This window comes from Heterocephalus glaber, unplaced genomic scaffold (genome assembly GCF_053883595.1).
Source record: "Heterocephalus glaber isolate CG9 unplaced genomic scaffold, H.glaber_assembly_v1.0 deba00001481, whole genome shotgun sequence".
Taxonomy (NCBI): Eukaryota; Metazoa; Chordata; class Mammalia; order Rodentia; family Bathyergidae; genus Heterocephalus; species Heterocephalus glaber.
In genome coordinates, this window is record NW_028258317.1 from 39074257 (window position 1) to 39146345 (window position 72089).

A 72089-nucleotide genomic window follows, 5' to 3' on the forward strand; every position below is an offset into this window, starting at 1 on the left:
GGGAGATAGCCATAAGATGAGGATCTTGAAGGAAGCATTTGGTTTTGCATCATGTAGGCAATTGTGTTTTGATGGAATTGGAGAAACAAATGTCTGAATTAAAGTTATTTGTGGTGATCCAAGTGCCTTTACAATCCATCCATTAGCAAGGAATCTTTACTGCATTTTTAAACAATGAAAATTAACATTTTATACTGTGTAATTTGGGGATCATTGGCCAGATAAACATTGGAAATTCCTTTTATTTAAGATTTCTAAGTTGGTTGGTTGTATAGAGCTCCATTATTATAAAATGCAAAAATGCACTAGCTTTAACTTGTTTGAATTCTTTATGTTCAATTATTTCACTTCCATGAGATGACTAACAAGTCCATAAAATAGATTAATGTAAGTAGAACGCATTCCATTTTCTCTGGGAAAGCATAACTCAGGGCAGGCAGAATACACTGAAAAATACTTGTTTTAACTCTTTCCCCATTTCCTCATGGTGCTGACAGGAATCAAACATCAACTGTTCCAGATCAGAGATCAGCTGTGTAGATTTTCCAGTTGAAAATGAGGGACTTCTACACATTCATTCTCTTGAGCCCAATGAGTATGTTAGTAATTAGTCTTGTTTGCCTATGTAGCCCACTTCTCTTAGTAAAATCAACTATGAAAAATTGTTAGAGTATACTCTATGTGATTCCCTAAATCACATATAATTTATATTTGCTGTCTTTTGCAAAAAATAGTTTGAATAAATATAAAGTATATGAAATATTGAGACATTAACAAAGTCAAAAATTCAAATATCTGCCAATGTTAATTACAGGTTCCTCACAAAGCAATGTATAAGTGAAACTAGTCCAAAAACTTCTCTTATATAATTGTCTTAGCCATTTTTTTTCATTTCCTTTTTACAGAGGGGAAATTTATGGAGGCTATAGACAAATAGTAAGGGAGGCTGGTTGGAAAAATAAGGTGTAAAAGAAATTTGCCAGAATAAATTCCCAATCTGAAACTGTGATCTGAAAACAGAAATTGTCTCTCATATGCATAGCCCATTCTAGGAAAATAATGGGTTAGATTTGCTCTTGTTCCCTTTTAAATTTCTGCCTGCCCATTTCTTTCTTGTTCAGAATAGTCTTCTTGCGATGTTGTGGACAGATGGTTACATATTTCATGACTTTCTGTTTAAAATTCTTTGGTCTTCCTTCTAAGAATGTTTTCTCTATTGAGTCACAATGTGTACTCTTTAATTTTAATTTGATAAACAATTCATGCAAAAAAATTCTTAGTTTGAGTCCAGATTAAAATCAAACAAAATAGCCAACCAAGCAGCCTATACTAAATTGAAAATAAAAATGTATAGAAAGGGAGGACTATATTAGGAACAATTGCTGTGTGGCCAACTCCCGGACTCACCACTAGGCATGAAAATGACTCTGAATGTGCGATTACAAGAAAGCACATGGTAAATTCAGAATGGGGAAAAATGGATACTACTGATTACAGAAAAAAGTTTGTTACATTATTGTTTTGATCATTAAATTTTCTTTCTTATTCACATTTTGTTATTTAATGTCAGTAAGTAGCAAAGAGATTATGGAGTGTCATTGTTAGTGATAAGACATACCCAAGTTTCAATTCTAGCTTTGACACTTACTGGATATTTGACCTAGTTACTATCTATGTGCCTTAGTTTCCTTAAGTATTGTTATGATTGTATCTAGATGTCCCCACAAAGCCTCATGCAGTCATGAGTGGGGTGTTTCAGAGGTGCCTGAATCTAGGGTGTATGAATGTAGATTAAGGGTGTGATATAGAGTTTAAGAGTGTGTGGTGCTGCATTAGTCCATTAATTGGTTTAGCTTAATTCTGGGTGTACCTAATGGGAAGCCCACACTGGGTGAGGTGTAGTCTGGAGAGAATATAAAGGGAGGCTTGCTGCTGGTACTGCTTTTTGCTTCCTGTCCACCATGCCATGGACTGTTTCTCCTCTGAGATGCCCCTCTGCCATGGCGCCCTGCCTTGGAGCCAGCCAACTGTGGACCGAAACCTCTACAAACTGGGAATTGAAATAAACCTTTCCTCCTTTAACTTGTGGGTGTTGAGTATTTTGGCTTAGCAATGAGAAAGTAACTAAGACAAGTGTAGAACACTGACAGTCCTCACACCATGAAATAGCTGTTTTGCAGATTATGTCAAGCAATTTATGGGAAAACACTCATGTATAACATAGGCCCTGAAAAACTTTAATTGCAAATTGAATGATATATGTCTTGGAGGTAAACAATAAATTTGACAAGTGTGCAATGAGTATATAATAGCAAGAAATTTGGGAGAAAACATTTTTGAATATGAACATTTTTCAATTATAAGAAGGCTTTTTGACTCATGTTGGAAAGTGGTGCAAAAACATACATCATTACAAAGAAGAGGTTGAAATCTTAATTAAATCATCTCACTAGGAATCATCAAGATAAATGTAGAGGATTAATAGTGTCACATCAAAACTAAATATTTTCATTCACCACATGAGTTATAATATTTCTAGGCATCATTTCAGAAAACTGAAAGATTATTTGTTTATACCATGGTGAAAAAATATCATACTGAACTTCACAAATTAATAATGATTCTGCTTCTCTATTATATCTATTATCTATATATCAATCAATCTCTCCTTCCATCTGCACGTATGCATCTATGCATTTATACCCTATCAGAATGGCAAATTCATACAAGGAAATGCCAACAACATCTCAAAATATATCTAAGGTTAGGACATCTTTTCCTCTAATCACCTTTACAACTAATCTCAATTATTCTTTGAAATTTGGTAGAATAATATATATTATCACATAAATAAGTCCAAGGTTTCAGTTAAACTTGGTAATGACATAGTGCTAATCTACAGTTGAGCAAAGTGCAGATAGTTGGGGGCTTTCAAATAATGGTCACATAGAAGCATATGACTAACAGTAGCTTTCATTATACACTAGGATGTTGTGGCCGAGAAATTATGCTAATTTTGTTCTAAGCATTCTATTCAACCTAATATACAAATAAAAATACATTTTGTTATATTTTGGAACTAAAATCTTGAGTTATTTAAGAACACCAGCAATAAACTTAACAGTTATCAGACTTTGGTTTATTGTAAAATTTAGCAAAGTATTTCTTATAATCCCTGACCCCTTGCTCTGAAAACAAAAGCAAAAACACACTTATTGCTTATTCTTTTCCCCCTACTTTGTGCTACAGTAAAAGGGAGAAAAATTATTGTAATAAATATAAATAGAGATGTAACAGAGAAAAATAAATCAATCTAGATGAGAAATATTAGGAGCAAAAGAAAGACCATTAAGCAGTTTAAAAATAAGCTTCTTCAAAAAGGTTTTCTTATTTTAAAAAAAACACCAAAAATATAGCAGCTGAGAAGAAGGATAGATACAAGTTTATTGCACAACAGTCCTATGCAAAAAACTGGGTCATTAGCCAAAGCCGTAGTACTCAGAATCCAATTTGGGGTGCTTGTGCAGTGCCTGAGAGTCCTCTATTATGGAGCTGTCACTGAACTGGTCCAAGTCGGATGGGGTCTGATGTCCCGGGACGTCATCTGCCAAAGTGTCCAGGTAGCTCCCCACAGAGATGCCGTCCAGCCCATCGCTGCCGTCCTGCAGGCTGTTGTAGCTGCCCCGTAAGGAGGTGTTCTGACTCTCTAGTAAGCTGCACAGGCTGCCACTGAGACTGCTGCCTCGACTGGTGATGGTGGCTTTCTCCTCAATCATCCACTTGATGGACTCAATGCTCTCGTTGATTACGAGCAGCTGGCGCATGAGCCTGACATCGGTGGCTCTGAGGTTAACCTGCAGAGAAGAGGGGAGAGGAAAGAAAGACATGTCACTTACTCTACATTCTTGAGAACCCCCTAATTCATTTAAGATCCTGGTTGCTGCAGTCCACAATTTAACATTCACAGGAAATAATACAAGTGCCCTTTATCTGAGGGTCTTTTTGTAAATTGCTGACCAGTGGTAGTAGGAGTTATAATCAAAGAACTTGCTTTCTGCAGATGCCCCAGGCTCCAAAAGGGTCAGTAAAACTCCCACTGCATCCATGAGCCTAACCAAGTTACCTGAAAATATACTGAATGGCAAAGTCTCTGCCAAGAAATGTATTCTTTCTGGCCCAAGTAATAGGTTGTCTAAGTTCACATGGGAACATGTGTGTGGATCCTGAAAGGTGGGGGAAACATGAAGGTGTAAAAATTAGGGAATTATCATCCTCATTGTTAGAAGCCTCGATTTGGTGAGCAACTGTGTTCCAGGCACTCTTCAACATTCATCAGCAAAATCTAACACTGATCTAGAGACGTTATTTTATTCCCCATGTACAGATGGATAAACTGAGATCTACAGAAAAAAGTTAAGAGTACAGAAAAGGGCTATACTTTCTATGATTATATCAACATAAACAGTAGTGAATAGTGCTTTTGCTCTTAAGAATGAAATATTCTCTGAATCTAAATGGGTGTTAACACACTGGGTGTTAACAAACTGGATGACCCAGTTTATAAGATGAAGGGTACAAATATTTTTGTACATCTGATGACTTGTTTCAGATATATAAGGGGCATACTGATCAAAACTGGGATATGAGAAAGTTCTAGAATTCCCTGAAGTGCTGTCACACCTGAGGTGTGAGGTCTTTCTGAAATTCTAAATTACTTTGGAGAAATCTATCTCTAAAGCCCTAAGACAAAGTCTCTTGCATGCCTTAAAGCTTAATGTAAACCTTTGTTCACAAGGAGGGTATGGTGGCTTAGGGAAGGAGATTGTGATAATATTGCTCAAAGTTGCCTGTTTCCGCTGGACTGGCAGATGTGGGTGAATCCTGTAGATTCTGATGCCTAGACAGGTAAGCAGGGATATGTTTGGCCATCAGAGTTCCCACTCAGATTCATTTTGGTTTGAAAATGGATTCTTGTTCCTTCACTTGGACTATTAACCCAGAACGATGGGCCATGCCAATTCTCTCTAAGATTCAGGGTTAACTCAGATTTATGTGTTTGAGGAATTATCAAAGCCACTCATTCTTGAATGACTCAGGCCACAAGAGAAAAAGGAGCCTATTGTCTTCAAAAGTATGCATTCATATTAAAATATTTCCTGGTGGAGTTAATCCATAACTGAAGTCGAACTTTGGGTTGAGTGACTGTGGTGAACAAACACTAGGCGAGATGGCATTTCCACTAATGACTCCAATAGATGTGGGATTGTAGGTTTCAAAACAATAAAAATGTAAATATAATTACAAGAAGCATAAAGTATACTCTAAAGAATTTTAACTTTTCTGGGATCCTCATCTTCTCTGAAAAAAGCACCAAGAATAAACTATGTACCTAGTAACTGTGAAAATTCTTTTTCTTTGAAGTGTTCATCAACGGGAGGAAGTGCACCTAATAAGCCTTTAGACACTTCTCTATTTAGGATAATGTTTTAATGACCTTGCAATGACTTTGGTTGAGGGGTGATGTTTTCTGTCAGTCTTTATGTTCAAATTAACCCACACCCACTATGAGCCACCTTGACACCATTCAAGTTACAAATAATACAAATATTTACAAATCACCAACAATGTGCCCAGGTCCACTGAGCAGGGTAGAGTATCAGTATGAGTCAAACTCTTACAAAACTCCTCAGCAGGCATCTGTAGCTGATGAAACTTGCCGTCCCCATGACAGACAGCATGGAGCAATATCCATCTGACCAGTTCCCAATAGCTCCACACATGGACTCCTGCTGTGTGTGTTCCCAGCCCCATCCTGTCTGATAAAAACGCTTTGGTCCAGGGCCAGGTCTGGGCAGTAACTTTTATTCCACTCACTCAAAGTTCTCCACACTCCTCCTGTCTAAATCCTCCCCATCCTTGCAACCGTACATCTGCCATCAAGTACTACCTGCTGAGTCCAGTCTCTCCTGCAGGCCCACTTCACCACTATAATCTGCTTGGTTTGTAGCTTGCAGTACAGCTTAATTTTGTACTGTTTTACACTTCTACAGGTAACTGTGTAGCTTTTTCTTCAACTAAGCTGTGAGCCCCTTAAAGAACGAAGCCATGTCTTCCATCACTTATGGTCTTTGATTTTGAGAAATAGTCATAATTTTAGGATCTGTGAAAGTCAAGCTTTTAAAACAGTAATAAATACATGGTCCTAGCCACTGTGTCACTCTGGGGTCAAAACATACTTAGAATAATTTTTCTGTCAGCATTTTTTGGCTTGCACAGTGGCTGCATCAAATACAAGTTTTCCCCCCACTTTCTTGGGCAATAAGTGGGGAGTAGTAACAAAAATTTCTTTTGACCATGACATGATTTATCCAAATAAGAAAATCTTTTGTTTCTGAAAGCTGAATTTAATGGGCCATCAAACCATTATTGGGGGAAAATGATGAAAGTAAAGTCAACTTGGACCTGTTGATCTGACTGATGATGATTAGAGACTGAACTGTGTTGATCCTGGGTCCTCAGGGAGAGTACACGGCTTCCTGGTGTGGGAGCGCCAGGCATGCCAGCTCACATGGTCAGTGTGGGCTTTACCAGGAGCCCTCACTGCTGCCCAAGAACTGAGGCGCAGTTAGGGTACTGCTCTCCCTTGAAAGCATGAAGAGTCAGCCAAAGAACTAAATGAATATGCTGCTCTGTCTCTACAGCTGCCTGCCTTTCACTGGACTTTATGGCGTTTGGCCATTAATTAAGAACAGAATTGTCTTGTCTTGGCAGCAGAAAACTTCGCTGGGGTCTCATGGAGTCCAGTGAGCCTCGAGGACACTCAGAGTTTAAGTTTAAATGGAGAGCCTGACCTTGATCAGCTACGGTGCTGAATCCCCATGCTCCGTCTGTATTACACTTCCATCTCTATTGTTTCTTTCATAATGTTGGTGGCAAGTTGAAATCATCCTGGTTATTACTTTTTGACTCATTTTCTGTCCCCTAGTGTGAAGGAGGAATTATAGAACATAGAGGGCTTGGTCTGCCTGTCACCACTCTATGCCAGATACCCGAAGACTGCTCCTCTGCACATAGTAGGTGCTGAATTAGGACCTGTCCAGCCTGTGAATTACCAACTTTGAATCAAACAGCACCAGTGGAAAGGAGCCTGGGGTTTTCTGGGGTCAGGACACAGTGATACGTGACTTGGGGGAAAGAAGAGTGGAGTTCAGGAAAGGACATTTCGGCAGGGAAGCATTCCCTGCATACTGTCCTATTTCTATTCATTCCCAGGATTTAGACACTGAGCAATGGGTCTAATTCTTCCTATTTTAAATTTGCAAAGTACAGATAGTACCTCTAAAAGAAAGTGGATTCTAGAAGTGAGTCGCACGCTAACATTATCTATTTGGTCAGAGGTGAAAACTGGTACCAGTACCCAGAGGTGTTTCATAAACATCTGGTGAGACGAACTGACACAGGGAACAAACAGGACATTACACGCTGTTCGAAGTGTGTGCAGACTGACTGACCCAGGGAAACGTGAATCTTTTCCTCTTCTTCATCTCCCTAGTTCCTCCAGTTTCTGTGCTGTGCTTCTTCTTCATGCTAAGTCTCCCATGATTCAGCACTGTGGCATAACTGGTCTTGTGCTGAAATACTATGTCAATTTGACAAGTGGTCTGGGTCCATGATAGAAGTTGAAATGAAGGATCTTAAAAGAGCAAATATTCCTAAAAGTAAACTTTACTAGACCTATGTTTTCTTCCAAACTGTCATTTTAACACTGAAAGTGTGAGCTAAGTGAGCTAAGCATGTTGGCTAACTCCTGTAATCCCATCACTTTAAGAGAGTGAGTCAGGAGGATTACAAGTTTGGGCCAAGCCTAGGCAACTTAGAGACTTAGTGAGACCCTGTCTCAAAATAAAAATATGAAATAAAAAATGTCTGGAGGTACAGCTCAGTGGGAAGGCCCTGAGTTCAATCCTTAACATAAAAGGAAAAAAATATACAAAGGTTACAAATTGACAGGATTGAATCCAAGAAAGAACATGTTCAAACTGTCAATTAATCAGGAAATGCTAATCAGGTTGACTTCTGCACTGCTGTATGGAAAATGTGGTATAGGGTCTCAGTTCCTCACTGGCACCCTTGGTGGTTTGGCATGTAGGACCTCAGTTTCCTTGTGCATGAAGAAAACCTCATGGGATTTTATTATGATCCTTAGTGAACCAAAGGCTCCTGGAAGATTTTGGGTAGTTCTGATAACAAAGACAAATCCACTCCCCCAAAGACTGACTTGAAGTTGCGAGCTCATCTAATATTTTTGTCTGTGTTTCCTATTGAGGTTGTATTTAGATGCATTATTTAGCTGTTATTTGATAATAATATTATTTAGATTCTATATGATTCCTCTCCAGTTCTGATGTTCTCTGTGCTATTTTTGTCTTTCCTATGGTGACTTGATTACTAAATTGTTTTTGCTATGGGAAAATTTTGCAGGCCATAGATGCAAGAGAATAGTTTTGGTGCTTGGCAGCTTCAGCACAAAATGTATCTGGAACAAACTTGTGGCTAAAGCCAGAAGTTTAAGGTCTACATGAATTTTTCTTATCAGAAATTATGTCATAATAATAATAACAATAATAATAATAATTTGTGCTCTCACCATTTGAGTTTAAAAAATATAGTTGTATCTCCAGATAAATATGGACAGCATTTTAATATGTCTATAAATTAACTGAACTGTGGACATGAGTTGCTGAATGTATCTTCCAACTGGGGGCATCTTTCACTCTTATCTTGTCACACTGGAGGCATGGATAGCACCAGATCATCAAGCCTCTCATAATTGCCCTCCTACTTCTTGGTACCTCTTTATGTATGAATGTCAACTAGACACATGAAAGGAAGCTATCTCCCAGTTACACATTCATATTGTAACATTCAAAATATGCATGGCATAAGTCCCAAGTGGCCTGCAAGCTGTAATCTGAATTACAAAGAATAAAGACGTCTTTGGAAGTCCATAATCAAGTTCACAGAGAGAGCCACGCCTGTTAATGTGATGTTTTAACCCTAGTTTCTGATTAGGAGGAAGCGATCAGCATTTTTCCTGATTTGTACTTCAGGAAACAGAGTTTAGTTCTGCAAGGGCTCTTTCTAAAGAAGCTATATTATATAGCATTTATGGATTTTAAAACATGAACTGAAGGCTCCAGTGGTAAAGGCACTTTGAATATTGTTTCCAGGAGCTTATCCCAGTTTATTTGCATCTTCCCTCTGCATAACCTCATGACCAAATCTGCTCCCTTTCCAAATTCACCATATCCTCAGTTTGATGATCGCAGACAATTTTCTGCCTACCTGTGCTTACAATTTCCAACAGTTTTATTAGTAGCTACATTTATAAAGCACAGTTCCCCCAGAAAATCAATACGGATATTATTTTCTCTCTGCCATCTGAAAAGACATTGTACATTTCTACCAGCTGCTTTTGCTTCAGAATCTTCAGGAGAAAAGCCTGCAGCCACATAGAAGTCACTGCTGTTCCTTCTGCAAAGCATTCTATTGCTTTCTTCTTTAATTCAAAATTTACAGTGAAATTTTCTAATTGGACAATGGAGGATTCCATTTTTATATCAGTCAGTTTTGTCTTCCTCCATTTGTGTTGTTTATAGGTTGTTTGAAAATAACTAAAAGAGGCCTCCATCCCAGGCTCCTAGGGAAGAGAAGGTGAGCCGGTCCCAGCACCCAGAAGGAAGCTACCCCGCTGCCATCCCAGGCTCCTAGGGCAGAGAAGGTGAGCCAGTCCCAGAACCCAGAAGGAATCTCCCCTCCTCCATCCCAGGCTCCTAGGGCAGAGAAGCTCAGCTGGTCCCAGCACCTGGAAGGAAGCTCCCTGCCTCCATCCCAGGCTACTAGGGCAGAGAAGGTGAGCTGGTCCCAGCACCCGGAAGGAAGCTCCCTCACTGCCATCCCAAGCTCCTAGGGCAGAGAAGGTGAGCTGCGTGGGTGCCAGAAGCACCCCTTCCCGTGGAAATGAGAAGACACATAAACAAGTCTCAAAAACAGACTTCCAGATCACCTACAGCAACCCCAAAGGGAAACGCAATGGAACAATCTGGTACTCAACCACCTGGACTCTCTGAACTGGCAACAAAAGAGGATCTGGGAAAAATGAAATCAGAAATAATTACTCAGATAACAGCAAAGATTTTGCTCATGGTGCAAGACATGATTAATAAATCTAGAGAGGACACAGATAAAAAAATAGAGGATCTGAGGAACATGATGGAATCCCAACATAGGAAACAAATGGAATCCATAAAACAGATACAAACAGATTTCCAAAAGATTAAAAACTCCATCGAAAGTCTGCACAGCAGAATGAACCAATGTGAGGACAGAATTTCACATATAGAAGATAAGATTGCAATTAGTGAGGAGGAAAAGAAAAACTGCTTTAAAATTGTAAGGGAACACGAGAAATCAATCCAGCAGCTGCTAGATGATGCAAAGAAGAATAACATAAGGCTAATTGGAGTCAATGAAGAAAGAGTGCAGATGATATAAAAAAACTGTTCACAGAAGTGATGGCAGAAAACTTCCCAAGGAGGGGAAAAGAACTTGACATACAGATAAATGAGGCATATAGGACTCCAGCTAGCCTTAATCAAAAAAAAATCTACACATAGGCATATAATAGGTAGGATTCCAGAAATCCAACAGGAGAACAAAATTCTACAAGCAGTGAGAGAAAAGAAACAAATCACATACAAAGGAAAGCCCATCAGAATCACAGCAGACTTCTCAATGCAAACCCTCAAGGCAAGAAGAGCTTGGAGTGATGTATTCCAAGCCCTAAAGGAAAACAGCCTCCAACCCAGATTGATGTACCCTGCAAAACTATCTCTCATAATTGATGGAGAAATAAGATACTTTCATGATAAAGAGCACCTCAGGAACTTCATGAATACCAAACTGGCACTCCAAAAAATTTTAGACAATACCCTAGGAAAAGACAATGAGAATCACAACCCCAGGAAACCCAGCAGAATGAATCCATTGGGCGTGACAAATTAAATGCAAAGGGGGAGAATCCAACAAAAAGAAAAAGTCATGACAAGGCTTTTAAAACTTTTAACTTCATCTCCCTTATGAGTGTATAATTCAATCTTATTATTTTACTGATTAGTATTTTTCTGATTCTAGAGTTGCACACCATTCCTTGTGCTATACTGGCTATTTATCATCTTCTTATGTCTACATTTTAATTGGGTTGTCTATTAATGAGCTCTAAGAATTCTTTATATATTCTGGTCATAGGTTATATGTATTGTAAATAAATATAAATATAAATACATATAAATACAAATATGGTCTGTTTAAGGACTACTTTTCATTTTAATGATGTCATTTAAAGTTCTAAATTTTGATGGAATCTCATTTATCATTTTTTTTCTTTTATATATCATGGTTTTTGTATCCTAGGTAGTTCTTGCCTACCCTGAATTCATAAATATTTTCCCTTATAATTTCTTCTTAAAGTTTCATACTTTTAGGCCTTCTTACTTAGGTTCATAGATCCCTTCCAGTTATTTTCATGTATGGAAATAAAGGGTTGAGGTTAATTTTTTATATATGGATACCAGGTGTTCTAGTGCCGTTTGCTGAAAACACTATCTCTTCCTTGGCTCTTGAATTGAGTTTATATTCTCTAAAATGCTAATGTTAAATAATCTTTCAAAACTCAGTGGACCATATATGTGTGGTTCTATTTCTAGAGTCTCTGTTTTATTTAAATGATCTATGTCTTTCCTTACACCAACACTGCCTTGATTACTGTAGCTTTAGAAGAAGTCTTAAAATTAGGTACTAAACGTCTTCAAACACTGTTTTTGTTTTTGTTTTTGACTTTTTTAGGTCCTTTGTACTCCTACATAACTTTTAAATTTCAATATCCAATTCTTCATTTATAGCAAGTATACACAGACCTGAATTTTTATATATACCTTGTGTTTTCTAATCCTGCTAAATTCAAGTACAAGTTCTAGGGGCTCCTAGAAATTTCTTAGTATTTTTTCTGTAGATGATCGTTTCATCTACATATAAAGATTTTGCTTCTGCCATGCCAAACCTATCCTAGTTGTGTCATTTTATTGCCAGACTATTTTGGCGGGGACTAGGCTTCAAAGTTTAATGGACAGATAAAGAGTAAGCATATCTGCCCTTGTTCCCCACCTTAAGGAGAAAGCATTGTATCTTCTCCATTTATATAAGGCATTCTCTCTTTAAGTATGGAGAACATGTCTTTAATCTGTTGAGAAGTTTCTGTTCTACTTCTAGTCTCCTGATAGATTTTACCATGAATAGCTGTAGAATTTAGTTTGACACTTTTTCTCTAACTACTGACAGGATCATATGGCTTTTTCCTTTCCTCTGTTAAAATGACTTTTGGGGGTGGATCTTCCAATGCTGAACCAACACTGCCATCCCTATAACAAAACCACTTTCTACATCCTGCCAGATCTGACTTTCAATAGTTTGTTTTGTTAAACCAATTTCTATCTATGTTCATACTTTTTTCTTCTATTATCTTTATCCAGTTTTAGGATTAGCACAATGTTGAATTCCTAAAATGAGGGGAGAAGTGTTCCTTCTTTTTTCTGCTTTGTTTGATATAATTTATCAGTTAAAATGTTTATGAGCCTGCTGTTTTCATATAGGTAGGTTTTCAAGCTAGGAATATACTTTCTTTAATAGGTGCTATTCAAATTTTATATTTCCTCCAGAGTTAGTTTCATTAAGTTGTCTTCCAAGGTACTTCTTAGAAGTTGTCAAATTTATTTCAGAAAAGATTTTTGTAATATGCTTTCTATATCCTTTTAAATTCTGTAAAATCTGTGGTAATGTCTCCTAGATCTTAATATTGTAATTAAAAAAATATATAACCGATATTGTGTAATAGGAAGAAAAGGTCTAAAAGACCAGGGGAATTGGGAGGGGTAGGAGAAGGGAAAAGAAAAAATATGAGAAGAGGAAAGAAAATGGAAACAAGGTCTTTGCAAATAGGGAAGGGTGGAGGGGGTAAAGGGAGGGCAAGGGAAGGGGAAAAAAAATAAGAACCAAGATACTTATGTAGAAGTACAAGATCCCAATGATGAATGTAACTGTATTTTATACATAAAATGTATCAATAAACTTAATGGGGGAAAAAAAAAGAAAATAACTAAAAGAGTTCACTCTTTTCCCAAAACCATATAGACATGTAATTTTCCCAAAGACTGATACAAACATAGAAATACTTTCATCAAAACAGCTACTGATTGATGTTGCTTTGATCAATTAGAATGTGGCTTTTGTTTATTTGAAAGGGGCACATATGACTCCTGTGGATCTTAAATTCCTGCTACCACTTGGTCTGCTCATATCTGTGCAGCATTTTCAGATGACTCTTCTGATTACTAAAGTAAGGCATGTAGCTTTTCAGTCTATCATATCAGGTTCTAGGTCAAATTGATACCTAAATACCTGTCCTGTCAATCCCTTTTCCATATTCTAATACAGTGAAAATTGTTTCTCTGAGTGCTTTCCATATGCAAGAGCAAAGTGTAATTGTGGCTAATGTAAGAGAATTATATGTAAGAAAATCACTGAACCAAAATTCATGTAGAATGATTTAACAAAAACATACTCACGTGCACAGCAAAGAACCTGATACACATAGGACACAGGCAAGGGAAGTGTGTTCACTAGTCTATAATAAATATTTTGCATTTTTCCAATTTTGAATTTAAAGTAGTATTTTCATAGGGAGGACTATAGTACAATAATGTGCTCCTCAGTCATCTGTAGCAGCAATGCTGACATTGTAAGGAAAAATGTCGGGTGGTATGTTGGAGAATGTTCAACAATCAACGCTCTAAAAAAAATCTATATACACATAAGCATACACATTAGTCAGCCTTCCTTCACTGTGAAGAAACACCTGAGACAATTTACAAGGACTTTAACTCATAGTTTCAGAGGGTTCAGTCCACCATTCATGATCCCCTATTACTTTGGTCCTTCAGCAGCTCAGTACACAACGGAGGAGGGTGTGTCCTAGAAGGCCAGTCTACCTCAAGACAACCAGGAGCAATGAGGGAGAAGCTGGGGTTCAGTATTCCCATCCAGGTCACTCCTTTAATGACCTAAGTTTTCTTCCATCTCCCAATACTATCAGGGGGTGAGATCAAGCCATTAACTCATGGGCTTTTGAGGACATTTAAAATCCCATATACAAAAATGTTATATAAACTGTGCTTAAACAAAAGATGTATAACACACTTTGTAGTAATAAAATATAAAGTAACTTTTATTATAAATTCCATATAACTAACTGGTTCTCAGAGAACACTTTCGTTCATTCTTAGTGAACTCTTGGATATACAGTCCGTGGTTGTGGTTCAAAGAGCGTTCCACAAGTATAGTTGATCCCAATTCACTAAATGAAAACTCAATAATTTTTAATCCTTACATGTAATATGTGACCTACTGTTAAACTACCTCTCATTTAATGCAAATTATATTCACTAAAATGAAACCTGTTTCAGCCTCATCATTGGTTATGCCAGAACTTCACTGGTTCACCAATTATGTGAACAAATTCTTTGATGAACTGGATAATATGTTTTGAATACATGGAGAATATTTTCCTTTTTACTATGAGCAATGTAACAGCTAGTATTTTCCTAAACTTTTCAAGTTTAATCTGTAATGTTAAAATTATCTCCATCACTTTCTTATGTCAAGATTCAACAAACTAAAATTCAAGTCCTTATACATAGTGTTTTACAATTTCTGTGACATAGATACTCCTATCTCGGTCAACTTCAAATTCCCAATAAGATGTCATGAAATATGGAGTTAATAACATATTCCAGCATATTTTATAATATTTCTGTGTTTAGATATATGCTTTCATCCTTTAGGTATGATATTTTATGTAATTTAAAAATTATTAATAGCAAAAAGTAGTCAAATAGGGAGTGAATAATTTTGGGTACTCATTACCTTTGTCTAAAATATAACTTATTAAATTGTAGATTTATATCTGTATCTTTAGTTTCAACAATGATTTTGATTAATAACTGGTTCCAAAAAAACTCCTGAAAATTTTATAAACAACTCCTCTATCCAGTACACCACTGAGAAGGTGCAGAATGCAAGTATTACCTATATAGTGCATTTTGTGAGACACAGCTTAAAGATTCATTTTATCCCACAGGGCTTTTATTTTTCCATACATGATTTTATTTTTCTATACATGGCTAACTGAATAAAATCTGAGGTAAATACAAAATATTTATAGCAAAATTATGGTATTTTTGGAAAAATTTCAAGTACTGAATATAGATTATATTTTCAGCATCATTGAAACATGAAATTTACTGGGCAAGTACATAATCAAGGTCTAGAAACTCAGCTGAGCATTTACATTTTCATATTTTGATAAATTTTGGTGGAGTTATAGCTAAAATATGCTGCACAGTTCTCTACCCTGGTAAGCAGGATTGTGCAGACCCATATAGTAAGAGGCCACTACCATAAACACCAAGCTGTGGGCCGGGGATTTAGCTCAGTGGTTCTGGTGCCTGCCTCGCAAGCGCAAGGTCCCAAGTTCGATCCCCGGTACCAAAAAAACAAACAAACAAACAAAAATAATAAAAAAAAAAAAAACACCAAGCTGTGTAATGTAGAGTTATTCATGGGTGAACTGAGGTTGTTGACAAAATACAAGCTATGATCAAAAAGTATGGCATAAAATGATTTTTTATAGAAGTAAGAATACTGTTTTAAAAAATGTTTTACTTTATTAATATCTACTTGTATTTTTTTTTTGTTGGTTTTTTTTTTTTGGTACCGGGGATTGAACTTGGGTCCTTGTGCTTGCGCAGCAGGCAACAAAACTACTGAGCTAAATCGCTGGCCCTCTACTTGTATCACATTGAAATAAAGTTTTTAAAATATGGTATGGGTTTAAATTTTTAAAATGTATTGCAATAAAAGAGCCACTGCAATTAATTTCCCTCAAAACAGTCACAAAATATTGCTTTAAACAAACTTATCCCAGTGTTCTTGCTACTTTCTGAAACAGTTCTGGAAGTCTTTTGTGAGTCTTGTTTTGTTTTGTTTTTGGTACCGGGGATCGAACTCAGGACCTTGTGCTTGTGAGGCAGGCAGCGGAACCACTGAGCTAAATCCCCAGCCCTCTTTTGTGAGTCTTTATGAACCCTAATCAAAAATATGGTGGATGCTGTTGCTCTGTGCCATCCAGCAGAAAGGCAGGCTCATTAAAATACCATGGTGTGTCAATCCCTAGAGCGAAGAAACAACCTACAGAATGGGGAAAACTTTGCCAGCTACTCCTCAAAGAACTAATATCTAGAATACAGAATGTCAATGATTAATGCCAGTGTATCTTTTACTGTAATAAACTTTAAAAATTTAAACATTCTCCATATTTTTCAATTACCCTTTGTAGGACCACAATCCCCTGTAATTGCTTAATACTGTCATTAGATTTGTTTGACACAGTTTTTAGTTGCCTATTTCTTTCTTGTTCTCCCAGTTGTTATTTCTAAGCAGCCATTTGCTTCATTAACTGGACATTTTCCCCTAGTTGCTGAGGAGCAGAGAAATGAATGGGAAGGACAACTGAGCTTTTTACTTAATAAAAAGTAACCAAAAAGCAAGTAAAATTAAGTGAAGATGCAGCGTCTACAACAGAACAAAGCACACAGAGTGGGCACCTACTGCAGGGATGTTCAGCGTTGCCCATGTGGACCCATCACCTAGAAATCTTGTTAAATTCATTCCCTCACAAGTTCCATGATTGTACATTTGTCATAAGTTCTCAGCTGATATAAATTGGGTAGGCATCAATTATCCCTCTTTCCTTGTATTTATATCCTTGTGTGTTTCTCTGCTGCTGAGTATAGACTGGTTCTTTAGATTAGGTTCTCAGATAAAATATGGCAAAGTGATGGGATGTGACTACTGAAAAAGACTACACAAAAACTGTGGCTTTTGTCTGAAGCCTGCTCTCTGATGCAGAGGGAAACCGTGCATGCTGTGAACTGCTCTGTTGTGAGATTCACAAAGGAGGATTTGAAATCTCTGGGCAACATCTAGCAGGGTAAGAGACCTGTCAGCTGCCAACAAGCACACAGTAAGCTTGGAAGCTGAGCCTCTTTGCATGGAGCTTTGAGATGACTGCAGCTCCAACTGGCACCTCGTGGCAGTCTTAGGAGAAACCCAAGACAGAGATACTCAATCTGTAACCGGATCCTGACTCACAGAAGTGTGAAGCATACTTGTTTGTGTTTGAATTTGCACAATTTTGGGGTACTTGTTACACACAATGCCTAACCAATACACCACTGGCTGTTGCTCTATGGACCACACTTTGATTAGCAATGCACTGGAGATCTTTCTACTTGTGAATAATTTGGAGTCAGTGGAACCTAGAGCACTATGGCTATGAATTTCTACTCATCTGACATATAGCTTTGTAGTGGGGAAAAAAGCAATGAATACTGTTAAGTAGTTAAATATTTATTGATAAAAACAAAGAATCTTCACGAGAAATCAAGGTCCACATTGTAGAGACCATCTGCTTCTCTAAAGGAAAATCTTTTTTGGCCCTAAGAGAAACTGGTTTCATACCCTAACGAGGAAATGACAGATAATATGTTTGGTGATTAGTGACATAAATGATATGTTCAGTGGATGTCTCATAAATAAGAGTACCCAAAATTTGAAGGTCATAGAAAGTAGAAAATATACTAATCAGATAAGATAAACTGACATAATATTCAAACACAATTTGAAGAGTTTAGAATACATCAAGAGATTAACATACATTTCTGAATTTTCAATACTGACAACTTAATTAAACTGAATCTTGCCTCCAGAATTCTTTATTTAATTTGAAAAGGCACTTCACCTTGGCCTCGCAAGGGGGAAAGGGGAGGAGATTATGATGAAAGTATTGTGCCTATGAGCCATACAGTTTTGTTTACTTTTTCATATATTAACTCAGTTTCTTCAGAAAGACCTTCTGTATCATGGTCCTTTTGCATAGGAAATATAGCTGAAGCAGTGGTACTTTGTTGAAACCCATGTTTAACATCCTGTTGATAGCTTGATAATATAAGAAGTGCTTTACCCTAGGATGCTGAGGATTTCCTGTGGAAACCTTTGCATGAGATGTTCCAGATGGGACAGTCTCTCTGTTGGAAGCAGTGATCTAAGTCTCAGTGGCTGGGAACAATGAGTGGAGGAGAAGACAGTAAGAAATACCTGCTGTATCCCAGCATTCGCTGATGATACATTGACTTTCTACCTAGTGATTTACTCAATCTTGGCTTTTAACGGTGTTTTGGAGAATACTAATAAAAGTATCTATCATTTATCAGAAGCTTTCTGTGTGCTATGCACTTAGTGAAATCCCTTAAAAATCAGTTTGTCTAATAAATGTAATATCACAAATCTATGATGAAACTGGTTATTATTCTCATTATGGTTCCAAATTGACATGTAGAGCCTGGAAGACATCACTCCCATTTTCCCAACAAAAAAAAGGTGAACAAAGTATATAATCCAACTACTCCTAAAACAATCAGCAAATTAAGGTGACAGGACAACGGCTGCTTTGGAAGATATGAGATACAAGGTGGATACAAAGAATCATAGCTTACTGGAAATAGAAGCCCAGAAGTAGAAGGCTCCAGCTAATGCCACTGTCAGCAGAACAATTAAAATTGCAATTGATGGCTTGCTGGAGGTCCAGTGTGGACTAGAGTATGAGTTAGAAACCCTAAGGGGACTCAGGTTCCCTGAGGGGCGACCTTTGCACTTTCATGAGTTTTACACCCAGGAACCCTACTAGGCTCTGTGATTCTCATAGCGGGAGGAAAGCTCTGAAATATGCTCAGACTTGTCTGTTCTTCTTAATTAAGCTTGCCCTTAAGGGAAAATGTTTTTACCAGAGCCTAACACTGGAGGGGTTTACCAAAGCCTAAATGACAGGAGAGAAGGAAAATTTTCAAGCCAGCCTCACTCAAAGACTGAGTGAGATATAATCACCAACTGTAGCACATGTGCTCTTCCTGGACACCATACTACAAAATCAGTGAGGACACCTTACTGCTAGAAAACAACAGGCGATGACAGCCAAATGGTCTGCAGGCCCTGACCCTTAAAGAGTGCCTAAGAAAACTGAAAGATAAAAAATAGACAGATACAAGAATATGAGAGGAGATTTTAGTCACTAAGATCTACAGCTACAACAAATAGTAAACAGAATCTAACTCCCAGTTACATATACATAAAACCTCACATTAAAAGCCTACATCAAGGCATATTATATTCAAACTATAGAAAACCAAAGAGAGAAAATCTTAAAAACAAAGCCAGAGAGGGGAATAAAAGACTTCATCTCTAGAACAAGGATAAAAATTACACTACATTTCTTTTTCAGAAACCACCTAAGCAAGGATTGTGGAGTAAAATATTTAAAGTCCTGAAAGGAAAAGGAAAAAGAAGTACCAGCTAGAATTCTGAATCCAACAAACTTATCCTTCAAAAGCAAAGGAACAGTTTGGGAAGATAAATAGGTTCTAGAGAGGGCTGAAGGTGGTAGCTGCACGTCAGTGTGAATGTACTTAGTTCCACTGAGAAGTAAGCTTTATTATAGATATTTTCCCATAATTTAGAAAAAGGTAAGGAGAAACAAGACCTTTTCACACAAATAAAAACTGAGGGAATGGTAGACCCACCATACAAGAAATTTTAAAATAAGTCATTCAGAGAGAAGGAAAATGATACAGGCCATGAATTCAGAATTACACAAAGAACAGAAGAGTATTAGAGGGGGGAGTATATGAACATGAAAGAAAATATTTCATTTTTCTTATACTTAAATGAGCCAACAAATTGTACTGTGTTTAAAATTACTTCAACTACAATGTGGTTGGTGATTATAGCTTCAGATAAGTGAAATGAATGAAGAAACTAGGAGGAATGGGACTATTCTAATATACAGTACTTACATTATCATAAAGTGGTATAATATTATTTGGACTTAAATTAGCTGAAATATGTGCTGGAAACTCCAGGATATCCATGAAAGAAGAATTTTAAAAAAGAAGTACATTTGCTACGCTGTAAGAAGACTAAGTGGAATCAGCTAAAAATACTCAAGTAAAACCAGAGAAGTGGGAGACTAGCAAGGGGTGGTAGTGGTAAGAATGAAGAAGGAAAATGATTAGAAAGTAGTTGCATACATATGGGATATATTTTAATCCACCTAAATCAATATTCACTCCAAATATGAATAGATACATCAATTAAACTGTCAGAGAAGATAAGCAAACAAGACCCAACTGCATGTTGTCTATAAGAAATCATTTAAAATACAAGACATAGAGTAATCATTATGGAGATGAAGGAAAAAGACTCAGAAGTAAAGTATCCTTGTTCAAATTCTTGCAGCTTTTAAATGGCAGATCCAGAATCCAGCTAAAATTTAATTAATTACATTATACTAGTCTTTTCCTCAAGCTTCACTGCCTAAGAATGAGGCCTTTCTATTCCCAGGCTATAAAAAATAATCAACCTCTTCAAAAACTTACTGGTAATCAATCAGCTTACCATACCAGCTTTTTTTCCAGTCTCTGTTTTAGACTTTGGTTATCTATTAGTTGAATAAAACCAAAAAGACCAATCAAAGCACAAAAAAGAGCTATTAACACTGAAAGCAAGGATGTGCATGACATTCTGCCTAACCTTGGTAGAATGCAGAAATGACACTGTTATTCTAGTTGAGGAACTTTACAATCTAGAAATGGGCATCTCTCATCTTATTTTTTCCTCGAGGTATATCATAAAAGAAAACAAAAGAATGAATACAATCTGTTTTTTACCTGAAATATCCAAAATTCCTTCAAAATATAGATTTCTACAAGAATAACAAAAGTAGGGCCAGGGATTTAACTCAGTAGTTCCGCCGCCTGCCTCACAAGGCAAGGTTCCAAGTTCGATACCCAGTATCAAAACCAAAACAAAACAAAACAAAAGTTGTTTAAAAATCTTACTCAACATTTGGAGGATATGAAGCAAAGTTTCAAAGTCTCTTCAGTGCTATCGAGGGGTGCAGCCTAAGAAGCCCATCAAAGGATCACTTAATTAGCTATGGGGATACATTTTGTGTGGCCTGCTATTCACTACCAACATGGCCCAGATTTGCGCGGTTGTTAGTTGACTTGTGTATTTGTTGCCTGAAGAGATGCCTTTGGTCTAGTAAAAAGATAGTCTCAAAAATTACAGCTCTGTCCTTAAATTGGGAAACTGATTGCATACACCTTTTCTGAGAAAATGTATAACTTGTCCCCCTAGTTCTCTTTTGAACCAGATGTACCATGTTGCTGCTAAATTAATCTTTGATACACATTCTTCTGTATTTGTGTGGGAGTCATGATTTCAGCTTCACCACCTGACAGACCTGGTGTTTGCCCTGAAGAAGCACAGTGTACTCATCTGCTAGCGCAAGTTACAGAGCTGCCTAAAAAGCGCTGGAGGAAATCACAAGCTGCAGTACAACGTTCCTTTTTGGTCCTCCATTTTGATTTCTAGTTCAGCGTTTTTGTTGTTCTGGTTTTGTTGTTATTGTTGTTGTTGTTGTTATTTCAGATCCTGGCTGAACAGTTCCATATGTCTTGTTTAACTCATTTGCCTGGGTCATGTCCATTTTACTAGACTAGTGGTATCAAAACATGTACCACTAGGTTATCTCAATCATTTGTCAAGAGATTCCCCCATGGATACATAAAGCTTTCAGTTCCAGGCACTAGGAGGTAGTAAAAAATTCTATCCTACTTGGGAATGTTCTAGACTTTTAAGAAAAAAAGCTCGCAAAAATGCTAGTGGAGAATCAATTTTATATAAAAATCAAGGTGAATATTTGGACATGTATTGGTTTGATAATTTTAGTTTATTAATATCTAAATGTCTTTTCCTTGTTTTGTCAGTATGGAGAATAAATACACTAACTTTTTGAGATTCATACTTGTTTTCTATTGAAGATAGTTAATTTTATCTTCAAAAAAACTGGTTTACTGATGAAATAAACTAATGTTCCTTGTATATAATGTTTAAAATTATTCAAATATATTGAATTGCAATTCTGAACCTTTTTTGTACAACTGAAATTATATTCCATATTGAGTCAGTTTAATATAATTTGCAAGATTGTTATTCATTTTAGATTTTAGACTAATGTATTAAACCAAGTTAATTTAATTTTAAGGTTTAATAGTAAAACTAAATATAAGCTGAACATTTAAAAAGAATATTGAAACACTAGTCACCAACTGTGGTAGATATATTTGTTTCTTTTCTTAACACGTATTAATTGTACAAATTAGGTTTGTGGCACTTCTATACAGGTGTGTGTTGGACATTGATTATGTGCATGCTCCTTTGTTTTTTTATTTTAATAAGTTAAAAATTGGCTATACTTTTGTGTAATTTTAGTGGACGTATTAATTTTACCACCTTCAAAAGTGCAAAGGGTATTTTTGGCTGTGGAGATTTTATAATGTAGTTGTGTAGGTTTGTTGGACTGCTAAAAGGCTTATGACATACATTGTTTAAAGTCTGTTTCTCTCTCTGAAAGATTAGCAAATCTGATTAAAAATGATGGCTTATATAGGTGATTGAGACTGTAGCAGGAATAATCATCTCACTAAAATGTGTTATTGCTTATAAAAGAGAAGTGTTTTTATTTTCAACTAAAATGTTTGTTTGTTCCAGAATGTGTTTGTTCCAGAATAAAAGATAAACTTGAGTTGATACAGAAAACTGAGTAAATATTCAAACACCAACAACCCCCCCCAAAAGGCCTGACAAATCTCAACCTTTTTTAATAATATCTACAGTAATTATTTTGTAAAAGACAAATGTATAAAGATGTTGGTAAAATTGGCTCAGTTTTGATGGATTTATTAAAAAGACAATTTTTAAATGGAGCAAGTGAATTGCTGTAAAATATTATATCCATGTAAAACGAGAATAATTTATTTCCTCTGTTGGAAGAAAAATTGATATAAAATAATTCAATTTGCTCTTACCAAGTAAAGCCAAAGTTGTGTGTAATTTGGTCAAGTAGTAGAGATTCTTTATCTCACTTGAATAACTTTTTGAGCTTTGTGCTGACTTTGGCATGCTCTTGATTATTAAAAAAAATCCTTTAAAAAATAGTTCCAATTTCAGACTATACTTGTTCTTTGTTTTCAGGCACATATGAGAGTGCTTTAATCAAATATCTAAATCTTTTCAAATAATACTTTTCAATTTTACCTTTCAAAATCAGACTTGTAAATTCAGGGCAGGGTGGGGGGATGAAAATGCCTTTTACATCCAAAATGTTCTTTGGATCCTCTGCAAAGGCCCAAGGGGAATCTCCTGGGATGAAGATCACTAGACAGCAGCTGTATAGCAGTCATGGCCAATGAATGAGCAAGCTTGGGTTCCAATAAAAGTATTTAAAACAACAGGCAAGCTGCATTCAGGCAGTCAGTTGGATGCCCAGGTCACAGCCTCACAAGTATTAAATACAAAAACAAAAACAAAAACAAAAACACACCAGAAAACATTCTCTGGTTAATGGAACTCAGTTTCCTTTTCCTAGCAGGCTGACCTGTTACTCTTCTTCTTCCTTTGACCATCTTTTCCATCCTGATGGCTTCACTCACTGAGTTAAGTAAATCTTTAGAATAAACTTATTTTCTATTTGTGTAAGTCATGTTTTTACCTTTTAGAAAAAATGTACTTGCATAGAATCAACAAACACAGCCACAGACATAAATCTTATTAGAAGCTATAAAACATAGGTGGGGTCAGAACAGTGGACAATATATGTAATTCAAAGGAACTTAAAAATGTGGCTCTGCTAAGGTAAGTACCCATGAAATATCTGTCTTTAGAGCTTCAGCTCCTTGTTAGCCTTTATATATTTACTTCTTATATTTTATTCATCAAAAATCTGTCACCCTGATTGTCTAGGACAAAGTCACACAGTGAATTTAATACTTCAAGTATGACTAAATAAGCTTTGTCTTTTCAGTGGGAATCATGGTGAATTCCATGAAGAAGAAATGGATTTGCTCTTTCTGATGGATTTATGTCTCTGGTTATCTGTGTCTGAAAATACATACAAAAAACAAACCAAAGCGCTTATTCTCAGTTACTCAACCACCAACACAGAATGTTTCTGTAACCAGACACACGGGGCAGGGCTTTTGCTACACCAAGCAGGTGAGGACTGGTGTTGCCGGTAATAGCTGGGTGTCCACTTCAGCTCTGACCCTGTGTGTGGAGATAAGATCCACCCCACAGTTAAGGGCTCAGTACCACAGGATGATCCCCCACTTCCTGTGCCAAGCGCCAGGTCTTTTTACCTGTGCTTTGGATAAGCTAGCTATAAGTCTGGTTTCCATGATCCTGTCTTTGGGTTTGATTAATATGCTAGAGTAGTTTAAAGAACTTAGGAAAGCATTTCATTTATATTTACCACTGTATTGTAAAGAACAATCCACAAGATACTTGAAGGGATGGATAAGGCTGGATAAGGCGGGACATGTAGGGAGGAGCACAGGTCTTCTATTCTCTCCGTGTGCCCCAAACGCTGGAAACCTCAGTCTCAGCTATTCTGCAGCTCTCTGAACTCCGTCCTTGTGGTTTTATGGATGTCTCACTACAGGGTCAAGATTGATTAAATTCTTGGCCAACCTACCCTCCAGGCCCTCCTTCCTTCACTGGTCTCCAGTGGTTGGGTGTGGGGCTGAAACTCTCAGCCAGACAGTCCTGCCCTGGTCTTTCCAAGGTGGTCCCCACATGGATGTCACATAAGTCCTGCTAGCCAGCACAAGAAAAGCATCTGTTACTTTGCAGATTCCTAGGATTTCAGGAGTTGTATACTATAACGTTGGGAGGAAGTCTAAATACATATTTCACAATATCACTCTGTGATTCAGCATATACTGAGTATTAAGTATTGTGACGGTTCAGTGTCAGTAATCTTACTTAATTCTTTAAATTTTACTTCTGTAATTCGTTTAGTGACATCTCTGGCACCAGAGATTGTCAATGCCTAAATTTACATTTTTCTTTTAGAAACTGAAGTATTTAAACCACTTTTTGCAAGCTACTATTTGAAAAATTATCACACTCATTTTAAATAAAATTCTATACACTGAAATAGCAGTATCTAAAATGTTAATTTTTCTTTACAATTTACTATTCTAGAAATTCATTCTAATTAATGCAGACAATTTTACCTGGACACCTGAGGGTTTGGTCTCCTTTGAAAGTGATGTAATATTTGTCATGTTTATAATACACTGATCCATTTCCAGCAAGAATAACATACAAAGAAATTTAAATCAGAGGTGGGAGTTGTTTTGTAATTGATTTGCTCCTATGGTCTAATTATCCATTGATGTGTAATTTAGTAGGCATAATAAGGGAACCTAAAACTTTGGTTTTAGCATTAGTTTCACCAGTAACTGAATCTAATCTTATGCTTCCACTTAGCTATTAGATTAGACCATTGGGGACCATCTTTAAAATTCTTATAAAAGAATTTAAGAAATAAGAAAAATAAATAAATAAAATTCTTTTCAGCCCTACAATGCCTTGGCTAATACAGTATTTAAAAAATATCAGAATACAGTTTGCAATGAAAGGCGAAGTTTCATTCATGTGCCCAGTAAGATACCATTGTAATGACCCCAGAGTTGTATTTTGGAAGATGATTTATTGGAAGAAAGAGTTTACACATGAACAAGGATTTTTCAAAATAGGGAATTTTTCAAAGTACAGGAAAAACATACACATTGGTGACAAATACGAAGAGAAATAATGAAGAATTGGTAACCATGAACTCCTCTGGTACAGTGGATCGACTCTGCCCAGTGGCTTTTATTCATAATGTGGTATATGGAGGAACAGAAATTCCTAAAAGAGGAGCAACAGGCATGTGCAGTACATGGCAATGGAGCAGAGAGTAAGGGCAGGTGCACTTTTGTTGGGAGAAGAATTCATACAACAGTGAGATAGGTGTGGACATTTCAGAGCAAGAGAGACACTGTAATTTGAGTCTGGAAGGAGGAAAATAAGCAAAAGCCCAAAGATATAAAAGTTTACTTTGTTTCTCATAAAGTGGCAATGCAGAGAGGTGGAGGTGGCAAGGGGAGGCATTGGAAGGTCAGAGCTACTGAGCCAGGGCACCCTGGGAAACACCACGGTAGTCCACTCCTCAGGGATGCTCAGGGGCTCCCTAGCAGAGCTCTGTATCAGAGCTCCAATTCCACCTGTACTGCAGGCTACGACCTTCAGCTGCCCTAAAAAACTCATGAGGGTCCAGGCGTGGTGACATCCACCCGTGACCTCAGCCACTAGGAGGTTAAGGAAGGAGGACCGTTGCCATGTTCAAAGCCAGCCATGCCAACTTGGCAGGACTCTGTCCCAAAACATAAAGAATAAAGTAAAAAAAGTCTGGGGATATAGGCCAGTGTCAGAGAATTCCTGGTTCAATACCCAGTACCTCAAAACAAACACAAAGCTTCGAGGGGTTTTGTTAACTTCTCAGACCCATTCTTCTTTGTGGGCAACAACTATGAATAGACTAGCAACTACTAAAATCAACAAAGGATGTTAGAGAAAGATAATTGTGCCAGGGAAATTAGCTAAGGGCTGCAGTTTTACTGTTTAATTCTCTTTCTAGAGTGGATGCTCACTCTTCTAGTGCTTAACTGCAAATACTCTCATTCTCCTGAATCCAGAGGAAGAGATTCACTCTGATGAGGAGGGGCTGAGCCAGGAATAAAGAAATTAAAAAGTTAATCTGAATGTGCAAAGCCTGGCTACTTTCCACTCCTCAATCTGAGACAAAAATGAGGGCAAAAGACTCTTCAAGTATACGACAACAGAGGTCCAGAGGGCTTGACTCCGAATGCTTACTCTGCTCTCCCACTTCCTCCCCATAAACCCAATATAACTTTTCTTAAAATTCTCATGCAAATATGTTCTTCCTCTTGGGTTTTGAGTTCTTCTTCCTTTTTGGGAGAACTTTCTTAAGTTTCTCTGAAGTCTGTTTATGCTTTTTTTTTTTTAATGAACAAAAAAGAAGTTTGTCACATGACTTTCAAATGGAATAAAGCTCATTGTTCCCAGTTTTAGCTACTAAACACACATGCATGTTTTAAATTGATCTATTTTAAAATGTTTTAAAAGCAAGATTTCCTTTTAAATTGAATCCTTGTTGCAGTTTAATGAAATTGATGAAAAAAAAACTTTTTAAATGATAGATATTTTAAAAGCATACACTTCACTTTAGGAGGCATATACATGTAAATATATGTATATATATGTATATGTATATGTATATATATGTATATGTATATGACTGGTGCTGAAATATAAGGAATAGGGGATACAAATCCATAAGGTATACATCCAACAATTGCTAATTCACAAATACTCATCAGCAAGTTTCCTAATATATTTAAAATAATATCCCGATACTATGCTACTTCCGAGAGTTGCAGCTAAACTGTATTAGTTATAACTTGCGGAGTGCTTTTCCTTTTAAATATAGTACCCTTAGGAATTATTGTCACTATTTTTATTTTCTAAAGCCTTATAAAATTTAAAATGTATCCAATGGAGTAAAATAATATTCCATACAGCTTGGTACACTAAAAAACAGGTGGTTTTGATCTCTAACAACTCAAGTTAGAGTACCATTCTTCCACTCATCAGCTCTTGGACTTTTGTCAGCTAAACATATTCCTTAATGTTTTCTTTACATAAATTCACAAATCCAAAAACTGGTACTCATTATGTACCTGACAATATGGTCTGGAGAAGTGCAGGAGAAATGTGTGAATTTCACTTAGAGCCCGGCCACTAGTGCTCAATAAAATATAGCTGTCTCCTCTGTTTATAAAATGGTACAGTGTAGGCCAAAGGGTATGGAGTTACACTTATGTAGGATGAATAAGTCCAGAGATCTAATGTACAGTATAAGCACTATAGTTAATAATATTGCATGGTATACTAAAAGTTTGCCAAGAGAGTTTTAGGTTCTTGTACCACAAAAATTTTAGAAAGGTAACCATATAAGATGATTAGTACATTAATTTGCATAAGTAATAACTATTTCACTACGTATATCAAAACATCAGGTTCTACACCTTAAATATACACAATAAAAACCAAAATAGCATAAATTTTAAAAATACCTGCTATGTTCAAAGATGTTGGAATTTAATGCAGGTAAGCAGGTCAATTCATTTTGTTTCCAACACAAGTTCGATCCCCGGTACCAAAAAAAACCCAAACAAAAACCAAAAATCCCAAACAAACAAACCTGGTTGTTCTCTTGCTCAAAAATTGTTTATATGGTGGTTGTAGAATAGAAAATCTGTCCAATATTGAATTACCTAATTATTTTTAATTTTAATTTTTAAAAATCCTATTTAAATTTAAAAATCTAATGTTATTGACACTGTGTTGCTCTGAAGAATTACATGTATATATTGAGTAACTGGGTCCATACATTCATTAGTGATTATTTCCATGCAACAGTGCAAGATGGACTGTAGATATGCATAAGATTTTCAGATTCCCAGTGCTAAAAGAAGCCATAGTTACTGATGGAGCTAGACAACCACACATTTTGAAACATATGCAAAACCAAGACTGGTGACTTGCTCAAAATTATATCAGCATTTGGTATTAAAATCAGACTAACACTCAATCTTCCAATACCAATATACTGATATTTCCATAATACTAAAAAAACAGAATTTTTAATGGTATGATCAGTATGGTATTAACTTTTAATATTCCTTAAACACTTTTGGATGACAGTTTAGGACTGGATAGAAATTAATATCTTCTTCAAGAAAGGAACAATTCTACAATTTGGATTAAACAGGAACTGGCCTGCATGAGAATTCATGCATGATTCCACTCTATTATATTTGATGTCATACACACTTTGACTTAAATTCAATAAATACTTTACAAACAAGCAAGGGTCACTCCACACATTTTATACATAAGGTAATGGGATTGTGATGATGTTACAGTTATCTAAGGGTTATACACTGATTCATAAAAGGTGGCTGAAAATACAAATATATTACCAATTTCTATTCTTATCCTCTAATGTTCCTTATATCTGTAAATGATAGGCAAATAGCTATTCTAGCACTATAAAATAGCATGTATTCAATGTTAATTCATCAGTTCTGGTTTTGAACACCCACAAATGAGGATGATAAAAGCAGATGTCTGGCACATGGCAACAGATGAGTCACCACATTTATAAAGTGCTACTGGGAATAGCATGGTTCATTTTTCTCAGTTCTTATCAAAAAGGTGAAAAGAATGGACAAGAAAACCATTTAGGTAGTGTAGATTTAACTGGGTCCTAACTTTTCCACAGTTTTTAATTGTCATATTAAAATATGGGACTTGTAGCTTGTTAGTATGTATCATCTCATAGTGCCCACAACCAAGGAGAAAAATCCATGAACAAAAGTGAAAGAACTATAGGAAGGACCCTACAAGACCACTACCAAAAATATGGCTGCTGGTGGCAAGAATGATGGGAGCAGCTGGTAATGATGACATCATCAGGACACGTCAAGACACCAGTCTTCCAACCCCAGTTTTCATTATGCTTGCTCATATGATGCCCTATCATAATATTACACTGAAACTCTCACCTCTGAAGCATTTATAACTTTATATTATAGTTATATACACCTTTAATTATGAATTAGAAATAAGAATGATGCTTATGCTAACACTTTTGACTCAATAACCATACAATACTATAGAGATACCTTAAATGAGGATGCTTACCCACTGAACTACTGTCTAAATTATTGTTCATTTTTAACAAATATCCTGTTATTATTTGGAGGTGGTTTGACAAATATAATGAATAAACTCAGGAGACAAGAATGAAAAAAGTATTTCTGCTAATTAATAACTCGATTTTTTGGGATAGAACTGTGGAATAATTAATAAAGATTATGCCAAATTGTATGTTTCTTTTTCTTTTTTAGACAGAGTCTCCCTACATAGTTCAGGCTGGTCTTGAATCACTATGGATCCCAGGTTGGGCCCAGGCTTGAACTCACAGCAATCTTCCTGCCTCAGCTTCCTGAGTGCTGGGATTAGAGGGATGCGCCACCACACCATTTTATGAGTTTTTAAAATAAGGCTTTGTTGAGTCAATTTGAGTTTTGTCTTGTAAGGCAAATATATAACTCTTACACAAAATCAATATAGAATCTGCTGAATTAAAACAAAACCCAGAAGCCTTTCCTAAATTATAACACAGAAAAAAAGAGAGTTACTACAATAAAAGCTCAAGCTTTTGAATAAACTATGACTAGAGCATAAGACGAACTTTTACTAATCAAAATCCTGAGGGATGTATCTTTAAAAACTATGATCTGTATTGCACCTGGACTCCTCCAAATTAGCGACATAGCTTATTTTTCCTTCTTCAGTACCTATCCTGATTCCAAAATATAATGTGTACAAACAAGTAAAACACATTCATCTTTCCTAACATTTTGTATGGGCCTCTTTCATAGCATATTCAGAATGTGATTCCTGTTGCCACTCTTCAATAATAGGAATAGAATCCTTCCATGCTAGGGTTGCAATTCTCAGGAGCTCATTCCTCAGGAAGTAGGGTAAAGACCAGCTTGGTGATGTACTGAATTCTGGAAAATAAGTATATTCCCACAAGTAAAGTCCTCTGTTTCATGGTGCAATCGGAAGAGCTCTGGTAAGATGTAACTCAGAGGTAGTGGAGACTTTTGTAATCAATAAGGAATGATGTTTTGATTTTTTTTTCTTATTGTTTTGTAATACCACACAGAATTTTTCAACCAACCCAAGTTAACTTTCATAGTGACAATTAACAATCCTAAAAATAACAGCAAAAACAATAATACCTAGACTTCAGTAAACTTCAGGCATTAGGACAAATATTTCTATACATTTTCTTTAACCTATTCTTAGAAAACTCCCAAAGAGTAGCTAGTACTGTCTTCAAGTGTAATTCAGAGAAAGTTTCACGTTAGAAAGTGATGGGGGTGGGATTCAAGCCTCTATCTTCCCGGCTCTGAGCCCCTCCTGCTTCACCTACTTATTTACCTCAGAGCAAGAGCTTAGAAGACACAGCCTGCAGTCACTACTTTTTAAAATTACTAAAATGTTTAATCTGACAGTAGGAAAATAACTCATGCATTAGAAAATCATGTTGGAAAAGGAATGGCATTTTTTCTTTAGTCTAGGAATTATTATGAAAATAAATTTAAATGTGGAAAAGATCTTCATCACAACAAAATTTGAGAAATTTCTTAAATATCCAATATTGGGGAAATGGATATAAAATAGAATATGTTTCAAGCAATACAAGTTTAAGAAAATCATATAGGAAAAGGTATGCAATACAGCTTTTAACAGAGGAATAGGCTATAAGCAAAAAAAGGTATGTTTTGAATTATAACTTCAACACTGCAAAATATAATTGCAGAATAAAAACACTGGAATCAAATAAAAAGTTAATAATGGGTTCTGGGAAATCTAATAATAGTTTCTGTTCCCTTTGCTCTTATATTTTGTGTGCTTTGTCAAGTATTTATCAGGAGTATACATTATATTATATGGTATATTTTAATCAGAAAAGATCTTTAATTACAAAATAAATCAAACAATCATAAGCAGGGAATTTCATAAATGAGAAATCATGGGTAAATGTCACTTGGATAATTAAAATACTTAAATTTATTTTTTAGAAAACTTCAACATAGTAATAAAGGCAACTTTAATTTATTGAGATCATATTCTGAAATCATAACATCCATTTAATAGTGGAATTATATCTGAGAGGAAAAAAATATTTTCCTGAAATATTTATGTCTTATACAAGTTTAATGTTTATATTCTTTCTATTCCTGTTCCAAAAATGTTTGTGTCATTTTTGTTTTACTGGATATTTTCATTCCTTAGTAATCAACAGTATGTTTTCGTGTTTATGACTAGTTCAGAAATACAGCATCCTCTAAGGATTCTATAATATAAAACATATGAAAATTATTTGGTTCCCAAGAACAGACTTATAAGAAGAAAAAGGATGTAAAAGCACAACACAACTTTCACAATGTAACTTCTCTCAAAAAACAACTACCATTATTCTTTATTAGCCATGAAACAATATTGAAACTTCCTAGCATGGTAATCAGTATTCCTCACTATGTAGAATTATTATACCTGTTTAATCTTATTTTCAGTAACTCCAACATAATGATCCTGTTTATATCAAACACTAAGCTTTCCTTGCTTATCACTACCAATTCTGCTCACGCCATCCACACACATTAGCTCTCTGTCTAGTCTCCATTACCCTTCTCTCTAGGCACCGCCTCAAAGGTCTGAGCTCGGAAGTGGATCTATGTGCTATTCACTTAGTCCTTCAACACTGTGGTTTTATATCTTGTTAAGTCCTAGAGACGAAATGAATTGGATATGATTCTTGCACTTCCAATGAGACTTACACTCTCTACTGTGGGGTATAAAAAAGTGAAAAGAAAAAACACAAACCAAAGCTAATCAATGGCGTGACCTGAAAGACAACAAGTATGAGTTAATTACATAAAATATGGAAGGTAGAGGTGGGTGAGGGAGAAAGATCCAGGCAAAAGGAAAAGGTCCTAGAAAAGGTATGAGGCAAGAGTGCACAAGACAAATCTGAAGGACTCAGATCGGGTTCAGGTTGTAAAGAAAGATGCAGCTTATCAAAGATCATCTGACTGTTCAGATTAAGCCAGAATTTCCAATACTATAATGGTTAAATTCTTTTAGTAGTAACTCCATGCCTTGCATTACTGATCCATTTATAAATAACCTGAAATCTTTTTTTCAACTTTATTTATACTCCTTCTGGATTATATCACAGGAGCTGGATACTGCTGATGCTTAACAACGTGTGTTGTGTTCACTTGATGTTGATTACAGAAACATTTCTCTGAGCAGAGGTGGAAAATTTTGCTCACGATAGATATTTACATGGTTAAATGGTGTGCAGCTGAGAGTTTTCTTCTGTCTTTATGTCACAACAAGAAGTAAAGATATGAAAATATGTACACTTATAGATCTGTATCATCAGTACTTAATTGGATCAAACAAGGTATTTAGGTGGAGCAAAATTAATTTCATGTGTAAGGTCATAGAGATGGGAAGTTCTTTTTAGACTCATTTCCAAGTGTTTAAGTCAATCCGACATTTATACATATAACTCATTTTGTTTGTTCTCAAGAGAGTCAGCGTACTTGAGTAGCTTCAAATTCCGTTTACAGAAGGTCATTGAAGAAATTTCCTGTAGAGGATAGTTTTCAAGTTATTTGATCTTATTGACACAAAGTCAACTCAATGATGTTAAAAAATGTAATAATACATTCTTCCCTAAGAACTGGGTGTAATCCAAATAGAATCAATCTGTCTTAAGAATGAATGCAAACAAAAATGATCTGACACTTAATGTTATGAAATTGCTGAGCATTCCCAGGAATGAAGTCTGGACTTTGGTAATTAAAGTGCAAATGGAAAATCATTTCCTCTATTTGTATTGGCCACTCCAGAACACCCGAAACAACCAGTTTGCCAAGTGGGCAGGCTCGCTTCCTCTTTATCACCTGTGAAATCTCTAGATCTCTCTATCTCCATTTTCAGCAGGTGAGCACTTTATTGCTCCTTGGGAGACTTAATTAATGGTTAGTAATTTTGAATTAAAGAGTGTTGCAGACTCTAATAGGAATCATTTCAACCCACTTGATAATTAATGTCAATAAAGTAAGATGGCTGTGGCATGATAATTTAAGAACACCGAACACAGACAGCAGACATCTGTGGGATTTTGTCTTCTTATTTATCGACTGTGAACAACCATATTCTGAAGTCATTGCATAGTTCCCTTTTGTGCTGGTACCACCCTTTAAAGCCATGTTGGATTTCCATGATTGGTGCTAAGTGAAGCACCATGCAGAGATTTCTTTGTACCATTACTAGAGAATACCACCTGAATAGGTTAGGTTTTCCACTGAATCTTTAACATAATGCACAATGGTCATTAAGCACTTCTAAAAATTCCTATCCTTATTATCATGCAGGAATTGATGAAGTTTCAACTTCACCCAAGAGAAATAATCAACTGCTTCACCAACTAAGTTTCCCACCATATATGAAATTAGTCTCTTATAGTCCCACTTATAAATGTAAATTATAATATTGTTGGAGGGCAATTAAAAGGCATTGCCATGAAGTAATTAAACCAATCAAAAAGATGACTAGCTGGAAATACAGGATATACATCAGTCTAACTCTATAAGGTCATGGTCATGAAAAAAAGAGAGAGAGTATGTGTCTACCTGATACCTAAATCAGTGACAATGAACCTTTCAGAGACCAAGTGCCCAAGCTGCAACCCAAAACCCACTAATTTATCACAAGGTGCCAACCCTGCAATTAAACCCAAATATCTGATGCTGAGATTTGGCTCTCGTGCCAACAGAGAGGGCTCTGCGTGCCCGCTGCGGCACAAGTGCCATAGGTTTGCCACCACTGACCTAAATCATATCAATACAGACATAGAAGAAAATAGTTCCATGTGGTATTAGGCGCTGTGGTGGAGAATCCTGAGTTTACCCTGAAGCATTGAACACTGGTCGATGTGGTGATCAATTTATAACTTCCCAAGACACTGAAGGATGACAAATGCAGCATGGGGAATGAGACAGAATGGGAGAAATTTTAAGATCTACTTCTAAGTCCTTATTTATGTTTCACCCCTATTCAGACAGCATGTAATATGGTTGATAAGCACAGGTCCAGTGTCTACCAAAACAGTCTTTTTAATATTCTAGTTAATTTTATCCTATGGATGAAAACACATGTATAGAGAAGACTATAAATTTTTTATTTACTGGGACTTCCTTCTCACATATTTATCCTTGCATTTCCACATTAAAGATGAACTGCAACCAGTACCGCATTACAAAGCAAAACAAAAGCAAGTTTTAAAAATGAAGTAATAAACTCAAAGTTAAGAATCAGAAATATAAAAATTACACTATTTCATTCCTCAGGGTTCATACCTCTACCATAGCTCCTGGTAACCAGTAATCCTAGCCAGATTAAAGAAAAATAAGTAGATAGTTTTCAAGAGTTAATTCAATATATGGATTTTATTATTAAATGGAATCCCCCAAAGAAATGTGTTTGAATTTTGAAAACTAAATTTAACGTGGATCATGGTAAGAGTGATACTATAGCTTGATTCATTACTCTCTTGGTCACAGGATCAGGCAGATGGCTATTATTAATGGACACATTTATAGGTCAAATACTATATTTTAGCACATATATGCTACAAATATATTTAATATACGCTGCAAATGGTATATTCATTGTCTAATTATAATCTTGTAACTTTAGGACTGAGGAAAAAGGATATGCAGTAAATGACAGTGCCTTGTAAACTATGCAAAACATACTTAATGCAAAGTTATGGCTCACATGAGAAGTCGTTTTAAGACAAAAGAGTACACAAAATATTTTTTTCTCCTGTGTCTTTCTCTGGTTCTCAGAATATTTGCTTTGCTTAAATATTACAATATTGTTGTTACTTCAGCTATTAATTAAATTAAATTTATGGAACACTACATATGGAACAAAATCTTCCTGTTATTATTTTATACTTTTACATGCATCAGAAGTTCTAGGTGAAAAAATGACTTAGTAAGAACAGAATTTCCAGCATTAAGCCAAGAGGAAGGTGAGACGATGAGAGTTTGTTCTTCTAATTGGCCTTGTTATGCTTCAAGGAGCCCCACACAACTAACTGGATGCTGTTCCCTGGTAGGCTTCTGTGTGATGACCACTGGCAGTGTGCTGCTGGGAAAAAACTCTTAGGACAGGTCTGAACTCAGCAGGAAAAAGTGATGTAAGTCATTAATTGTGTCATTAGTTTTGTAATAATGTACACAGGAGGGGAGAAACAAAACATTCATGCCCCATAAACTGTTACTGTTTTGGATATGTGCTCATTGACATTGTATTTAGAAGCAAAATGATATCATTCCCCAATTCTTAAGAAAGCTGAAGAGTGTAGGAGAGGGGTGAGGAAGGGGGGTGAAGGAGAAAGAGAGGGAGAGGGAGGGGAAGGGGGAAAGATGGAGAGACAGGGAGAGGAAGAGAGGGAGGGAGAGGGGGAGGGAGCTGGAGAGAGAGATAGACAGAGGGAGAGGGAGAGAGAGAGGTCCTTTAAAAAGCACTCAAAGACTCCGGCTAGGGAAAGAAGGCAATGGCAAATGTTACATGTTAACATTTAGGAGAGTCCAGGTGAGGGGCATATAAGTGATTTTTGGTCTTATTTTTGCAACTTTTATGTGAAGTCTAAAACTATTTCAAAATAAACCATTTTTCTTATAGTTGGAATTTCTTATAGTATGATATAAATGAGAAAGGCTGAAATTGAAAACAGCAAAAATCCCTTGTAGTAGGGAAGGTGCTAAGACTAATGCCTTTGGTAAAGCCAGTGTTTAAAACGTTCAGTAGAAGCACACACACAGCAGCTGGTTTAGTTACAACACTAGAATATTTCACAGTTTGCAGAGGACTGTAATATTGATTATTCCCAAGGTAGGCTTGAAGAGTTAACCCCACAATTGGCTTGTTATAGAAGTGAGTCTGGCTGAAGCCTATGTGCTGAGGTCAGGGTAACTCGCACCCAAATTCTGTTTCCACAACTAAACCTTCAGACTAGAAGGACAATGTTCCAATTACAATCATATATTTTGTCTATTCTGTTCCTAATATGAGAATGCTTTGTCTTGTCCTTTATGACCCTTGTTTACATTAATTTCCATAGAAACCACACGTTGCCTTTACCCCCATTGATTGCCAATAAATGTCAGCGCCTGGGACCGTCCAGTGCCTTTGTCGGTTGCCCCAGCATTGGTCATCCTGGCACCTCACTTTCTCTCTCTTAGTTCTGTCTCCTACTGTGTTCTTTTTCTCAGGCCTGCATCACACACTGGGCAGGTGGGTCCTGGAACCTGACTACAGGGATCTCCGACAGTTAATTATTTTTAATCTTTCTAATTTAATGTCAAAGTAAAATAAAAAGATTGATTCTTTGAACTCCTACCAATTTTAGAATGGTATAATGAAGACTCAAGAAACCCTGTTTTCCTATCTATCCATTCAGCACAGCAGTCTGGACACTCCTCCCGCGACTCTCGCTACACACTTCCTAAAGGCCTCAGACCCTTTGGGTGTCATGTGCCCTAGGTCACCCCATAGCCATAAACCTCCCATTCTCTCCTGAGGGACAGTCAGAGAATCCATGCTCCAATGCCACCCCACTGCTAGGACTGGCTGCCAAAGGAAATGACTTGTTTCCAGCCAAAATCTATAGAGAACACCACGATATAGATATAGATGGTATAGATTCAGACCTAGGGATAGATAATATGCAATGATGTAAATCTTTTTCTTTTTTTCTTTGAAATTCTTTCCTTTTACGTGAAACCTAAGAGTTTCATTCAAGAGTATGAAAGAGAATGACAGTGCCTAGTAAGTGGATTTTTTGTGCACATTCGAGTGAAGAAAAGCAATGTCCTTTCATTGCTATACTCTGCCAACTATTCTGGGCACATTGGATCCTAAGTATGGCACTATCTGAACATAGAGAAGACCCTGCACCCAGAAGAAATTCTCCTTGCACCATTTCTCAGAAGGCAGAAATGTTATTTTATTTCTGAAGCCAAGTGTCATGATTACAGACAGCAGAAGGATGTTTGAGACTTTCAATCGCCAGAAATCTAAGTTCCAAGTGATAGGGCTTGGATGCTGGGTGGGAAATGAGCTTTAGGTTCTTTGGCTCACTCCAAAAAGCAAATGTTGCTATGTGCCCCAAATGCAAAAACTGGAAGCAGGACTAAGGAGCATTTTAGATCACATATTATACAAACATTTGGCCCCCGAATATAGGGCATTGGGGAAATACTAGCATTACATAGTCATAGGTGCTGCCCTCAAAGTGATTGTATGGTAGGAGAAAAAGAGAGTGGGCAATATTACTAACCATTTCAGAAAATAGAAGCTAAAATTTGATGTAACAGAAAGTAAGACTTGTCAGACTTCCACCCTGTGGGGAGCTTAGCCCCAGAGACTTCTAGACATCTTTACACAGTAACATCCTTTAGCTGTAGAGAGATTTTGTCAATGCTGAGTATTAATCTGCCAATTACTCATTCAGTTTTATAGTGTGACCTAAAACTACTGATCTAAGTGATAAAATTAAGTTATACTTGACGGTTCCTGTACATTATTTTTTGCAATAACATTTTATAAATTGTTAAATGAAATGGTAGAAGACTAGAATATGGTTTCTGACTTGTCCATGTTTGCTGTCTAATCCTATCAAAGGGCTTTATCTGTGGTTTATTTATAATACTTTTCTGATGTTGGCAAGGATTAATTTTCTGTCTAATAACCTATAAGAGCATTAACCTGAGTCCTATTAATTTCTATTCATTTTTTTTCCTGGTAGAAAGCACAAGGCTCTCATAAACTGCTATAAAGGAACGTTAGGATCTTTTGTAAATATTTGAGAATAGTTGTCCACGCTATTACCCTTCTTACAGTAAATCTCTCCAAGGCTTGCTTTAGCCACTATGACTAAAGTCTGAATGGCTCTGTTGGTTATTAACTCATTCTACATAGAGAATGTTCCAAGGTCGAAGTGAGCGGTTCTTACTTGGACACCAGTTATTCCAGATGCTACTTCTGTGAAGAGATGCTCATTATTAGAGTTAGTGATTCACATGAGTGTGTGCAGGAAAACAAATTATTTTACAGACTGCCACACCCCTTACTATGAAATAGAATGAAAATAAGGGAAAACAAAGGGAAAAAACCTCTCATCTCGTCTTTTCTAATAGAAGTCAAAGAACTAAACCACTAATAAAATGGGCAGGCCAAAGTCACAAATTCTCAATGAGTGTTTACTATTTAAAAGGTAGAATCCTAGCTTCTTCACATATATTAATCTCATTTTAAAAATTATGTGCCCAAAGACAACCAGTGGGAAAACGGCAGGGTTGCTGGTTACTTGGGTTTAGTTTTACCTTATTCTAAAACCCATACTCTTTGATTTTTTTAATTTTCTAAATTCTACTTATCTATCTATAGTTTTTAACATAATATAATATAAACATAGGTCAGGAAAACTGGACATAATACAAGAGTTACACAAGAAAACAATATTACCCATAATCTCACTAATCACTGCTGTGTTATAAGGCATTTCCTTCCAATATTTTTTTCTAGGCATATATATATTGATAATCAGGTTCCGTCTTCCATAAATAATTGTTTTTTGGTACCAGGGGTGGAACTCTGGACCTTGTGCTTGAGAGGTAGGCACAGTGCCACTGAGCTAAATCTTTGGCCCTTCCATAAATAATTTTAATGACATAATTTTAATACCCACAAAATTTATATCATATGCACATAAATAACCTAGTTATTTTGTTTATTTATTATTGGTTATTTTTATTTATTTATTATTGGTCATCTAGTTAATTCTTTTTTTTCAATCATACAAAATACTAAATGTACACATCAACTATATTTTTGTATAAAGTCATTTTTATTCCCACAGATTAAATTCCTGTATCATTACTAGCAGCAGAATTGGTAGGTCAGTCTTTTTCTTTTAAAACATACAGCAGTAAGTTCATCTCTAAAAGTGCTTTTCAACATTCACTTCCCCCAGCAAAGCAGAGGACTACATATTACTCTTTAAATCTGGCAGTGCAGGGCACTGCTATTCTCTTATTTTTGCCAGGAAGGCCCAAAAATCTTTTATTTTAGTCACACAAACATGAGAAGCACATTGGGCTTTCTTTGTATTTTATTCCTAATCCAGCTTCCCTTTAAAGTTAGGAGTGTAGTACTGGCATGATGATGGAATCTGTTCTCTGATGAAAATTAGAATTGCCGATCCAAAAATTCAATGAATAGAGGAGGCCACTTTCCAATGAAAACGGAAAAGATCTAACAGGGAAACCCATGAAGTCCCTATCACTGAAGATGTTCAAACAAAGAGACATAATCAACCAGTTAGGATGCCAGTGGAGAATTGATCCAGACCAGTGGTGGCGAACCTATGGAACTCATGCTGCAGATGCTGCAGCAGGCCCGCAGAGCCCTCTCTGCAGGCACGTGAGCCAAGCCGCCCGCAGCTGAGCATCAGATATTCAGGTTTAGCTGAGAGTCAGCGGCACTTGGCGATAAGTATGTGGGTCTTGGGTTGCAGTTTGGGCACTGGGTCTCTTAAAGGTTCGCCATCAATGACGATCTATAAAGTTACTACCCATTCTATGGCTTTCTGATTCTGGAGATTTTTTATTCTTGCACTGCCTCAGCAAGTGCAAAGTTTATGATAAAAATGAGACTGAAGGCTGCTTGTTTTTCCCTTCCTTTCTTTCTTCTATCCTTCTCTCCTTTCACCAACAATCAGGCCAAAGTTAAAATACTAAAGTTATACTTTGAAGCAGTGTGTCAATAAAAAAAAAAAAAAAAGATCAATGGAAGATAATTTGTTAAACCTAGAAAATAGCTGCAATACAAGCTCCTAAGAGTCTCAATTAATCTACTGATGCATAATCTATAAATGCATAACTACCTGACTGTAGAGCTAAAGCTACAGAAAAAATAGGTATGTTTGCATGTATTCAGAGTTATCACTTGGGATGTAGGAAACTTTTATTTCCCATAATAGAACTTTTTATACCATTTGCATGTTTTAGCAAAAGTGGGTATCATTTTAACGATAATAAAATTTTTATGAAATTAGCAGAAAAACTAAAATGAACTTCACATAAATAAAAGCCAAAACAGAAACTATACTATGATTAAATATTCAGCATGGGAATTCCAGGTGATTTTCTCAATACAGTAACCTTGAAAGATAAGCTACAGCATTAAGGGGCCTACTTCCTTCTTGGGGTTTTGTTCTCAAGCTTTGCATGGTGGGCACAAAAATGAATTAGTATAGAAAAGTTCAGTTACTTGTAAATGTCTTTTGCCAAAGCACCAGGGAATCTTATAATACGAGTCTTCACTGGCAACTACTGCGATACAGCAGAGAGATCTCACAGTTTGGAAGGCTGGTTTTAAAACATTTTTTATGAGTTTACTGAGGTGGATATTAATATACCAACAATTTTATTCTGTTTAGAACACTATCTGTAATCATTCAAAAATGCCTGATAACATAATAAATTGTTGTTATATAAAATGGAGTAAATGAAATCCAAATCCAAAATGGAGTAAATGAAATTCTTACACTTTATGTAAGAATATATGTGCACATATATACAAGCGAAGGCATGGATATGACATGAGAGGACTCACCCCAAGCTGTAAGCAGCAGCTTCCTCTGGGGAACAGTGCTGGCTGAGAAGTTCAGTACCAGGTGAAGTGGAGCTTTTATTTTTCTCTTTATTACATGTGTCTTTATTTTTGCAGCTTTACAATGAGAAAGCAGGTACTTGATTTTTAAGGAAGAAGCTATAGTATTTTAAAAAGAATACCGAAAGATATATTGAATAGATATGTGATGAAATTACTATAAAATGTCCATTCACCACACTCGGGCACTTTACACCCATAAGGGTGGGGGATCTGCCTGCAGTCAAGCTCAGAGTGGTTGTCTTTTGAATGAATCAGCCTAAGTCCTCCACGTGTACTGATTTTGTCAAGTAACCTAACCTCCATCAGCCATAGTTACCTTATCTGTAAAATGAACATAAGGCATGACCATACATAAAACCCAGTACAAAATGTTGCCCCTTTAAAAATGAATTTTTTCTATTTGAAAGTCTAAGACCAAGACCTTCGAAACACGTCTGAAAATATGACCTTATTTTCTTCTGTGAATTCTATAAATGTAGTCTATATTGAGCACAGTGGGGTTCAACTGTGCATCCGGAAAGTCAAAACAGTGCCAGGCAACAAGTATTATGCCAGGTGGACAGGATAATCCAGTGCCAGTGAGAGGAGCAGTACTTTGAAAATACTGCTTAAGGAGGCAAAAGATGAAGTGAGGATTCCCAGTTCCTGTTCTTCCTAGTGAGTCACCCAAGGTTCACGGTTCACCCTTGTCGTCTCTGCAGGAAGTAAAATGGAATGGTCTGTAAACCCCTGAATCATGGTCCCTGGGAGCTCCACTGCAGGGCTCTGAGCTTTCAGCTCATCCAGGACAATGGCAAAAGGAACGGGTATGGCTGTTGGCATAAAGGTCGCATCTGGGTATGTTCATCCCTGTTTTGAGTGTTCCTAAGTCAGTGGCTCTATGCAGTACTTACACCTCTTGGGAGGGCTTATAGTAAAATAAAGCATATGTTCTTACATGTTTAATGTTCTGAAATTACAGAAAAAGAGCAGACAGCTGTATCTAATGCTGGGTGACAACATGAATGCCAAGGTATTCTAAAACTGATGGATAGCCGAAAAGTTGTGAATAGCACAGGCTCAGATGTGAACCTCAGCCTTGGTTGTCTCCTTACCCTCTTAAGCAATAACTTCAACAGAACTCAATGGTTCATCTACAAAATCGTAAAAATTATTTTTAGTTAAAAGATAATTTTAAGGTTTCTGTAGAATAATACATATATAATGTCTGACTAATACAATGTCTTACATACTAGAAAGACTCACTACAAGTAAGCGAATAATGCTCTCAGTTCTGAGACTTACTGGGCTTCCTGACGTGAAGTTCTAAAATTTAACATTTGCTACTAAATAATCAACAGCATGCTTAGCACAGTGTACATTTATAATAAATGCTAAAAATCAAGATTTTCAGTTGTACTCATGCTGGGAAAGGCTGCACACATTTCTTTTCCTCTTTTGCAGATATATGGTTCAGTAGATCTTAGGACCAAGAGGCTACAGCAGTCGTCTGGGAGGGGAAAAGCCTGGACCTCATCAATCCAAAGCACACTGGCCATCTAGACTATTTTCCTATGATCAGCAAAAGAGCATGTCATCAACATAATGCCCCTTACCACCCTTTCCTTCCTATTTTAAAAAGCCTGCATAATAGTAGTTCTGTTATAATATTTCACTGGATTCTTACACTGCCTTAAGAGAGATGTTTCTACGTTTTGGTAACAGGACAGCCTCATCCCAGAGTGGGAATGTGACTTCTTCCACGCCACTCACTAGTCAAGAGATGCCTGGTGAGAGGGCCACTGAGCCCCAGACAGGTCCTTCCGCCTGCGAGAGAAGCTGAAAATCTGCACAGACAAGTGGCCCCAGCAGGCAGCAGAGTGCTGTTGATTTCTTCCCTGCCCTGCTCTAGACTTGCTTGAAACCCCAGCTTATCTGGCCCTGAAACCTAAGAAGATTTCAAACTGAACCAAACTGAATGGAACCAAATAGCCACCATTTGAGTAGTGAAGGAACAGCTTTGAAGAGAAAATAGTCAGGACCCAGAGATATCCCAGTTTATGAAGTAGTGTTTGAACTGAATTTTAATATATGAGAAAATCTGGTGTGACTCATCAGTACAATAGAAGGTAAAGTGCCTATTTTTAGGTCATCATAGAAATCAGCTTCTTCACTTTAAAGCCCACATGTACACAGTCTTCTTGATCTAGCAGTATGACTTGCTTGTGTAACCTGAGTGGATGATGAATCCTTTGTCAGAAAATGTTCTTCACATGAGGACCAAACTTTCTGAAATGCATTCCTACACACAGGGAGCGGCTCAACAATTTTGAGAAGTGTCACTATTTTCAAGTTATGTGTAAGTCTTCTAAATTATGTCGGAGTTTCTATTAGAATGACATTACTGCCTATGTCTGCTCTGTTGCCAATCTGTGAGCCACTGATTATGGAAATATGTTTTGACAAGATTTATTAGATTAAGCCAATTTATTAACATTCCATGGGCAAAAAGACAAGAGAAGCCCCTGTAGGAATCAGATTACCTCATTTCCTTGATGTCATTCTCCCCAATATTAAAACATTTTTTTGCAATACTTACCAGCACTTTTAATTCCCTGCACATGGAACATTTCTGCTAGTTATCTCCTCAGGTATATCTGTCTCAAAGTTTGTATCTAATCTGCATAAGACATCAGGAACCTGCTGAGATGTTGGTTTGTAATCTTTTCTCTGGCCAAATTATATCCTCATATTATCTTTCTAGTTATCTTTCAGAACTCATCAGGAAGATGCCTTTCACTTTTAAGCTTCTATCTAAGGGTATCTGAATAATAAAAGTCTTCTAGCCTACACTGCAGCATGCCCAAAGCAATTGTGAAATTAGATCAATGAATTATTCACTTTTTAAAGAGAATTTTAAATTTTTATTTTTTGTTTTAATTACAAAAGCAAGCAAGCCACTTAAAATGGGGAAAAGGCAACAATGAACAAGAGAAAGTGTTGATAAAAATCAAATATAAATCTACCATTTTATAAAATTTTTAAATATTGACTTATATTCTGCTATCATTTATGCATTTATTCTGCATATATGTGCATTTGTGTGTCTAATTCTAAATGTTGCTTAGAAAACTATTAGATAGAAGGTGTGTAACCAGGTGAGACACTGTATTTGATTAATAGTAAGAAGGGATCATCACTCACTTGGTGTTTCTTACACTTCACGATTCCTCAGCTGCTATATACACCATTGCCCAAAATGTGGAAATTGGGACACAGTATTTTCTAGCCAGTTTTCATAATGGCATTGCACTACCCTAAGATTGGTAAACTGCCTTTCCATAACATAGAACTCACTGGAGTTCAGAATGTGGCATCAGTGGGGAGGACACTTTGTACCCCAAACTTCACCTCGATTTTCTGAATGGTAACTGTCTAGGAAGGCTGACTTGGGACAATGCATTTGGACCACTTGTAATTTCATTTCCTATTTTTCAGCGATGGTCATCACTAGCTTAGGTATTTCCGACTTCTTCCAGAGTAAGTTGATCAAAAGAATTTTCACTCTCCAACTATAAGCATGATATAGGGATACAGAAGTAACACTAAAACCTTTGAATAGCCTGAAAGAAGACACAATATTTATTACTAGATGCTGAGACAGGTTTTGATAGAAATTATTTACATTTATTGGAAAAAAAGATTTTCTCTATTATGAGATCCTTTAAAACATATGGCAGTATTTAATAACCAATAAAGTGCCATTCTTAAGAAAAATTTTCAAAACAAGTCTTTCTGTGTACAGGGAATGAAAACTCCAAACCCAAGACTGCTGGAGCTGGCTCAGTCACTAGTTGTTCTGCGCCTCAGGGTCAGAGGCCAGCCTGGCTACTTGGGAACTTCACTATTTCCAACTACCGGATGAATCCGCATCTAAGGTTGGCCCTGACACATCTTGAGGGCTTGTCTGTGGCTCTTCAACCACTCTACAGGGTAGTGAAATATCAGTATCGTGGATGTACAAGAGCTATGCTGTATTTCAAAGAGAAATTGCTGGAATCTGCACGGGGAGGGAAGAAAAGCAGAGCAGGCACGCAGAGTACGATGCACTGAGTTCAAGTTGTGACTCTATCTCATGGGTGATGTGGCTTTGGCCTCCTCCCTCTGACACTCTGAGTCACAGGGACCTCTGAAAATGCAGACAAAACCCCTCCTCTTCCCAGCCTCACCTTAGGTTCAGAAGATACACAGACACTAAAACCCTCTGTGAGTGGAGCAACGAGTGGACAGTCTGCACGCAAGGCCCAACCCTTATATCCAACCTCAAGGTACATTTCCTGTGTGCATCTCCGCATTTGTTTATCATGTCATCAAATGTCCTTATTTCTAAATTAAAGAGAAAACCCCTCACAGGGGGAAATGTGTTGCATCCCCAAACATCATGAAGACTACCCTGCCTGTGAATGCTCTTTTCCAGTATGTTCCTTTTATGACACAATCCGAGCTGCTACAAGTTTCACCATGAAGAAGCTGGGCCAAAGAACCTCTCTCTTCAATCTCTTCTCCAGCTCGCCCGCTTTCTAACTCGTCTCGCCGCAGTTCACAGACAAGAGCCAGGGGAAGTGTCCATAAAGACACTGAGGAGAATGAGGCCTCAGACTCACTCCCTGCAGGGGCATCCCCTGTGCTGTCCCTGGTCTGCACAGCCAGGCTTCTCTCCTGGGGTCCCCAACAGCTCAGGCGCAGCTGAGGGAGTGCTCAGGGAGGAGGGCCCAGCGCAGGCCCAAGCTGGGTAGGTCCCAACCACCCAAGAGGAGACCAGTGAAGAGCTCAAAACAGTGCTAGGAGGGAGGAAGGACTGCACTCGCATCTGTCAGATGCTTGTAACATAATCGCCAACTCCACCAAAAAACAAGTCCTTTTCTCCGCGGTTGAGCTGCAGCTGGGATTGGAGCAGGCACAAGAGTTATGGAAAGCGGGGTGCAAAGGTCTTTGGCAGGGGTCTGTCTGCGCTTACACTCAATCCCTTCCTTCTGGACTCCCAGGGCCAATGTTGACATCTGCTCCGTGGGGCACTTTAGTGGCCTGCAAAGTCTGACAGAAAAGCATCTGTTCTGGTGTGAATTATTCTTAATCTATAGGACTGAGGCTTCGCATACAAATGATGATGAACAGTCAATCTGCATTCTGCTGTTTTACTGGTGTTTTTTTTTTTCTTAATTATTAGCATGTTGATTATAAATGGCAAGATCAAGTTTGGAGAAATAGATTTTAATCAACTGAAATTTTCATTAAGAAAAAGATGTTTGAAAGATATCCTTCGTTGAGAATGATCACATTTTTCCTTACCCTATAGAGTTCCTCAACGCGCTTGGGTCGATACAGTATGGGTAAAAAATGGTAAGCTTCTCCACTTTTCCATTTTGTGTTTTCAGCACCAGTTAAATTTGAGAATATAGTAAATGCTTAATAAATACTTACTGAAGGACTACTATGTATAACTCGTGCACCTGTGTTTAGACAGTGAGGGCCACTGTTGAAACCTTTCCTCGCCTGAAGCTAGTAGAAAATGATGATTTGTGTTCATTCTCTTCGAGGGGTTCAGAAGAGAATATTCTCCCACGGCCCATCTCTATAAAAATCTAAGGCAAAGTGACTGCCCGAGAACTGTCAGGTAAGTGAGGGTCTGGTCTACCACATCCGGGGTAGCCAGCGTCACCGACCACCCACGCCCCACCGTCCCACCCTCAGGACCCCGCGAGCCTCAGGAGGACGGAGGCCGGGAGCCTAGGCGAGCCCTGCTCTCGGCGGGGTCAAACAGCGGTCGGGCCCTTCCGAGCTCCGAGCCGGCGGTGGGCAGCATTGGCCCGCGGCCTGGACAGCGGCAGCCGCAGCGGGAAGAGACACCGCCAGGAGCCGGGCCGAGCGAGCGGGGCAGGAAGGCGCCGCAGGCCGGGCCGTACGCGCTCCGCAGAGGCGAGCGGAGTCCGCGCTGAGTGAGGCCGGGCGCAGCCCCGGGCCCCCAGCCCCAGGCCCCCCTGATCCCCGGCCCCCCGAGCGCACTCACCATCTCCCGCCGCAGGAGGTGCAGCTTAGCTTCCAGCCTCTCCAGGGCGCTGGCGGCGCCGTGGCGCGGGGAGGGCGAAGCGCAGAGCGGGAAGCTGGCGCAGCCGCGGCTCCGAGCGCAGCCCCCACGGGGCTCCCCGTCCGGGTCCCCGGGCGCCGGCTCCTCCCCGCGGAGCGAGCGCGCCAGGCTCTCGGGGACTTTGCGCCCCAGCTTCAGCTCGATGTCTCGGAGATCTGGGAGCGGGCCGTCTTCCATGACTTTCCCGGAGCGGTGTCCACGGGCCGGAGACACGGCGGAGGCCGGGCGGCCCCGGCCTAGAAGCCCACAGCGCGGTCAGCAGCTCCCGCCCAGCCCCGCTGCCTTCGGCGACCCGAGCGCGCAGTGCGCTCCATGGGCGCCCGCACGGGACGTGCCGGCTCGCGGACCGGGGCCTCGGCGACTCCTCCGACCCTCGCCTGGGGTGCTCCAGACCGCCTCGGTCTCTGCCCTTCCGGCTACCCCACCGCAAAGTTGAGCTGTTGTTGCAGGGAGGTGATAAAGCGGGTACTACCGACCAAAAGAAAGGAGAGGGAAATAAATCCGGGGTGGGCTTTCTGGGGGGGAAATACACATTATAAAACTCCGCGCTCACATCCCTGAACTGGTGACCGGGAGCCCATCGGGCCCTACACAGCACAACAGCGATGTGCCCACATCACCGGGCCGCTTCTGTCTCCGGCCCTTGTCTCCGGATCGTCAGAACCGATCCGGGCCAGGGAAGAGGACGCCGGTCTGCGCGGTGCACTCGGCTTGGCTCCTACCCAGGGCAGGTGGCTCCGCAGGACTCCAGCGGCGTCCCTGACGCACCAGAAACACTCCTCTTCCCCTTCAGCCTGTCTGATCCCAGCCCCTGAGCTCCTCCGAGCCTCAGAAACTTTAAACTCTGCTGGCAGGTGGACCCGGCCAGGGCCAGCCCTTACCATATATCACAGACAAGAAGGGCAGCGGGGATTTTCCCAGCCCTGCTGCTAGGGGCAGAGTTTCCAGGCCCTGGTTTAGTAGGGAGAACCCGTATCGTGGTTTTTAGTTTGCTGGACAAATTGCCAGGTGGCTACAACCCTTACAATAATTTTCTTTTAATTATTGAGGGGAGAGTGACTTTGCTTTTGGTGTTGCTTCTCATCCCCTTCCTTCCTAAAAGCAAACACATCTAAAAGCCTTTTCTCATAATTTTACACTAACAAGAAGAGTGAAGAGATAACCGAAAGTTCCAAGAATATGTACAACAAAAATAATTGTCTTTCCAAAATTACAGCATATCCTGCAAGTTGAAGTGAAGAATTAAATATTCAGCGTAACTAGTATGACCACTGAGGTCATACTAGGGTATGACCCTAGTATTTTTTTAAAAGGGTAGCTGCTGAGTTACTTTCAATTGTCTTCTTTGATAATTTATTTATAATTTCCAGCTATTTAGAAGAATCCCCAATTGTGCAAATTATTAATCTATGATACTTCTGCCAAGTGAATAACTATAAATTACATAGATTATAGGATTGATTCAACATTGCCTTTGTATCAGTGATCTTCAAGTAGAATACATCCCAGCTTCAATCCAGTAAACCATATATATTGGTTTCCATTGGAATATTTCAAAGTTGAGGGCCCTCTATTTCTGGGACAAATAAGTATCTGTTCTTGGTTCCTCCCAGGCCCACTCAGGTTTTATAATTGTAGGAACACAGGACAGAACCCAGACTTGGCTTTTATTAGGGTCTCATCTGGGAAACTTTCTAAGGAGAGAAACCAAAGGCCCTACAAGGAGATACTTCATGTCAGGTAGAAAGCTGCTGAAAGTCTTGTCAGTATGCCAGAAATGTGTGTGCTGTGTTTCCCTCTTAAAAAGAAGTGAAGAAAAAAATTTGTAAGTTGTCCCATTTCAAAGATTAACCCACCAATTTATGAATCAAAGGTAAACAAGACTGAATCTCAACTCACAGATAAAACTTGTTGGAAAACAAGTTCATTGCATGGGAATTGCAGTGTGAAATGTAATTATGGAAGGTTTGCATTTTAATAAAAAATGGGCTTTTTTTTTTAATACTATAAAACCCTTACCAAGTCCAGCACAGGCTGGCTGAGAAGAGCATCTCACAGATACAGTACAATATTTAGCTTGAAAATGGTCAACTAAAGAAAGTTAATTGTTAAATTACAATCAATGTAACTTAAAAATAACAGAGCGCTTTTGTTGCTATGAATCACAGACAGTAAAACTAATACTTGATGCTAAACCTAACTCAAAAATGCAATTTTTTCTTGCTTTTTAAGAAAGCCTGTAGAAAAATTAAAAGTAAAAATGTGTTATATGTAAAGTAACACTTTGTTCTAGAGGAATATGGAACAAACACAAAGACAACCTTAGTTATATTAAACCTTTAAAAATTCCTCAGTTTAATGCTTTATGACATTTTAGTTTAAAACAGAGGCATTTTTGAATACCACTTTAGCTAATTTTTGATACATATAGAATTACAAACTTTTTTTCTTTAGAGTTACAAACTCTTATTAGGCCTATAACACATAGTGTTTATGTGGTGTGGGCTGAGGCTCTGCTTATCCAAAATATTTGACAATAGGGGGTTTTAGCCTTTTGATTTTGAATCATATTTCTGTTTGTTTCCAAAACTCATCTGTGAGAAAAATGTGTGAGAAGTTTTTACTGATTGCTCCTACTATTTTGATTGCATGTCTTGATTTTGGGAATTTCTGTCAATAAGGGGTTGGGGAAGGGGAGTAAAGTGGGAGAGAGTCAGGATGCGTAGAAGAGGGAAGCAAGGGAGGAGAAAGACAGAGAGGACTCCCCACCCAGCTCTCAGCAGTGCCCCCTCTTTGTTACTACTTATCTCCTCCACCGGGCAACACCCCAAAGACAATGAAACAAAATCAACAAAATCGGAAAACCAAGTATTGGAGGCTTTGTGTTTGTGATACGGTTTCTTATACATTTTTATAGGCTACCTTTTGAGACAGCTTGAGGCATGGTCGAGATTTGCCCTTTTTTCCTGTTTAAAGTGCATAAGGAATGGAAGAATGGATATTAAAGTGTGGAGAACTCTGAGAGCCGGAGCTGCTTCTTCTGACGGAATGCGTTCGTAGAGAAGGAAAGGGAGTTTGTGATTTATTAACGTGTTTTAATCTTGGTGGTCAGTGAAATAGGAACACTGTTGGGCTCAGCTGAGTCATTCTGAAAGAATGCAGCAGTCAGGGCCAAGCAAGGTGACAGACGCTCACACATACAGCTCACGGAGCTCTTCCAGGCCTGAGACACTTCAGGGAGTGCAAAGGCTTTGTCCAGTGTGGGTAAACCACTCCCTGATCTGCCACCAGCACTGTGGCTGCAGCAGAAAGGCCTCCGCCTTCTTCCTGGCACCAATTGAACGTTTGCAGCTTTCCCAACTCTTGCTGGTGAAGAGCTGTAGGACAAGGGTTTAATCTCTAACCTGACCCTCCACTCCCATGGTGCAGAACACCAAGGAACCTATGGATCCCCTCAGATTACATGAAGAATTTTAGGAGATAGTAACTATTTAATATGCATCAACTTCTTTAAATCTTTGTTTTAAATGCATTGAGCTACTGTTTCTATAAATATTTTTCTTTAATTTATAAGTGTAACAGGGGAGATGTCATGTGCAAAACAAAAGAATGTCGACCCTATCCAGAATGGCAGAATTAGAGAGCTGCTATAACTACAAAGGGTTTTTTTCTGCCCTATTTATAGAGTCATTTAACTCACCTTTAATTTTGTGTCTAGCTAGGGTGTGTTTCACTTAGCGATTATCATGTAGTTTATTACCACCTTAAGCAAGTTGTATGTGTGTAAACCATTTCTGTCTGTCCATCTGTCAATCTAGCCATTTATCTATCTCCTATGTATCTGAAACACCTCCCCATAAGGAGCACGGTCCCCTTAAATAGTACTCTTATAGAAATCTAATTAATATTTATAATCAGTTAATCACTTCCCCGAGAGATTTAGTAGACAATACTAAAAGTAGGTCACTAGCATCTAAGTCTCCTTTATCCCTCCTTCACAATGCCTGTCAGATCTTGGCCTTCATTATGTGGAATTGAGTTATTTGCTTTTTCTTATTTTCCTGAGCACTGGATTTCTACTGCAAGGCTCAATGTGGGGTCAAGCAAAAAGATCTCTTCAGCTAATCTTAGTCTGTTCCTCTATGGTGATTCCAGCTTGGATTATAGGCTGAACTATAGGTTATGTCAATGTCATATTGACAAATGTTTACATCCAGCTCTCTGAAAATATAAAAACAACTGACTTGTAGCATTTGACAATTTTCATGATGTAAATACAACATGGCAGACACCAAGTTACCAGTATGCAGTGAGAAAAGATGGGCAATAGTGCAGCATTCCCTAGTGTTCCTGCCATATGAAACAAATAGATGTGAATAGCTGTCTTTTATGTAAATGAAAAATAATGAATTATTTATGTAAATATGCTGAAGGACACATAGTAGTATAGTGGAATCAAATAATGAGGAAATGATGATGAATTTTGATGATGTATTAGCTTTGTTTTAATTTGCCTAATTTAAAAATAACACAATGTAATTTTTTAAATAATGACTTTGTTTAGTGGTAGGCTTGCCAAATTCCTGAAAATTAAACAAATGTGTCCTGCAAACTGGTAGGGGCTAGCTGCCACTCACCTTTGTTTCATAGCAGCACAGTTTGTGATAGCTAAAACTTGGAAACAGCCCAAATGCCCATCAACTGGAGACTGGATAAAGAAAATGTGGGTTTTTTATAAAATGGAGCACTACTCAGCCATAAAAAATGAGAAATTAGAGACATTTATAGCTAAGTGGATGCACATTGAGGCCATACTCTTAAGTGAAATAAATAGGACACACATGAATAAATTCCGAATAGTTTCTCTGGTGTGAGAAACTGAAAGTGTAAATAAGGACTAAATGTATAATAGGTAATATGAAATAGGAAGAAAAGTGGCAAAGGGGAAGGAAGTGGGAGGGCTAGGGGAAAGGATAGAAGGGAATGGGATTAATATGAGAAAATGGAAAAATGGGAACAAAATCTTTGTAAATAGGGAGGAATGGAGGGGTTGAAGGGAGGGCTGGGCAAGGGTGAAAAATAAGAACCAAGAGAAGCTATGTAAAGGTGCAAATTTCCAATGATGAATGTCATTATATTGTATACCTAAAATGTACCAATGATTAGAATGAATAATCGATAATGCAAAATAGGAAGAAAAGGTCCAAAGGGGTAGGGATAGTGGGAGGGGCAGGGGAAAAGAAAGAAGGGAAAGGAAAAATGCTGAGAAATGGAAAAAATGGAAATAAAGTCTTTGTAAATAGGGAAGGGTGGAGGGCATGAAGGGAGGGCTAGGAATGGGGAAAAAGTAACCAAGATGCATTATGTAAAGGTACAATTTCCAATGAGAAATGTAATTGTGTTGTATACCTACAATGTACCAATAAAAGAATTTAATTTTTTAAAAAAAGAAATCATTGGGGGATGATTTTTAATCCTTTGACAATTAAGTAAGAAAATGAAAAGTGAAAGCCAGAAAAAGTAGTGCAACTTTAAGTCTCGGGTTGCACAAGGCCATACTTAGGGAAATGAGACCTAAGGTCAGAGAACGCTTACAGCTGTGTGAGATAGTTTTCTTGGGTTGACATAACAAAGTGCTACAACAATAATTTGCTGTCAGTAGGCTAGAATTTCAAAGCTAACCTCTGCAGAGGGGAGCTCTGTCCAAATTCTCCAAGGAAAGATCCTTTCTCGCCTCTTCTGCTTCTGCTTCTCCTTGGCTTGTAGCCTCCTGTCGCTGGTGACTCCTGTCTCCACAGGGCTGTTTTCCTGTGTGTCTGTGTCCCTGTCTCTTTTCAGAAGGACTCACACTGGAGTAAGGACCAACTTTCTCCAGTGTACGTAGATTAGCAAACTGCAGCTGCAATGCTCTCATTCCTAAAGCCTCATATTGAGGTACCCTGGGGCTAGGACTTCAAATCTTTTTGAGGGACACAATTCAGCTCAGTACACTGTGGAGTATTATTGTGTCTTGGAGCTGCACAGTAGTTTAAACATGAGGCTGTGAATAATATAGAAGGGCTGGAGTCTGCAGGGCTGGAAACTTTTCATTTCATTCTTTTTGGCAGAGAAATGGAAGTAGTCTAGAAAGCTTTAAACTATAAGGAAAATAGATAACAAACATTTTCCTAAACACACACACACACACAACAGGATGTGTGGATCATGCCTGTAATCTCAGCTACTCAAGAGGCTGAGGCAGGAGATTTACAAATTCAAAGTTAGCCTGGGCAACTCAAAATAAAATAAAAAGGGGAAGGGTAGTGGCTGGGGATATAGCTCAGCACTCCCTGGATCCAATATCTATTCCTGCAGAAAAAAAAGTATTAAAAAATAACAGACAGATTACCTCATTATTTACAGTCACCAATATGTCAGGCAATAGCAGTTGTTAGCTTTTTAAAAAGTTTTTAAAGTACACTTTTGTAGGCTGGAAAACTGATCATTGAAATACCTTTATTTTGCAACTCAGTAGTACAGTCATAGACATAGTGAATGTAACCCACGTTGGACATCTTTCACTGACTGCATTGAGAATTTTTAAAATTAGATTTGTGGTAAGTTATATTGTGGTATATTGTGGTAGGTTCCCACAATATATAACCATTAAAATAAAGGTGAAAAGCCTAAAGAAATCTCCTTATATTGTTTTTCCTAAGCATCTGATTTGAAAAAGACTCGGCAGATTTTATCAAAGGACTTATTTTCTAAGTTCAACGTGAAAGGTGAGAGATCGGTATTGTAGCCCAATGGAATATAAAGCAACGGACACTCACTTGAAGACAGTGTCTGAGAAATCCAGAGAGAAATATGATACTCCACTATGGTTCTGAAAGCACATCCATAAAATTCTTATCCAAATATCTAGGCTTCATGATCAATGCCCATTCCTAGCAATGTTTAAAGATTGTGTCAATTCCTGCCCATATTTTAGGCATGTATCTTTTTCTAATGCTTGGCATTATAGGCTTAGAAAGATGACTGCAACTGCTTCTTAGAAGTGCAGGGAGGAAGAAAAGGCATACAATTTTTGCACATTTTTCCATTTTAAATGAACACAAGGATTCTATGCAAAGACACACATGAATTAGCTGCATTATTTGATAGTTAAAATCCAAAAACTCTGCATACTGATTGTAGATCTTAGCCGTAGGAATTAAGAGCATTATGCTACAGTTGAAAATTAGCTTTCTTAAGCTCCTAACTAGCCTTACCATGTGACCAGTGTGGGTCTGTGATTTTCTTTCAGAAGTAGATGTGATTAATGAAAACAGTTTTCTGACTATAATGAGACATTAAGTATATGTACCTTATATAAAAAATAAGTGCTATAATTATGCTCTCAAAATATGAAGGAAGATAGTTACTGGTCATTATATCCATTTGATGAATCAGCAAGAACATTTTAGGAAATAGGAAAACATTTTAAATCAGAAAAGGACAAATGACTGTGATAAATGGGAGAAACTGGAAGAAATGCTACAAGGGGAAGGAACTGCTATGTGCTGAGTACTATTTTATGACAGAGACTTAGATGCTCCATGTTATTTAATCTTCATAACAACCCAGAGAAATGAATGGTAATAGTCCTCTTCTGGCATAAGTTTTAAGCTCCAAGAAATCTTTTAAGAATTTATTCAGTGTTCCATTGACATCGAGGAAGAAGTCTAGAATTTGTCCAAAACTATAGTTTACTTGCAAATCTATGTTGTTTTCATGATCTACAAGGGCATTCCCTCTCTTTCAGATCTACTAAAGGGTGCTATTATTGAACACATTTTTGTGATGCTCGGTCATGTTATTGTTGTGTAAATGTTGCAGAACCCGTATACAAAATGAGCCAGTGCTCAAAAGTGTAATAGATTTAAAAAATGAAAAAAGTGGCAAGAACATTAGTGGAAGATTCAATTTCAATCAATCATGAAGGGACATTAGAAAGTTCTAGAAGGCTATTCTCTCTCCCTTTGATTTCATATGAACTATCAAACCCACCTAAGTACCAGCCAGTACTTGGCTCTGAATGTGCTACTTGGTGGAGCTTAGATCTGAATAAATGTGGAAATCAATTGTTTGGTTCATAAAGCAATTCATAAGGCTTAAAGGAAGTGCAGTGGTGCAAAGTACAAAGTGCAAAGTGCGGGAGCAAAGTGTTCATGAGAGAGAGCTGTATGAAAGACTGTGTAATAATTAGTGCTTGGAAGAGGGGTTGGTGACCTTTCAGACAGGAAATCTTTTCCTTCCAAGTCTGATGTGGCAAATGTGAAGGGTGTGGTGTCCAAAGCACACTGCCAGTCCAGAGGGCACAAGGTGCATACAGTTGCTTGTGTCCTTCTCTCTTTCTGTGATCTTCCCATACCTATTCCATGTGTTTGGAGCTGGTGGTGTGGTGGCTGGTCCTCTACTCTGTAATAACCTTTGACTTTCATAGTTGCAACACTTAAAAGTGTATATTTAGTTCTGAGTTCTATTTAAATTTTGTCAAGCTCTACCTGAAAGTACTTGTCTTTGGTTTGAGTTTGCGAGTCACTGCTGGTTCCTTAAGGAGTCTACAGAGAAGTGATGAGAAATATCTGAGGGGCTGCAGTGCAGATTTGGTCTGAAAAACAAAGAGGGAAGGAATCAAGATGTGAGTATATTATATAGAATGATTTTGAGGTCTTCTATGAAATCTGTGGTAAACTATAATAGCCACAGCACAAGGTTTCTTTGTTTCTTCTACTTGCTGTCAACTCCAGCTTCCACAGGCATGTGGGTTAGAGATTCATTAAAAGAATGATTTGGTTGATATATAACCGGGCATTACATCATTCTGAATTGTGTATGAATAGGAATTAAAAAGATTTCCTAGCTTGCTGGAATTAGCCTCTGTTTTATAGAACTTAAGTTTCCTGGTGTAATGTAAGACCTTTGCTTTGTGTTATAGCACCATTCCTAATTATATAAGTGTACTCTGGTTAAAATACTGTGAAAAGGCCAAACCATATTTGACTAAGGAGGCTTACATCACACCTTATTTGCACAAGCATTTTCACACAGTAATGGATGTAAGAAAAAAGAAGAGACAGACAGAAGTCAGATCAGTCCACTCCCCTATGCCCGATACCAATGTTCTTTCCTCCCTTTTCGTTCTGCTTACAATTAGTTTTCCATTAGAATTTATTTTCAATTTCAATCACAATTTAAATTTTATTTTGTTCTGCTACTATTATGGAGACAAAGGAAAATATATGTGAATTTCAAACTATAAGTATTAATTTTAAGAATTATTTCCCTAGTCTCTTTTACCATGGCTCTTTTCAATTTTTTCTCAATGCTTTTTTCTTCATTCTCCTCCATTTTATCCCGTTTTCTTTTTTCTTTTTTTTGGTACCGGGGATCGAACTCAGGACCTTGTGCTTGTGAGGCAGGCGCCAGAACCACTGAGCTAAATCCCCAACCCTTATCCCATTTTCTTAATTCATCCATCCTTGCAGCTTCATTGCTCCTGCTGATCCTCTTTCTTTCTTCCTAGGCATTTTTCTCTTTCTTTGTTCTTACATTTAATAAATTCAACTAGAAATGAGTGATGCCATCATGCTGGTTAAAGTAGATTTACTACTATTTCCTTTTAATAAAGGTGGCTTTTGTTTATCATTTACTCTGTTCTTCATAACAACTGTAGATGGTATATCCTCTTATTGTGTCCGTGGCACATCTAGTGGCCAAGGGAACTTTGGCAAATTTCCCATAGCCGCCCATCTGGGAGCTGTGCTTTATCTGAAGATAAACACACCCCTGGGTGAATCCAGAGTCCATGTGCTTAATTATTATTGAATGCTTTCTCTCCTGTCTTAATCAGAATCCCCAGGGACCAAGTCCCTTCCTTCTACCTCCCCGTTGGCACGTGCATCCTTGGCAGGCAGCACCAATTCTACCCACCCAGGGACTGTTGTCGTGCTTGCTGAACCTTGTAAAATAAATTTGTTAAATGGGTAGGGAAAGTCTTGGTCTTATTTTAAGGTTGGGAAAATATAAGACCTTGCTTGGCAGAAGAAAGCACAACCAATCCAAGTTTTTTCCCTTCAAAAAATAAATTCTGGGTTTTCTAGTTTTTCCTTCCTTTCTTTCCTCTTCTTCCTCCTTCTTTTCTCCTTTTCATGCTGGGAATTGAACCCAGGGCCCATGCTGTACAACTGACCTACACTCCTAGCTGTTCTCTTTGATGGTAGATATAAGAGAGTAACATTCTTCTGGAAGATCTAAGCAAAAGCAGGTAAAAATGTACACCTCTGTCTCAGACTTTTTATTTACAACCTACATAAGATGTAGTAATTTGAAAGAATTCTAATAATCACTTTTTTATTTTACTCTCATAATTTGGTAATGATAGAGGGAAAAAGGTGCCACTTGCATGTTTAAGAAACATAAACACCCAGAGATGTTAAGTGACTTAATGAAATTAATAATTCAACATCTTAAGTACCATCTCTGTGCTCTGCACTGAACCAGCTTCCTTAGCTTTGTATTCTTTCTGTCATTTAAAAAATTCATAATGTCTCTCCTTTTGCTTTATCTACCACTCCATAAAATCATCAAGTCCAAAATTAAAGTTTTACTTTCTTTAGAACATCTATTTTTTAGAAGTCCTTGTTTTAATTTATGGCACCACCATTTGTGAGCTCAGACTCTTTTCGGCGTGAGAATACCAACTATGATTTAATCTAATTTACCACTGCATGCAGCGAATCTTCGAACCTACTCTTCTATTTTTCAGTGAAAATGTTTCTATTTTGGTGGCCCGATTTTAATTGAGATCCATCACTACACAATCATGTTTGGATCTTTACTGATTCTTCTTAAAAATTTCCTTTCTTGTCTTGTAAGATACTGTTTTCTAGTAGTCTTCTTAAAACATTTTCATTTCTTAAGAACTTGTAATATCTCTAATGCCCCTAGCCCCAATTCCAAGTTATTTCTTCTAACTTTTGCAGTATGGCCCACGAAGCACCAGACATACCTTAGCTACTCAACATAGTTCCAGTTAGAGCAGCCTCCACCTTCTCTCACAGTCACTGCCAGTGCAACCACTCTGCTGTGCTCACCATGTCCCTCTTGGCTACAATCCCCACTGTTCCTCAGATTTCAGTCCATTCATCAACATCAGAATCATTCCCCCTTTTCTACTTTCCTTCCTTTGTCAAACATGGCCATAGTTACAGGGTCAGACCTCATCAACCCCAAGAAAAAATAAGAGATAAAACATGAAAAAGACGTAATGCTTGTGCTTCAGGAGTGCACAGTCAGGTGAATTCAGAGTATCTGGGATATAACAACTGCATAGAAATGTTGTCCTTGTCGTTGCTCAATTCTGTGCGTTCATATTTTATTAATAGTTATTCCTTTTAATGGGAGATCAGTAGGGCATCCACTCTGCAAGACAAAGCATCTGGCTTCGAAGATGTAGGAAGAAATAATATACAGTTTCCGATCTAGATATTTATGATCTAGTTGGGAAAGTAGATGGTGTATTTAAATATTTAAAAATTCAAAGAAAAAAATATATAAAAAGATCCAGATAGAAAGTGATTAAAGGGGAAGCTATGAGAAAATACAGAGGAGACTTTACAGAGTAAATGGAGCGGTAGCTGTTTATTGGGGAAAATATATCCGACTAACAAGAGTGGGTAGGTGGAGTCAAGACATTGGATACACTTTGGTTCTATGTTACCTTTAGTGCATTTTATTTCTTTATGTCTGTGAATTCTGTCTCACTTATTTCCTGGTAGTCTCCTTCCTTGTAAGGCCTGTGTCATATATTTGTTTTTCTCACCTACCGTGTCTAGAACTGACCTAGGCAATAAAGGGCATTCAGTTGATTATTCATTTGCAGTAAGCTCTCAGGCAATGTTATTGCGAATTTTTGTGTAACACCATCATTATTCTGACAGCTCACCTGGATTGTTCAATTTAGATTTTACAGTTGTGAAAACCAATACATGGATAGATTAAGCAATCTGGGATTTCTGAGTAATGTTGGAAGATTCCTCAGTGCGAGCTGGTATCACACCTTCCCATTTCCCACTGAGATGTCTATGAGGAGACTGCAGTCACTGTCTTTTCAAATGTACCTATCAGTCTTCCAAAGTGTTCACTGCATTTTTTACACTCACATACTTTACACACAGATTTTGGGTAAGATGCCCACAATAGCATTATTCAACTTGGTACTGTTTGCCCTCATTAGTTATTTCTTAAGCAAAGATGTTCCCTATATAGCATTTTCTGAACCATGTGCAGGAACACAGTTGAAGACAGAGAACAGCCCAAACCAGGAAGAACTGAATTTCAGAGGACCTGTGCTCCAATCTGGTCTCCCCTCTAGGTTTCCGACAAGTTTGGTAACCGTTTTGAATCAATTGGTATCATCTGTATTATGGAGCTAATAGTGCCTCTATCATAAGATTGCTGGGAAGGTTAAATTAGTTTAAACTTTTATATGAAAGATGACCTGTTCTTTCATATCAGGATTTTTCTATGAAAAAAAAAGATGATAGCCCATAAAACAGACTATTCCATTTGAAATTATGAATTCTACAACAGTTGATTTTAAAAAGAATGAGCAGCACAGGCTTACTATTGCCATTTGTAGCCCAGAGGACAAGTAAGAAAACCTAGATTCTAAGCTTTGTTGAGTGGCTCAGCCATGAATGTTACTTGCTATGTTCAGTAGCACATAGAATTAGTGGAACTTTTTAAATGGGCTAAGGCACACATTTTGAGGCCCTCAGAGCTGCTAACATGATATAAAGTAGCAAAGCAAACACTTGAAATTAAAAACAGCTGCCAAAGCTTCCCAGAACTGTGACGTGGCTCTGTTGTCATAGTAATCCAAACATTGTTTGGGTTTTGTTTGATTTCAGTCACATAAAGCACCATCTACTGTGCTCTGAGAGAGAGAGAGAGAGTGGGAACAGTATTTTAAGTATTGAATTTCTACTTTGTGGGACATATTGCATCATAGACAGATTCTGTCCAGTCTCACTATCAAAATACATTTCATTTACATCTTGTGTTGTTTCAGGCCAAATAAAGAATAGTTGAGAGGTTCAATAGAGGATATGAGAAGAAAGAAGAAACTAACTCATATTTAGGGAAATGGATGTACGATTTTTTTCTGCCATTGTTATAAATCTCTGCTCTTTATATGATCAGTAATTTTATTCAATATTCAGCCCTTTACTAAGAAAAATACTTGTTGAGTGCTGACCTAAATAGGAATAGGTAGAAAGTTGAGAGAGCTTTAAACAGAAACACTGATAATTTCTAAGGAAGTAAAAGATATAGAGAAGTATGCAAAATTAGCAACCTGTTTGTCTCTATTCAGAAAAGAGACTGGTGCAGGGGGTTAGTCTGTATTTGCTTCCAGAATTTGGGGCAGAGAGTATCATTCTCTGTATATAGGGCTGGAAACTGGTCTTCCAGTGAATGTTTATTGAACCTTTATTATGATATAAATATGAAGTTGCTTACAAACAGTGCTGATAAAATCAAACCTGCTATTAATTAGCCTTGCTGCATGCTCACTTCAGCAGCACATATACTGTTAGCTGTGATGGCTACACGATGAGTACATATGATATATTTAATGATACCAATTTTAATTGCATGAACCATGAGGCTGTTCCCTGAAAGCCAGATTAACCTTATTTAACTCAGTCTTCAACCTCTTATAAGCCCACTTAGCAAATGAGGACGGCACATCCCAGACAGCTAAAGCAGCTAAGTCCAAAGCCACCTAGAATCTGACCGCTTTTATTTGAATCCCAAACCATTTCAAATATGACACAATTTCCTCAAATTCTGGGTTCATTTGTAGGTCATTATAGGGTAAGGAGTAAAGCTAATCCCTGTGGTAGGAATAAAAGTAAAGCATTAAAAAATGTGATGTTTCTAACCACCGAAATCTGGAATAACTGAGGAATTTAGTGTTTAATTCAGTAGAGGTAGTTAGACTTTATGAGTTGGATGAATCTACCATGTACTTTTCACAGGAATGGGAAAAAGAATTTAACAAAACACTTCAGTGCTTTTTTTTTTTTTTTTCTTTTTCTTCTTTTTTTAAAATTAAATTCTTTTATTGGTACATTGTAAGTATACAACACAATTACATTTCTCATTGGGAATTGTACCTTTACATAATGCATCTTGGTTCTTATTTTTTCCCCATTCCTAGCCCTCCCTTCACGCCCTCCACCCTTCCCTATTTACAAAGACTTTATTTCCATTTTTTCCATTTCTCAGCATTTTTCCTTTCCCTTCTTTCCTTTCCCCTGCCCCTCCCACTACCCCTACCCTTTTGGACCTTTCTTCCTAGTTTGCATTATCGATTATTCATTCTAATCATTGGTACATTTTAGGTATACAATATAATGACATTCATCATTGGAAATTTGCAACTTTACATAGTCTCCCTTGGTTCTTATTTTTCACCCTTGCCCAGCCCTCCCTTCAACCCCTCCATTCCTCCCTATTTACAAAGATTTTGTTCCTATTTTTCCATTTTCTCATATTAATCCCATTCCCTTCTATCCTTTCCCCTAGCCCTCCCACTTCCTTCCCCTTTGCCCCTTTTCTTCCTATTTCACATTACCTATTATACATTTAGTCCTTATTTACACTTTCAGTTTCTCACACCAGAGAAACTATTTGGAATTTATTCATGTGTGTCCTATTTATTTCACTTAAGAGTATGGCCTCAATGTGCATCCACTTAGCTATAAATGTCTCTAATTTCTCATTTTTCATGGCTGAGTAGTACTCCATTTTATAAAAAACCCACATTTTCTTTATCCAGTCTCCAGTTGATGGGTATTTGGGCTGTTTCCAAGTTTTAGCTATTACAAATTATGCTGCTATGAACATGGGCACACATATATCACTGTGGTATGATTCTTTTAATTCTTTGGGGAAGATCCCCAGCAGTGGAATAGCAGGGTCAAATGGGTCTTCCAGTCCTAGTTCTTTGAGGTATCTCCATACTGATTTCCACAGTGCTTGCACCAGTCTACACTCCCACCAGCAGTGGAGCAGGGTTCCTCTTTCCCCACAGCCCCGCCAGCATTTGTTATTGGTTGATTTCATGATAGCAGCCAATCTTTCTGGAGGGAAGTGGAATCTCAGCGTTGTTTTCATTTGCATCTCTCGAATGACCAGTGATGTTGAACATTTTTTCATGTATTTATTTGCTATTTCTACTTCTTTGTCTGAGAAATGTCTGTACATTTCAGATGCCCATTTTTGGACTAGGTCTTTAAATTTGGGAGGTCTGATCTTTTTAAGTTCTTTATAGATTCGAGATAGTAGACTTTTGTCTGCTGAAGAGCAGGTGAAGATTTTTTCCCACATTGTGGGTTGTCTCTTCACACTGCTGGTGGTTTCCCTTGCTGTGCAGAAGCCTTTTAATAAGAAGAGATCACACTTGTTGATTGTTTGTGCTAGTTCATGGGCAACTGAGGTTTTGTTCATAGAATCTTTTCCTATACCGATGTCTTCAAGGGTTCTACCTAACCTCTGTTCCAACTGGTTCAGAGTTTCTATTTGAATATTTAGATCTTTAATCCATTTTGATTTTAGTTTAGTGCATGGTGAGAGATACAGGTCTAGTTTTAATCTTTGGCAAGTTGAAGCCCAATTTTTCCAGCACCATTTATTAAAGAGGCTATCTTTCCTCCAGTGAGGGTGTTTGGCTCCTTTATCGAAGATGAGATGGCTGAGTGTGTCTGGCATTGTTTCTGCATCTTCTAATCTGTTCCACTGGTCCTCAAGTCTGTTTCTTTGCCAGTATCATGCTGTTTTTATCACAGTAGCTTTGAAGTAGAGTTGCAGGTTGGGGATTGTGATACCCCCTGCCATGTCTCTGTTACCTAGAATTGCTTTTGCTATTCTGGGTCTCTTTTTGTTCCAGATGAATTTTTGGATTGTTTTCTTAAGGTCTATGAAGTATGTTGCTTAGATCTCAATTGGAATTGCATTAAATCTATATAGCAGTTTTGGAAGTATGGCCATTTTCACTCTATTAATCCTTCCTACCCAGGAGCAGGGGATGTCTGTCCATTTTCTGATATCATCTTCAATCTCTCTTTTCAGAGTGCCATAGTTTTCAGAGGAGAGGTCTTTGATTTCTTTCGTTAGGTTGATTCCTAGGTATTTCAGTTGTTTGGATGCTATTGTGAAAGGAATTATTTGCCCTATTTCTCTCTCAGTGAGTCTGTCATTCATGTAGAGGAAAGCTATTGATTTTTGTGTGTTGACCTTGTAACCAGCTACTTGACTGAATTTGGTTATTAAGTCTAGAAGACTTTTGGTGGAGTTCTTGGGGTCTTCTATATAGAGTATCATGTTATCTGCAAATAATGACAATTTGACTTCTTCATTTCCTATCTTTATTCCTTTTATTTCTTTCTCTTGTCTAATTGCCATGGCTAATGTTTCCAGAACTATATTGAACAAGAGTGGTGATAGTGGACATCCTTATCTTGTTCCTGATTTTAGTGTAAAGGATTTCAGTTTTTGACCATTTAGTATGATATTGCCTGTTGTTTTTTCATAGATGGCTTCTATCAGTTTGAGGTAGAGACCATCTATTCCAATTTCTTGTAGGGTTTTTATCATAAATGCATGTTGGATTTTGTCAAATGCTTTTTCTGCATCTATGGAGATAATCATATGGATTTTGTCCTTGGTTCTATTGATATAGTGTATTACATTGATTGATTTTTGTATATTGAACCATCCCTGCATCCCTGGGATGAGTCCCACTTGATCAGGGTGAATGATCTTGATGATCTTCTGCATTCTGTTTGCCAGTATCTTATTAAGGATTTTTGCAACTATTTTCATTAGTGAGATTGGCCTATAGTTCTCTTTTTCAGTTGGGTCTTTCTCTGCTTTGGGGATCAAGGTGATGCTTGCTTCCAGGAATGAATTTGGGAGTATTGTTTCCCTTTCAATTTCATTGAAGAGGTTAAACAGTAGTGGCAGCAGTTCCTCTCTAAATGTCTTGTAGAATTCAGCAGTGAAGCCATCAGGGCCCGGGCTTTTCTTAGTTGATAAGTTTTTAATTACATTTTCAATTTCATTGGTTGATATTGGGTTGTTCAGAATTTTTAGGTCTTCGTTCAACTTTGTTAATTCATATGTATCTAGAAATTTGTCCATTTCTTCTGTGTTGTCCATCTTATTGGCATATAGGTTCTGGAAGTAGGTATTGATGATCTTCTGGATTTCTGCTGGGTCTGTTGTAATTTCACCCTTTTCATTCCTAATTGCATGGATTTGGGCCTTTTCTTTCCTTTTTCTGACAAGGTTGGCTAAAGGTTTGTCAATTTTGTTGATTCTTTCAAAGAACCAACTCTTGGCTTCATTGATTTTTTGTATTGTTCTCTTAGTCTCCATTGCATTGATTTCTCCTCTGATCTTTGTAATTTCCTCCCTTGCATGAGCTTTGAGTTTGTCCTGTTCTTCTTTTTCTAGAAGTTTGAGGTTCAGCATCAGGTTGTTTAATTGGGCTCTTTCTGTTTTCCTAATATGCATATTCACTGGTATGAATTTCCCTCATAAGACTGCTTTCACTGTGTCCCACAGATTCCGATATGTTGTATTGTCATTGTCATTTAATTGAAGGAACTGTCTGATTTCTTCTTTAATTTCCTCTGTGACCCCTTGGTTATTCAAAAGTGTGTTGTTCAATTTCCATGTGTTTATGAAACTTTTTGTTTCTTTTGCTATGGATCTCCAATTTCATTGTACTATGGTCTGATAATATACAGGGGATAACTTCAATTCCTTTGCACTTACTTAAACATGTTCTCTGTGCGACTGTGTGGTCTATTTTTGAGAATGAGCCATGTGCAGCTGAGAAGAATGTGTATTCTGATTTTGTGGGGTGGAAGACTCTATAAACATCTCTTAAGTTCATTTGTTCAAGAGTTGGATTGAGTTCTAGTATTTCATTACTTATTTTTAGTCTAGTTGATCTATCTATTTGTGACAGTGGGGTGTTGAGGTCACCCACCACAATTGTATTAGTGCATATATGACTTTTCATGTCCGTTAGTATTTATTTTATATAGTTGGGTGCACTAGTGTTTGTTGCATAGATATTTATGATTGTCATCTCTTCCTGTTGGGTTGTTCCCTTTACAAGGATGTAGTGTCCTTCTTCATCTCTCTTAATCAGTGTTGGTTTGAAATCTACTTGATCTGCCAAGAGGATAGCTACTACTGCTTTTTTTCGGGTTCCTGTCACATGCAGTATTGTTTTCCACCCTTTAACTTTCAGTCTATGAGTTTCCTTTTGAATTAAGTGTGTTTCTTGTATGCAGCATATTGTTGGATTTTGCTTCTTGACCCATTGTGCCAGTCTATTTCTTTTGATTGGTGAATTGAGACCATTAACATTGATGGTTATAACTGAAATGTATTGACTTGTCACTGCCATGACTTTTTCTTTTGGTTGGGTTCTCCCCCTTTACATTTAATTTCTTGTCATGCCAGGTGGGTTCATTCTGCTTTGCTTCCTGGGGTTGTGATCCTCAATGTCTGTTTCTAGGATATTGTGTAAAATTCTTTGGATTGCTGGTTTGGTATTCACGAAGTTCCTAAGGTGCTCTTTGTCATGAAAGTATCTTATTTCTCCATCTATTTTGAAAGATAGTTTTGCAGGGTACATCAATCTGGGTTGGTGGCTGTTTTCTTTGAGGGCTTGGAATATGTCACTCTAAGCTCTTCTTGCCTTGATGGTTTGTGTTGAGAAGTCTTCTGTGATTCTGATGGGCTGTCCTTTGTATGTGATTTGTTTCTTTTCTCTGACTGCTTGGAGAACTTTGTTCTTCTGTTGTGTTTGTGGAATCTTAACAATTATATGCCTATGTGTAGATGTTTTTTCGATCAAGGCTATTTGGAGTCCTATATGCCTCACTTATCTGTATGTCAAGCTCTTTTCCCCTGCTTGGGAAGTTTTCTGCTATTATTTCTGTGAAGAGATTTTTTTATGTCATCTCCACTCTCTCCTGTTTCTTCATTGAGCCCAATCAGTCTTATGTTATTCTTCTTTGCATCATCTAGCAGCTGCTGGATTGATTTCTCATGTTCCCTTATAATTTTGAAGCAATTTTTCTTTTCCTGGTCACTAATTGCAATCTTACCTGCTGTATCTGAAATTCTGTCCTCACATTGGCTCATTCTGCTGTGTAGACTTTCAGTGGAGTTTTTCATGTCCTGGAAATCTATTTGCTTCTGTTTTATGGATTCCATTTGTTTCCTATGTTGGGATTCTATCATGTTCCTGAGCTCCTCTCTAGATTTATTAATCATGTCTTGCACTAGGAGCACAATTTCTCCTGTTATCTGAGAAATTATTTCTGATTTCATTTTTTCCAGATCCCCTTTTGTTGCCAGTTGAATGGGTCCAGGTGGTTGAGTATCAGAGTGTTCCATCTCATTTCCCTTTGGGGTTGGTGTAGGTGATCTGGAAGTCTGGTTTTGAGACTTATTTACATGTTTTCTTATTTTGACTGGGGTGGGGGGCTGTTAGCGCCTGCACAGATTACCTCCTCTGAGCTGGGTGAGGTGGGACAGGGGCCAGGAGCAGCAGTAGGGATGGTGGCCCAAAAGCCCTTTCCTGTGGGCTGGGAGCAGCGGGAGGGATGTTGGCCGGGAAGCCCCTTTCTCTGACCAGGAGCAGTAGGATGGCGGCTCAGAAGCCCCTACCTCTGGGCCGGGAGCAGTGGAAGGGATGGTGGCCTAGAAGCCCCTTCCTCTGGGCCAGGAGAGGTGGGACAGAAGGTGTCCCAAAAGCCCTTTCCTCTGGGCTGGGAGCAGTGGGAGGGATGGTGACTGGGAAGCCCCTTCCTCTGGACCAGGAGCAGTGGGGCAGCGGCTCAGAAGCCCCTACCTCTGGGCTGGGAGCAGCGGGACTCAGTACCTTGTTCTGGTGGTCTGGTGTCCTCTGTGTCTTTGTAGTGTGGAACCAGGTGGCTGCCTGTCTGCAGCGGGGTGATTCAGCATCTTCTGCAAGACTTGCAACCTCGGTAGGGTGTGGGCAGACCTGTCTGTTTGCAGCGGACTGATTCGGCATTTTCTGTGTGACTCGGGACCTTGGTAGGGTGTGGGCAGACCTGCTGGTCTGCAGCAGGGTGATTAGGTATGTTCTGCGTGACTTGGGACCTCAGTAGGGCATGCACAGACCTCACTTCAGTGCTTCTTTAAACATCAACATTTATGTCGTCTGTGAAAGAAATATGTTACAGTGGTAGTTTTGAACTTTTGGGTTTTAAAATCTCTAAAACACAATATATCCCTCCCAACAGACAAGAATGTACTACATTATTTCCCAAAATATGCTGCAGGGTATACTTGCTCAAATGTTGAAGCACATTACACGACAAAGAATTTGGTAGTATAGTCACTTTTGAAAAGTCCCCACTCCCAGGAAAGTTAACTTTCTTTACAGTAGAGCAACTTAGAGGCTTTTATATTACTAGGTACAGTTTAAGTCTCCAAAAAATGATGAAGTTTACAGCTTTTCTGAAATTTTTATAGCCATGAAATCCCTTTTCCTTTGAAACTTTTGTGATATCATGATTCTACATAAAGCCCTTGTGAAACACTTTCTTATAGTTTAAGTAAACATATAACACTCATATGTAATAATTGTTAACAGCTATTTGTGGGGGAAATGTATCTTTTCTCTGTAGTGGTTAGACTATTTACATGGCTGAAGAGGTAGGTATCGCGATGCATGCCTATGATCCTAGTACTCTGGGAGGCTGAGGCAGGAGGATCAAAAGATCAAACTCAACCAAAAGATCAAACTCAACCAGGGAATCTTAATGAGACCATGTCTCAAAAAGAAAAAAAGGAAAGAAAAAAGAAAAAATGAAAAGAAGCCTGAGCTGAGTACATAGATCAAAAAAGCAGAATAGAAATTGTTTTACAAATCATTGGTTTATTCTCATACTATCACTTTATGAGTGTGATGAATTTTTATGTGTTCAGTTTCAGTAGGTATATCAGAGATGCATTTTAAGTATATATGTTTCAGCCAGTAATTTCTCCATCTGACTTTATAAGTATTTTAAGGCTGAGAATATTGTGGGTAAGAAGCTATAACAAATTGCATTCCTCACCTACTCACAGAACCCCACCCCCAAAAGTCAAAGAAAATAAAATACTATTCTTGCTTTTGATTTTTTCATTAGCAGAAGAGGTGCTTTTATATTTGGGCGGTATAGTCATACTAGCTTCTCTTTCTCATGTGTTGGCATCGAGGAAATCCACAACTAGAACTCATTCTTTAAAGAAGTATCTTGCTTTGGCAAGTGCATTTTGAAACCCAAATGGTCCATAAAAAGGATAAAAGTTGGAGTGACTTCTTTCAAGAGATTCAGCAGAACTGAAGTGAAGAACAAGGACAGTTTGATGTAGTTCTAGTTTGATAGGATTAATGGGGGAAAAATAGTAAGAGGAAGTTGAGAATATTGACAAATGTGAATCTGGAAGGCCAACCTATAGGGTCTGGTATGAGAACACTGAAAATAAGTTAAGTTCCAGAACCACAGAATCAGAGATTTTTAGGGCTTCCAGAAGAGAATGCAAAAGCCCTGAAAGTAGCTCGTCAAAAGCCACATGCACAGTTGGATCAAGGAAAGTGAGCAGGGCTCCTCCTCTGTCCTTGTATTAGGGTTCAGTGGAGGAACAATTGATAAGAAATGTACTTACAACTATACAAGGGTTTTATTGCCTGGACTCACAGGCTCAGGGAGGGCCTCATGCTGTTCTGTGGAATCCGAGCAGAAGAATTCCGAAATGGCCCTCTTCATACTGGAGAGCAATAGGGTTGAGAGGGAGTGGAAAGGTGAAAGCCAGGAAGCTCGCTGCAGTCCCTACTGTGAGTCTGAGTAGTAAAGCTAAAGAGTCTGTGTTGGAAAGCTGAAGAGTGGAAACCCAAAGGAACTGGACACCAATGACCAAAGGCAATGGTGAAGACTTCAGCTTCTTCAAAGAAAGACAGCAAAGACTTGCTTCTTTCCCTTTTTATCTGCCTATGTCACCAGCCTGTTGGTCAATGCAGCCACATGTGGGCTGGGTTGTCCCTCTGCACTTTGAGTCCTATGTGTCGATCATCCACAGGCACACACAAAACTTTCTGGATCTTCTGTGTGTTCTTACTCAAGGCGAGTTGATACATCACAATTAATGATCACAGTACTCCTGTTTCCCTTCTGTACTGACCTTCAGTAGGAAGTCCTTAGTACTCTCTGGGGCTCTGCTGGCAGGAAGCTTTTGATGCCAGGATTCACTCAGTAAAAAATCATTTTAAAGGGTACATATGAATATATTTTAGAAACCTTAAGTAAAATATCAGCAGAGTCCTCATCTCTGAGGTATATCAGCGACTGTCCTGGTTTTCAAGGAATAAAATTCAGAAACAGGTTCTGAGCAGAAAAAATGTCACAGAATGTATTTATCTATTTCATCTCCAATTGTAGAAGATTGCTTAACAGGACTATAAGGCATTTAATTTTCTAATTAAAAATATTTAATAAAATGTTCACAGAAAATTCAGAATAATTATTTGAGCCTATGAAGTGGGCGTTTTAACCCTTTTCCCAAGATTCTGCTATGGAGTCTATGGACTATTTTCTTTTCCTATCCTTTTTTGAATCAGTCTGAAATTCTTTTATAAACATTAATTAGAATATAATATTTTACTCAGGACATGGTGAATTGGACTTTTTATGATCTAACTACATAAATTCATTAAGTTTTAGCCTGTGTATAAATTCCTGTTGCAAAGTGAGACTGTTCTCTAGATATTCAGAGTTTGCCAAAAAAGTATACATCAGGAAAAGAAAAACTTGCATAAATATTTTAACACTACATTTATTGAGACATCATGGGATTAATACAAGTTACCTTTGGCCTCTGCAATTACAACAAGTGCTCAAAGTGGTAGCCATGAGCTTCCAGACATTTATTAGTACAAACAACTGTTGAAGTGTGTGTACATTTTTTTTGTGTGGACTCCGAATAATTTGTGTGCTTTCTGATAGGCTAGTATTCATCTGCTGTTCCCCGTCCTGAACTATCAATGCTTATATTACAATCATCCAGCTGAGTAAATGCATGCATCCTAATCCATGTTAGGTGCATGAGTTGATTTTAACTGCCATTAAAATCTAGGTAAATATGATTTTCAGAAATATCAATATAGTCTATAAAATATCTAATCACAAAACTGACTTTGGTCTTCTCTCTCCCATAAACACGCATATTTAAAATGTAAATAAGAAACATAGGTTCAAATAAGTACTTAACAATTCTATTTATTAAAATTTGAGAGACATTTCATCAAAATAATACAAAAGTATATCTATGTTGTAAATGTGCAACTTAAACAACTTCCTATTTAGAATTAGTACTGTATCAAAACAAAATAGGAAACATGTAAGAGGTAGCAAAGTTTTATTCTTGTAAACTGATTTTAAAATTATATTATATAGTTCGAGATAAGATGATGTAAGCTGACTCAATCTCATGTCTACTGCTGACTATAACTGAAAACCTGCACAGAATATATGGAGCTGCTGTCTGAAGACTGAGAATCTAGTAGCAACAGGCCTCAAAGGAAACAAGAACACAAAGTATAAATGTTCCTTTGGCAATGTCCTTATTTTGATTTGTTTTATTTGCTCCTATAAGTGAATCTAAATCTGGAACCGTGTTCTAGGTAAGAACAGTAAGAGAGCCAAAGAAATCTATTGTCTAACGTGACAAAATGAGCTCTCTGGAATAGAGAGCCTGGAGAAACTTCTTGTATTTTCTGTTTCATTGTTTTGTTCTTTGCTTTCTATCCTGTCCCAAATGCCTGGAAAGTTCAACTTCAAGCTGCACTTATAAGCATCTGGGGAAGCAGAAGGGCAATCATGGTGTCAGCTGCTGCCAAACACAAAAGGTTAGGAAGGAAGGGAATTCTTCCCTATGGGTACTACCTAGAAAACAGGAGAATTTCAATTGCTTTTTCTCTCTAGCCTCTTACCACTTGGCCCTGAGGTCCAGTTAGTTGTAGCAAATGTGCAGTTGAGCAGAAATATTAAAGGCTTGATTCTCTGGCTGGAAGCCCAAAAGGAGGATTCCAAGAGCTGGAGTGTTGGAGAAATTGAGAAGAGAGAGGATGAGCAGCCTGAGAAAACATTCCATAAAATGTGCATAACCTCCTGAG

The 72089-nt window shown here is 37.8% G+C and overlaps 1 protein-coding gene across 2 annotated transcripts; it reads right to left on the reverse strand.

Annotated features, from left to right (window-relative positions):
- Window positions 1-2221: 2221 nt before the first annotated feature.
- Lurap1l (leucine rich adaptor protein 1 like) lies at window positions 2222-48631 on the reverse strand. 2 transcript variants are annotated; one of them, XM_004838294.3, is made up of 3 exons: window positions 48511-48631; window positions 47711-48256; window positions 2222-3854 (listed from the first exon to the last, which is right to left on the reverse strand). In XM_004838294.3, exons 2-3 carry the CDS (start codon window positions 47963-47965, stop codon window positions 3480-3482), a joined length of 630 nt encoding a protein of 209 aa, XP_004838351.2. In that variant the 5' UTR covers window positions 47966-48256; window positions 48511-48631; the 3' UTR covers window positions 2222-3479. The 2 variants fall into 2 exon arrangements, with proteins under 2 accessions (XP_004838351.2, XP_087040094.1); XM_087183968.1 differs by having other exon boundaries at window positions 47711-48600.
- Window positions 48632-72089: the final 23458 nt, after the last annotated feature.

Coding starts and splice junctions, on each gene's coding strand:
- Lurap1l (XM_004838294.3), bottom strand. CDS start 47,965: ATGGAAGACGGCCCGCTCCCAGATCTCCGAGACATCGAGCTGAAGCTG. Junction 3,855..47,710: donor ACCTCCTGCGGCGGGAGATG/GTGAGTGCGCTC, acceptor TCTTCTCTGCAG/GTTAACCTCAGAGCCACCGA.